Genomic DNA, 58,990 nt, shown 5'->3' with positions numbered 1-58,990 from the left:
TTTAAAAAGACTACTGATGAAGGCCGATACAAGGTTTTATGATTAGAATACTTCAATACGTATTTCCACTTTGTTAATCACAATTCAAAGCGGTTTTCATAGAGGTGTAAAATATATGTTCATTCTTAAAATGATAATTTTCAGAAATAAAATATGGAAACATATACTATTCAAGTTTTGTAGCATTTCGCTCATTATTGGTTAAATAAATTATCCACTCCTGAAGAAATACTTCCTTGTCGCGTTAATTCATTGTTCCAACCATATTAACATCACTATTAACATAGTGAAAAACTAATTATCTGTAGGTGACGTATACATGGATGAGAAGTTTAGAATTTATTTTTATTTAATGTTCAAACTAATCCACTGTAGGAGCTTATAGAGACCTTCATAAATATCAATAGTAATTATTCATCTACTCGCCAGTGACTGACTTTGAATAGCAATTACGGAGTTCCAGTGAGAAGCCGTGACCGGTGAAGTTGAGCCACGTTGAGTGTCAGACAGTTGTCCATCAAGTACTTTGGTAAATGGTCGCACTATCCCATGAAGTGATTCAAGTTAAACATGTCAATCATGGCATACTCACTCAGAGTTTTCCCCCGAATACGATTCCTGGTGGTGTGTTTATGGATGTGAACTGCTTAGGAGTCCCATACTAGAGAGAAATAGGTATACACTGTTTTCTGGTTTCCAGTGGTTGTTTAACTAAGATCATTCTACGATTTGATTACTTTCATTCGATTCCCGTATACTACCCCTTCCATATAAAAGTAATATATTTGTCCTTACTAATCTTTATTTTAGAGCATACCAAAGAGTTGTTTGTTACAAAAAAGTTTTAACTTTGGTTCAATTTAAATTGGTATACTGTGCGTTGTACGATACACTGATTAATGTATAACACAAATTTTTATATTTTTGTTTGTGCGAAAAAAATAACTACTAAAACTCATTGGTTACACATTATTACGATTTAGCCGGATTACTCAGTGAGTTTCAAATAGGTTGATCAGCGAGCGTGAGCAATGCTGCTATTAGATGTGTGGTATTATGCAGAAATCATAAATCAATTGGTGAATGTATGAAATGATTGGGACGTGTGATATGAATGTTTAGCCAAACCCAACTGGGGTACACACCACAAGTTTATGTAGGAGTAGCCTAGAAGAAAGCTGAGAGTAACCAGACAAATAAATAGCACCCATACACGAATTCTTTAAACAGGCTTAAATTCTGTTATTCCGGTTGTGTCCACCATGATAATTGGATAACTATAGGTGAGTGTCGTTGATGATACCAAAGTGAATACGAAGTATTTGTCTAGTGATAATGATATTATCTAAAGGGTAATGTTGTGAAATGATTATTACCAAGCAAATGTTAACTAATTTAATCCGATTCAGTAATATCCTATAATTACTTTGTTTTAAGTGATATCAGGTCATATTTCCCTTGGCGTCAAATATCTTATTGGTATACGAAAATAAATAACAGAGAGGATGTCATAATTACATGTACAAAAAAATTTATGAACTCCTGTGGACAGAGATGGTATGAATGGGTGAATAAATGGAAATAGTAAGCACCGGTTGCTAATTTTATGTGAATCAAAGTATATATTTTTAATATGAATTAATTATATAATTGATTTATAGTATTTTGATATTGTTCGAAATTTCCTACGCAACAACTTATTCTATATCCTTTTGTGTTCGTAAATTTCTGTTAACCCTTCATAGACCTGTTACTCAGGTTGCACCATGAAGTTACTAATTATTTGTAGATGATGATTTATGGTGAGTTGTGACCTTGAGTTGCTAGCGTATAATCATACGAGTTTCAGGTCCACTATTATGCAAGGTACGTGGTTGGCTTTTCAATGTTGTGATTGGTATTTCGGGGAACAGGTGTGTGGATTAATCGAATATTAGCAACCTGAGTAACTTCGCTGCATTTGCCATAATTAACGTAGACTTGACAAATAACACTGAATTTTTGTTTAATACATCACAACTTTGTTTAAGGGATTGAATATGCTATGAAATTTTTTTAAAAAAACTGCCTAAATGTTGCTAGAATCTAAAACACTTTTATTTGGAATCATATACTGAAAGGCTTTTTATTTGTCTACTTTATCTCAGTTTCCCTTATGCTTTGAAGTGCCACAGGGTGTTACAAGTCACTGTTATATTCACCGTTTACATTCGTTTCAATGGTAACTCAATGAGATTCTTGATATCAATGTAAGCAAGAGAAAAGTTTTAGAAAAATTCGATTGTGATTAGAGGTTGGGTACCAAGTGAGTGTTTCGTCCTGTATAGAATTAGAAGTCTGGATTTACCTGCTAGCAATACTCATTTTTATTACCTCAGTAGATAACGAAATGGTGTTTGAAGTGGAAGGTACTGGATTACTGTGTGAACATCAACACTAGGATGCAAGTACATATATAGCTAACTAGAAACTCACATTATGAATTGAAGTGATAGCTCCAATACAACTTTGCCATAACTTTGGAATAAATGACATTAACAAGACAATCCAATTTTGATGCATATATGTCAATAAAGATTGATCAAATGTAGTCCTTAACAAAAACAATAGAAAAATATAAACTTTTAAAAAGAAAAACAAACAGTTCTTGTTAAAAAGAAGACAGTAAATTTCAAACTAGTCAAAATCTTTCCGTTTAAAGCGTATTACAAAATGATAACTCAGTCGACTTATTTAAAATAAGTTATTTATTGGACCACAAAAACTGTATAACATCCTGTATACTGAGAAATGTATATTTTTTAGCCAAATTGAGAAACGGCATTGACCAAGTGAACTAAAACATACTATAAAATTTTTCATAGTTTAATTCATGAGTCAATTGAAGCTAGATTACCATGGAAAACCTGGAAGCACTGGACGGCCGTTTCGTTCTGGATTCGAATCTCACAAGGTGTGATCGTGGATACGCACCATTGAGGATTCCCATGACAAGACGAAATGGCCGTTCAGTGCTTCAAGGTTTTCCATGGTGGTCTAACTTCAACTGACCCATAATTTCAACTTTAAAATTACTAAGATCTACACAAAACCCCCTTCAGATATAAAATTTTTATTCAGTTTTCTGATTGACATACAAAATTAATTGAGAAATTGATAAAGTAAATAGTAACTAATTAATAATGCACACTTGTGAGTAATTTAAATCTTGGTTATATCACATCAATAATTCACAAGTATTTAATTTTTAAGTAAAATTGCTTAACATTTGGATTTTTTTGGAAAGAGTTGAAACTAACCAAAGTTTAAACTATCTGTTATCTAGTGTACTTTGTATCTTTAATTAAAGCAATGCTTTTAATGATCTTTACCATAGTTAGCTTGTATTGTAGTGAATGAGAATACAGGTGGGGACAATCGAATGTATTTAAGCACAAATTACAAACTATCTTACTAAGATCTGATAACCATACAGTAAAACAGTTAATTTGCAAAATAACAATCAATTGTCTCAATCTTCACTGTTCCTCCTGTAAATATCAATCCATCTTCTCTAATTTCATTTTTTATGCATTTTCCTACCAATTGCGCTTCATTTCAGTTCTTTCCTTATCGGTCTTCTGCCAAAATACATTCTATGTCTGACCATCACCATATACTACTTATGTGTACATAAGTAGCCCACACCACAATATTACTGACATAAGTTTAAGTATACGAATATATTCATATTTAATTATTAAATGGGTACAACAGATTCTAACTAACTTTACACTTAAATCGGTATTTATTATATAAAAAGTATCCCTAAACTAGTTTATTTAATTAACCTTATATTAACTATTTTGTAACCTTTTTTTTCGCTTTAATGTAAACTTATTACGGAAAATTGTTTGTATATTTACAGTTATACATGTTATATCTGTTATTTACTACTGATTATTATAGATCCTTGTATGTTTTAACATGTTATTGCTGAAAACAAAAGCCAGTATTAAGAAACAAGGTAAACTATTGTAAATGAGATTTGTTTTAATTATATTGAAGTGTAGAAGGAAGTTAGTCATTATAACTATGCGTAATCGTAATGTATTCATTCATATTCTGTACGGATAATCTGACTGTAAACTGGATAATATTTAGAAAATAATCAAGGATAAAGTGAAATTAGAAAAATGTTTCATTCTATTGTTTAAATAATTAGCACCATTTAGCAATAGTGACATGGAGATTTGCAACCTGAAATATTTAGAATAAAGAGAGAAAATGGGAAATCAGCCTTTAATGTCTAGTTGAATTTTTTTTGTGAGAATAGGAATACGTATTTCATTGAATAATAGGTTGAGTTAATGAAATCAAGTTCAAATTGAAGTGTCTGTTAACTAGTTAGTAATTATTGGACTTCACTTGTCTGCTGAATGATTTAAATGAGTTAGTATGTTTTGTGAAATCAACCTGGAAAAATAAGTACATTATCTTTAACTGTTTTATGAATGTCAGTTTTCGTAAATGTTGCGTTTCTGATCTCAGTATTACGAAGAAAATTATTGTGATGTCATCTTTGACACTATTTTCTGACTAAAATGCTACTAAATTTTTAAAATTGACTTTGATTTTCGTTGTTTCTAGGATCTAAACAGAAATAAGTTTTTGGTAGAAAACTTACTATTTTGAAAATACTTTTCATTTTGCACTGGTTACCTGAAATTTAGGCTTTGTGACTAGGCCTGTACTGTTAATTTACTGAGCTATAATTCACTGATTCATATTTAAAATGACAGAAGTTTGCAACAATGGGATACCACAATCCAGTGCCATAAGGTTTTCAAGATTTGACTAAGTAAAGTCAGCTAATAATACAAACTAGTTTCAAATGTTTATTCACTTTGTATTTCTAAAATAACTCATCACATAACTCAGATAAAGCTGATAAAATAGTGAGTTAATTATATACCGTAAACGTCTATTTCAGTAAATTATCTATTTTAAAAATGATCACATTGAAAGTAAATGTGTTTTATATTACTGAAATCACAGGGAATAATCATGATTGACAAAAACTTCATATGAATTTCTTGATGAATCTTTCATAGACAATTTAATTATTGTAACATTTTTTAGGAGTACATTCACTGGTCTTTAGTATTACTCACGTGTTGTTTGGATTAATTTTGATCAGATGACAAAAATCTGTTCATCATTTGTGTTCAAAGATGAGGCATGATACTGCATTTTTGAAGTATTTTCTGATCAAATCGCTTTTGTTTGATCTCGTCACACTACTACTTACTTATAAAAGTAATATATTTGTCTTAATCAAGCTTTATTTAAATGAAAGCTGTCGACTCATATTTAATCGACACTAGACATGTAAGATCACTTTCAAGGGTGCATATCTAATACCATCCGACATGTCTATGTTTCAATAACTCTTTCCTCATGTATACCTATTCACATTATTAAAGCTGAAAGTATATATATTTACATGTTCAGAAAATAATTACAGAATTTATCCCAGTTTACGTGCATGATCAGGCTAATAAAATGAGGGAACATTTAGAAAAATCGACAGGCATTATTTCAACAGATTTCGTTCACAAATTGTTCTAAACAAACTTACGTGACAGGGTTATGAGCAATCTAAAGGATATGATCAATATGAAAGGTGTAATCCGAGATGAAATCATATTAGACTATAGTATTGATGTGACATAGCGAGGCGATTGAGTTTAACTCAAATATTTAATTTATTTTTCAGTTGTAGCTAATCGTAGAAAGTTGTATTTTTTTATATCCTAGTGAAGATTAAATTACGGGTAACTTCTGACAACCATTAATGGACTAATATTATATATTTATCATATATTTATTCAGTAACTAGATTGTGTATATCTATATTCTTATTTTAAGCCTTATTTTGACCTGCAGACTATTATTATACGATTAACTGTTCTCAAATTATACTCAGTTTATTAACTGACGTCTCCCACAATCACAACCACTTATTGGCTTGATCTTGTACAAATGTTATTTTCTATTTTATGGTGTGATGCGGTCTGTTTGTTTGGTATATAATCCAAGTATGTTTGAAATACATGATTCGCATAGCAGATGCTGTAATTGATGTTCTAACTCAATTTGAAGGGGTAGGTGGATAAAGGACCAATAAGGACGCTAGGTTGCTTGTCCCGGTCGAACGTCATTGGCTTGGCACAGTACTGAGATTAAATAAGTTGTATTTCGATTTGTGAATAAATCACGTGATAAAATGACAACACTTATGATAAAAGGAATATAAATACATATAATCTAGTTACTTAACAATTATAGAATATATATATATATATAAACCATATTTTTAAACTCTTTCCCTGTTGACCACGTGATTCAACTTTAAAATACAACCCTTTGTGTCATCACCGTGAGTTGTCCCTTTGTGAGTGCTCATAAGTTGTTGTTAGTGTGTTATTCAGGTCTTTCATGAACCCTCATGAACTATCATAGCACAGGTTACCAGTCGTCATTGAAAGCCACATTTTTAATCATTCATTGTTGAGAACTTTTACTGTTCATTAAATCTAATAAACTATGTGTTACTCATCTTTTGTATCAAAAATGTTCACGTGTACTCACTGAGAATCACTATTTAAGGTGCGTTATAGTGTCATATTTCGCGCATATAGTCACGTGAGTCTTAAGTCTAAAATAATAAAAATACTATTAAAATACTCATCATTGTTTCTGGTGTTCCGCTTAGTGGCTTGGATACGTATTGTATTGTGTGGCACATCGATCGTATGAGAAATATAATAATCCAATTAATGAACTTGTTATTACAGGTACAGTGAAAAACTCATCATAGTTATTGATATACATGATAAGAAGGTAAACTGTTGATAGACGTGTACAAAAAATACATAATTATGTATTCAGCGAGAATAAAGGATACTTTGCAAAACTAGAGATAAAATTAGTAAAATATTTCCTTTACTATAATATTTGAAAAAGCAAGAATTAATTGACTCCATAATAAATATATTTATGTGATATTCCAATGTGTAGACATATGTATTTCTGACGTTTCGTAACTCAATGTAAGTCACCTCTTCAGGGTAAATAAATAAATTGACTTCGTATGAAAATTCTACAACAGAGATTCATTCTCAAAGAAATATGAAAATTATTTCAGCAAGTAATCTATCAGCAAAACACGATTGAGTAGCTCCCAGTTGATGTTGATCCATCCTATATTTGGCCATCTGTTTGCGAAATATTGCTTATTTTGAGTTAATACAATGGACAATATACCATTAAATTACAAAAAAACGAAATGCAAAAAATCGATTAATGATTATACTCTAGACGCAGTACACTGAAGAAACATGTGGATAAATAGAATACCATTTCAGATAATTTAGAATATGAAAACTATTTTGAAAACTTTGATATGTAGAACTTTGATTTAAGACACTTGCCAAATACCAAACATTGAGATGCTAATGGTATCTAATTAACTGATTGGTGAAAGGTGGAAAACGAGAAATGTACATGTTTGCCACTACTTTAGAGTCACGAAACATCAGAAAATTTACATGTTTGTTCCATAAAGCACGTTTTGTTATGTAACATGAATAAGTTCTCTTCGAAATCTAAAACTAATTCATTCCATTTCGTGAGTTAACGCTTTTTTTAAAAGTTTTAATCCACCTGATCTTACTAACTTACTGAGTAGCTATATTTTTTCTGTAACTTAGTGATAGTGTAGGCTAAATAAAACCGAATTACGTGGAGCGGGTTTTGAGCCTACAAATCAGCGATTAAAAGTCATGTAAATTGTATCTAAAGACAGACAAACCTTATACTTATCATTGAGGTAAACATGTACACGGATATTGATTTTCCTAGAAAGACTTTGAGAGTCTCATGAACATGTACTGACTTTTGTAGCACCAAATTCATAATAACTCGAAATACAACTAGAAGTTTGGTAAAATATTTCATCGTCAGGTATTTCATAATATTAAAGATGAAAATAAAGATTCTGTTTGATCAGTTTACATTTATACCATTAACATAAAGTATTAAGACTTAACGAAGAAATGAAAACGTTTGTTGACAGAAATTCATGCGGTCGGTACCCTTCACTAAACTAAACAAAGCAAAAGAAGATAATATCTGTACATTATGGTGAATTCACTGTGTTTCTTTGCTCTCTTTACAGTGATGTATAAGCTATAAAGTTTAACTTATTCAAATTTTCGACAAAATGATTAAAAAATGAATTATCAATCAATAACGAATAAGTTGTTAGAAATTCGGGCGAAGTTAATGATCAACGTTTTAAAGGTGATGTTCTATAGTTGCTTAAGATGATAATTTTGGAATAATAAGATAATCTTACTACGTGATATAATAAAACCTCTTGAAATTTGAAAGGAAAGACCTGTGAGTTCAGCTCACTAGATTGTGATTAGAATTAAATGAAGTCAAAATATTTCGTTAACTTGTGTTACCAAGATCAGGTTTAAACCTAATTGCTATGACTTTTGAATTCAATGCATCCGGTTTGTGGACTGTGCCTAGTAGGAGGAGGATCCATTTCATCAGTAACAATATTTTTATGTTGCTTGAAAAACGTGAAAATTCAGTATTGTAATCAATGGAATAAAATTGCTAATGCACACTAGATTTCCATATCTTATAAGTAGCAATGTTTATAATAACGTAGAGGATATGTTTCAATAGTAAATTTTAAAACTAAATCGGACTAGCAGTGTAAACGTTTAGTTTGAACAAGATGTTATCAGTTGCTTAACGGGTATACGCTTGATTTCCTAATAAATATCACTTCAGATACTATATAATATTTTCCTACCAATGTAGAGTTTAGCTCAACTATACTGATATTCAAATATCGGCTTAATTGCATATTACTGTAAGATAATCTTTCGTTTATTTATATAATTAGTAATTAAGTGTAAATAGAGACGGATATAATTAAAAAAAACAGTTTAGTAAATTGTAGTTAAATGTCATCTTCACTTAATATTTTGAAAATTATTCATGTTTACTATTGACTGTTTTTTTAGTAACCATGTACACAGACTTTACTGTCAGTCAATCTATCAACTGATCCTAAAATGTGGCTAAGTTCAAATGATCGAATATATATTACCTTGATAAATACTACTTAATTACATGCCAAAGTTGTGATATTAGAATGTTTGATAAATAATGACTAGAATTGTATTTTATCATATTTATGTGAAAAATAATGGTGCTCATCTCATTTCTTGATGTGTGGGCGAAAATGATAACGATTGGTTGTTTACTTAGTCAGACTTGGAGATAGTCTGACAGGCGTTATATGAGTTATATATTCTCCTGTCCTTATTATTATTATTGATTGTTGTCAGTTTTGGGTGTGGAAATATATTTACGTTCTAGTCAGGTTGGTCACGTGTTCTTAAACTGAGCTCTGTTGAAGTCTTGTAGAATAGACACTGGAAGGAGATCTAGTGTAGATATTCGTCTAAGGTAAATTAATGTCCCATTCGTGTATACGAAAAAAACCCGACCATTATAACATTTCTATATCTCTTTTCCGTTTTCGTCAAAAAAAATAGGGTGTTTAGTGTTTCAATCAATCGTGAACACTAACAGTAAAATATGCAGGAATATTATAACAGTGATTGAATCTTTTCTTTGGATGACATAAAGTCACAATAAAATACTGAATAACAAGTGAGGTTTTTCTCATTAAAATAATCAAGACTACATACAATTTATTATATTGCAAGAGTTTCAGTCATTTGATATTTTTAGCGATACAATCGTACAGAGATACATAGACAATAAATTAAACATCGCAGATAAATGGGTAGACAAATTTAAACATTATTAAGATTAAACAAAATCCAGTATTAATTTCATAAATTTAATATATAAACAACAAAGTGAGAAACAGATCATAGTATATCATCTAATTAACTAAAATAAAGGATATAAATAACAGTAAATCGATGTAACTCAACTTAACATGGCGAATGAAATATCAACCTGATAAATGAATCAGAGTTCGATGGAGAATGTTGGTGGGAGGCCTATGCTCCTCCACGAGGAGTAACATGCGTAAGTGATAAAACAAAAATACCTAAAGATGAGAATGACACAGAGGGTTAAGAATTAAAATGATTAGACAGAGACAACAATGAACATTTGAAGATTCGTGAAAGAAAATAACCTAGAATTTCTAGATTTGTTTAGGGATATACAAATTTTGTAATGTAGTGTATAAAGTGGACAGTAAGCGCTGGAATGAAAAGAAAGACAGAAGCAATAAAAATGAGGTTGATTCGATGATGAAAGACAGCGAAAAAACGCTTTGTTTATAGTTACTTCAGTTTATGAAAGAAATGGAATGATTCATGTATAGAATATAGTAAACTAATTATAAACATTATCAACATGGAGCTAACAACAACAGACAAACATCACAGCGAACAGAACATAGAAACAATGATAAAATTCAACAAGTTTACCGTAAAAAATTAAAATATTCATTGGTATTTGCATTCATTTCAACAATACACTTGTAAGGAATGGTAATAACAATGGTAAGTTGTATAAATGCAATAATCATCAAATAAATCATCTTAAAACTGGAAAAAAATAAAAACAAAAAGACATAAATTGGAAACAGTAAAATCTGGGGGGTAAATATATTTTTCAAACCATAATTTCCTTTTCAATTGAGAGGAAATTTTAGAAAATCATTTTAAGAAGAACCCAAGAGATTGTGTAGGGCTGAATTTAGTATCCATGAAGTAGATAATCATCTAAAGAAATAAGAAAATAGATTATCGGAAAAAATCTGTTGAACAATTCAACAAGAAAAATAATTAATCAATTAAGAAATTATTAAAAATCAATGAACCAGACAATTTTGATTGAGATCATGAATCGACCACCATTGAGAACCTGAAAGCACTGGACAGTCATTTCGTCCGAGTATGAGAGACTACTCAGCAGTACGCATCCACGATCCCGCACGCGATAAGAGTCCCATACTAGAAGGAAACGGCTGTCCAGGGCCCCCAGGTTTTCAGTGGTAGCCTGACATTGATTGATTCATGATCCCAATCAAAACTCAACAATTTCCACAACCCTACACTGATAACTAGACAACTGTTTAGCAGTAACTTTTTTTAACTTTTGAAGAGGGTGTATACTCGTTCATATATGAGATTCATGTACTTTTTAAAATTATACACTTATAAAGCTGAATATGACAGTTTAATTATGAATTATTTTATAAGTCATTCATCTGAGACTGTACACAATAGTGTAAGAAAAGCATGATCCATTCTCTTAACAAAATTTAGAAACTAAGTAATAAATTTATTTTCTACAGTTCCTCTTTAACTATTCATTTATAATATTCAATGAGATTTATGTTTGAGGATGTTTACAGTAAAAAATATTTATTGGATCCAATGTTTAGATTACGATTAATGGATTTGATTACATCTTAAGTGATTAATCTACATAATATGAAAATGATGGAAAATAAAGAAGTACGCTACCCTTTTATCAGGACAGTAACTATATTGAAGTAATGATACCTTGGTGTAAGCGGTAAGTCAGCAGTTATAGAACTCAGATTTCGGTCAGATTCGGACATTCTTTCATAATACTATGAATTTAGACCGCCAGATATTATCGCTAACCATTAGTAATAGAAAAATGTGATTCACAGGCGAGTAAAGTCCCCTGTATTACGTAAAATGAGTTAGATTATTTCAGATGTATGTAGTGGTTCAGATTGCCACATTTCACATCGGAATAATTAGTGAAAATATCAGATTTATTGGATCAGTTGATATGACGAATAGAGAATTAAAAATAAAGGTTTAACAATGAGGAAAAATATCATGTTGACCATTTAGACGAAGACATAACGTATATATTTACTTTACTGGGATCACATTTTAGTCACACAAAGTATTCAACTATAGATGCCGATTTTTTAGACGAACCTCAACCAACACATCCGTTTAACTTTGCAGGGCTCAACTGACCAGTCAATGTTATTACTAGGCAAGTATATTATGAAGACTAAAGTCGTTAATATTGAAGAAAAGTTAGTCATAAAACCTGATCATATGACTAAGAATAGTCTCGCATTGATTATCTTGCACTGACTTGTCAGATTTGTCATGTTCATCTTGTTGTGCTAATGAGGTATGGAAACCTGAACCGATGCATATATGTGCCTGGTCCTACGCTGTAGCTGACTGACTGACTTCTGAATAATGAAGGCTACAGTTTTTTCGAGGATCAAAGAAACTTGATCATCAGTTGAAATATGTATAAGCATTATACTTTGATAAATCAGTTTTTATAAAATATTTTGATATAGATAAAAATGAAATAAAGTACTGTTTTTTATATCATGTTCAGTTTGCCTAACAGATTTCCATATGAGTGAAATATAATTATGGAGTGTACAAATAACAAACTAATTGTTTCGATTTTGTCTATGCATTGCAAAAATGTCACATGCATGTAAGAATAATTGTAAACAAACTTGATGTCTCAGTAATTATTAGTCACGTGAATGACGTTCCAGGCATATTTGCTAGAATTCAACAAGTGATGTAGTACGGATAACGGTAAATATTTGAAAAAAAAGTGGGGGAATCAATAAAATACACCAATGACTTAGTTATTTTTAGTTTGCGTTTAGAAAGAATTAAGCACAATGTGTGAGTGACTGTGGTTTAGGGGTTAAGATACTTCTGACTATTAATAACTAGATTATGGGCTCGAAACTAGTCCAAATTTATTCAGTCAGGGATCCCATGTAGTATCATTGGTTGTTAAGCGAAGATATTTCGTCGACAGACGAGTATATGAACTTTGTGGTTGCTCACAGAGTTTTATTATATTGTTATTCTTAATTTATGACTTGGTATGCTTATATGCTACACTTCTAACTAACAACTTTTTAATATGCTGGACAACTCCCACAATCACACACTAAGTCGAAGAAAGTATGGGAGACGGATTATTAGTAAACTAACTGTACAAAGCTTACATATTGTCGTCAGTGTGACAAGCAATTAATATGTAAGAGACGTAAACATTGGGAGTGGGACTTCGAAATAAACATTTCTAAACAGGTGTGTCTTTACCTTATACATAGGTCGCTTGGTCAAGTGTAGGACAGTCACGGTTTTTTAATGCAAATCAGTTGCTGAAATACTGACTTATGTACTCGATTTCGCGCAATAAGTTTTTAGCACGAGGACCAGTAGTAAATATCCGATTACTTAAACTAGGTAGCAGTCAAAAAGCGAGGTGTTTTGATCATTCTGCCAGTGACTTTTTACACAAATTTAATAAATGAACACGAAGACAAATAGATATGAGTAGAGAAAAATACTTGATAGCTTACCATACACATGTGTCCATAATTCTGCATAAATATGTATAATTGAAGGAGGAGTTATTGACTTAATTTCGAGAAAATATTTTCGAAACTATAACCATGGAAACAAAAAAGAATCAAGACACAACGGTTAATACATCATCGTAATAAGCTGTTCTGGTAATAAAAATTCATCAATACAATGCATACTCATAGTGCTAATAAAAATAATATTCATCAGTGATCACTAGTTGTTGGTCACACATACTAACATGCATGATTGATACCAATACACATATTTAATAAGTAATAAAACAACCAACAGTTGTATGTTGCATGAAAATATCGTTATAACAATGTTAAATTGCAATGAAGTATTAATCAATAGACATTATGTAATGAAATAAGTAAATAACTTCTGACAGAAAACAGTAGAAATGAAGAGTCAAATAAACACATAATTCAAAAAGACGTCCTTACAAAAAATAGAAGGTAGTTGATCAATCAATGAAAGTCAAGGAAGTATTCAATTAGTTATTTAGAGAAAGACAATGAATCTCAACTGGATATCGATTGAGTATTTTCACTTTTATGTCGGAGGAGAATAGGGATATACTATTCCTCAGTGGGTTAACTTCGCTGATATATAAATCTCATTGTTATTATGAAGGTTAATGGAAATAATTCTTAAGTTTTAAAATGTGATTTGTATTTATCTCTACTGTAGGCAGTCAGTCGCCTCCTATAGAAAATAATAAATACAATGCAACAAAATAAGACGTACAACTTTTTGACGCCTAAATTTGGTCTGAAAGTTCCATAGAGTTTCTCGTCCGGTTCACGATTAATCGGACCTTGTACAGGAGGATCTTCATCCCTTGTAAACAAAAACAAATTAGTCACACAAATATTTTTGTTATTAATCGAAGAATCGTAAACTGTTAATTATGGGGTAAATTTTACATCAAACAGAAAAAACAATGTTTATCATTATGCTTGAAGTAATCAACATAGTACCTAAGTACTTTTAAACAGTGAAAAACAGCAAAATAAAACGATGAAAATTGAGAACTCACAGAAAAACAAGTATTATAAACCGTATTAAGTATTGTTGGATATGTAAACACTAGAAATAGAAAAATGGATTTCAGCAATACAACCAGTAGGTACGTTGGGTAATTCTTGTCCAATCAGTGCTAGTCGATAAATTGAAAGAGTTAGGTATTAACCAAAAAAACTGGGTGATGATTAATCATTTAGGCCATATGTTGGCATATAGTGAAAAAATTTGACCGGTAGAACGGAAAGTCTTTAACAACCGACTACTCTCACACTGAACAATATGAAACGAAATATAGGAATTATTTATATACTAATCTAACCACTGAGGGATGAATCGATCAATGTTAAACCACCATTGAAAACCTGAAGGCACTGGACGGCCGTTTCGTCCTACTATGGGACTCCTCAGTACTGCACGTCCACGATCCCTCAAGCGGAACTCGAACATAAGACCTTCGGTCTCGCTCACGAATACTTAACTTCTAGACCACTGAGCCGGCAACCAGAGGTGTTCATGTCTAACCTCAACTAATCCACGAAATCGTGAGACCATCTTCTATTGTCTTCGGTGGGTAAATGCCTCACATTGGACACGGATTAGATTCACTGGTCACAGCTTCTCACTAGAACTCCGCGAATTATCTCTCGAAGCTAGTCACTATTGAGCACATGGTAATTATCAGTATGGGTTTGTGGATATTGTTGAGTTTTTGATTGAGATCATGAGCCGATCATGGATTGGTTGAAGTTAAACGTTAACACCAATGGATGCCAGCTCAGTGATCTAGAGGTTAAGCGTTCGCACGCGAGACCGAAGGTCCTGAGTCCGAATGGTGGTCTAACATTGATCGATTCATGAACACAATCAAAAAGTCGACAATCTCCACAACCCCGAAATGACACTAAGGAATGATTGAATGTATAGATTTCGTGTTTTGGAACAGTTATCATAGGATTTTCTACCCTGCATCTTTTATTTTACTCATTAAAATCCCACATCAGAGGAATATTGAACATTTGCCAATCTAATTCTCTAACAAAACAATGTTATTTATAAGCAGAATGGTTATCTATAATAAAAAATGAATGTTGCAATCACTAATCTCTTGAAGAATTTTATCACTGCACGCCAGTTTTTAACACAAGCTGACATCAGTTAGAGAACCACTGAATCCAGTTTAGAACTCTTCAATAGAGTGAAGACACAGGATCAAACACAGGATGTTCATTGCTCAAGAAGAGTACGAACACTGATTGATTCGGAGCCTAATGGACTAAATTTTTGTGATATCTTTTACTTATTACCTTTGATCACAGCATCCAGCTGAATTTTCGGAGAAATCACTTCAAAGACACTAATGAGAGAACACTTTTATTCTAAAAAACAATCATTTCACATTATGTTTACCACGTCCATAAACAAGGTCTATATATATATATATATATATATATATATATATATATATATTCCGCTCGGAAATTCTTGACTGTCATTGGTTGACAGATCTTTTTAGTACGCTATTTTGTGACTCTCCCAAGGGTATTTCTATCATTGTATAAATAAGCTTGATTTAAGTGCTTAGTGACCTCATATTTCTGAGTGCCTGTAGAATACATTCTCTTTGCTTCATCAAGACTCCTCGATCTCGTTAGCAGGCCCAGGGATAACAGATTGGAATAGCCTATCGTGTCACTGTGTTATTCACCTTCGTTCCGTTTACCGAGTACGGTAAACTTGTAATAGTATCAAACATATCAATATTGTGATTCAAATGAGAATTAAAAAAAATCCACTTTAGAGAAAATTAGTACTGAAACGAAGTTTGATTTGTAATTCAATTGTGAACTGCCCTGTTTGTCAAATACAATAAACACCATGCACACAAATATGAGGATAAAAAAGGTTTAATGAAGTGTAGGGGAAAAACAACAAAATAATGTGTATCTGTTGACAGAATTCACATCAATACTACAGGAGAAACGGAACAACAAAATATATCATTAATTAAAACAAATAATAGGATGATAGAAAATGAGATAAAATGTTGAATGAATAAAAAAGATACATAAATAAATAAAACTTATGAGATTGACGTAAAAAAAATCATGAACAGGAAACATTGATCCAATAGATTTGAAAAAAATTATGAATATTTATTAGCTTTTTAGATAATCGTTAATATCAGATAGTTTATTATGATAAAAGTGTACATTAACATTAGGATTATCTGGTATTGATGAAAAATAAATAATAGCTAATTCATCTGACCGTTTATCTGTAAGCTGTTCATTTTGCTATGGCTTAACTTATGTCAGTTCGGCGTCGTCAAAGTAATTTCCTCTTCTTTGAGTAGATCTCAGACTTAAAACCTGTTGATGAGAACTATCTTCAATTCAACTATGAAATGTCTTCAATTCATTGGGTTTATCAGCATCTCGAAGGAAACGTTTGTAAGGCTGTTTTTTCAGTTCTCCAGTCTTTCTTTAGCACCACTTTAATCTTGGTCACAACAATGTGGTGATATGAAGCTATGTAAGCTCCTCTATTTGTTCTCGTGTCTTCCAGTGACATTCTGCACTTTTCAGTGATGAATATATCATCGATCTGGTTCTCTGCAGTGTGATACGGTGAAATTCATGTAGCTTTGTGTATTCATGTGTAGGGGAATATAGTGCTGCCTATAACCACTTTTTCCGACTTTGTTGTTCAGGTCACCCATGAAGACGGTGAGATCTCCTCCTGAACACTTAGCTATGATTGATTTTAGTCCCTCATAAAAGTGATCTTTGTCGTCCTCGTTCATATAATTGGTAGGTGCACAACACTGTATAACAGTCGTTGTAATCCCCTCCTTCTTTGTTTTGAAGGATGCTTTGATGATTCTGCATCCATGAAGTTCCCATTCCACAAGTACTTTTTGTGCTTTTTTGGAGAGCATCAGAGCAACTCCGTGTATGTGTGGAGCATTTCCCTCTTCTTGACCAAAGCACAGCAGCATCTCTCTCAAATATAACCTTTTCTGTTCACCTTTTGTTCAGTGGATTTCACTGACTCCGATAACCGTAATGTTGCATCTCCTAATTTCTGTAACTGTTTGACTGGTCATTCCGAACTCCCACATTGTACGGACATTCCATGTACCTATGTTAATTGTTGCTTTGGATGTCATAGGGGATAACAGTCTGGTGAGTTCCGGAGAATCTCTACTTTTACTTTGAGATATCATAACTCGTCTAAGTGAAGACATTTCAACTCACAGGGTAGAATTTCAATGGTTGCAATTACTTTTAGTGATGAGCTTTTCAAGAAAGGTTTTCTACTGTATGCGATTGCTAGTCCCATCCTCAACTCTCATCCTTCATCAGGGATTAAAAACCTCTATAACACTAGAACAGATACAGGTGGAGTCCCCATCTGAGTAGTCCATGTGATTAAATGCTTAACATCGACCTCGATCTCTCGGTGGTCTTAGGTCATGGGCACAAATAATGATTCGATGGAAATTGTAGTTTGATGCACACAATTTAGGTTATATAACGAATCCCAACAACTTTCATAGGTCATGACATGTATGAACAACAGATTGATTGTGAAAACAGAAGTGACTACTGTTGTTTGTCACAACTCGTGAAAACAACTATAAACATATTAAAAATAGTACAATTGTAATATATTATTACATTATCTCTATTAATAACAATCTCCCCTTTTTTTAATTTATAAAAATTTATCAAGTCAAACCACGGTAGTGACACCAACTATAAACATAGTTATGGAATTAAGATTGGAATAACGTGTTTTACATAAATAATAGACTAATTAATACATCATCGTAATAAGCTGTTCTGGCAAGAAAAATTCATCGATACAATGCACACTTATCGTGCTAATGAAAGCAATATTTATCAGTGATCACTAGTTGTTGAAGGTCATACGCATCCCTAAATGAGAGGATATGGAAATCCACATTAAACGATTATAATATCGATAACATGCTTGTTATTTTGAAATGTTTTTCTTATTATTATAACAAGTTTGAATAAGCAAACTCAGTTTGTAAAAGGATAAAACCAAAATAAAATGTCACTAGACATTCAAAACATCCACTTCTCATGTTCACATACAGAATCTAATCATCGCATCGTGGGAAAACTCACCTACATTATTTTCAAATATGGATTGTGTATTCAATATGACACAAAAGTTACAGTGTTAAAGATGGTTAGGTACTAAAATGGATGATAAGGCAGCTGTTCATAAGGCAGTAAGGAATAGTAATAGAAAACAAACTGTAAAAGCTAAAAATGCGGTCACTTTACACCACAGCACACAAATTCAAGGTGATTTTATCAAATCATTGGTAGGATTAGCTTGAACTTGTAACGGTAAAAGTATAGTATAAGGATGAGCTTAAAACAACCAAGACGAATTCTAATCAGTTGTGAGATAGTCAGAAAACGGCTTTTATACATTAATAGTTTGTGGTAAATAAGCAATAGGTAATAAAATAGGTAAACAGATTTTACATAATTAGCGAACCTATTGAGGTTTTCTACAAATTATCCTATCTATAAATCCAAAAAAGCAGTGACATTTAAATTATTCCGAATAAATATAGATTATCCATCTTCTCGAACCATTATAAAGAGGCAAACAGATTTCTAAGAGTCCATACATTGTTCCTGGTTAGGGTTAAAGATCTAAGGTTAGTGTTTAGGCCAGGATTATGGATTTAGACTTGGAATTAGATATAAGTCAATCGTTTTAAATTTTAAGCAAAAATCCAAACGTCGCCTTCTTGATTCTGATTAGATCATATCTATACGATACATTTTACTTACTTACGTTTGTTACCCCCAATGAAGCACAGACCGCTGACCAGCATTCTCCAACCCACTCTGTCCTGTGTCTTCCTTTCTAGTTTTATCCAGTTGTTGATCATCCTTTTCATGTCTGTCTCCATTTATCGACGTAATGTGTTCTTTCGTCTTCCTTTTCTCCTTTAACTATAAGGATCCCGAATGAAGGCTTGCCTTGTGATGCAGTTGGGTGCTTCCCTCAATGTGTGTCCTATCCACTTCCAGCGCTTCTTCCTGATTTCTCCCTCCGCTGAAATCTGGTTTGTTTTCTCCCACAGTAGCTTGTTCCTGATATTGTCTGGCCAACGGATCCCAAGTATTTTGCGTAGACAACCGTTAATACATACTTGTAACTTCTGGATGATGGCTTTCGTAGTTCTCCAAGTTTCCGCTTCATATAGTAGAACTGTCTTGACATTTGCATTGAAAATTCTGAACTTGGTATTGGTTGACAATTGTTTTGAGTTCCAGATGTTCTGCAGTCGTAAATATGCTGCTCGTGCTTTGCCGATCCGCACCTTCACATCTGCATCAGATCCACCATGTTCATCAATGATGCTACCCAGATATGTAAAAGTTTTTACATCCTCCAAAGCTTCTCCGTCAAGTGTAAGTCGATTGGAGGATATTGCTTTTCCATTTGTGTATGTTAAGACCTACTGCTGCTGCTACACTGGTCGTTTTCTCTTGCATTTGTTGTTGCGTGTGTGATAGAAGGTCTAGATACCTTTACCCTTGTAAAAATCAATATTTTGGAATTTTTCATAATAGAGACGATAACCATTCGATAATGACGTAAAATTAAGTGAGCACAAGCACTTTAGTACGTCTGGTATATGATACAGTGAACTACAAATTCTCCACTTACACCGATGGTAAACACGTCAATTGAAAGTTGGAACTCGAGTAATCAAACTGTTCGTGTTTCGCCTATGCATCTAACAATAGGTTCACTAACCATTTTGCTCAGGGAGTTGAGATATATTAACGGATGACAGGAAAACACAAGTTTTTTGATAGATACCCATTCTCACTCAAGCCATTAGGTCATAACTCAAAAAACAAAAGGAGCTTGACACAGTAAAGTACGGAAAATTGAGTCACACAATAACCATAATATAGAACATATGTCAAATAAGAATGGGATGAAGATAGATTTTATTGATCTCAAAGAGACATATCACTATATATATTCATAACAAACAATAAAACTGCAGTTGGATAACTGCTAGCTTGTTATTTGAACCAAGACCAATGATATATGAATGTGGCGAGTTGTACATTCTCTTCGAATCAATCGAGAAAGTAGTGGTATACTGACAACAAAACTAGATTCTACTTGGTGATCGATCAGTTATCAAAAAACTAACCCCCCTCCCCACACTTTCTATCCAGTTCCAGTATCAGCAAGTGGTGGTGAGTAAGAAAGCGATTAGTGACAACATGTGTAAGATATGATCAATGTATTGAAACCGGTAGTACTCTAAAATGTTATAATCATTGATTGGAACATGATCTTCACATTATGCCTAGACAATTTGATGGACTAGTAGTGTAGAAATATATATGAAACTTAGAGAGGTAATTATACATCCGCAACTTCAAAATTGGTTAAGTTAATGCCACACTGAAAATAGATTAGCGGAAGTTTAACTTACCACCGTTTGACACAGTGAGATGTGGATTTTCTGACGAATGAAGTATATTCATATAAAGAGATCAGTTATTCATGACAGATTAATTAATCAATTACAGTAAAGTTCTCTGAAGAAATGTTGTTTATTCGATTTTTAAGTGTCAAGCACTTGTTATATCTAACCATACCTGGAAAGGTTAAAAATTACAACTACACTAGTGGTGATGATTTACAAACCAAGAAATCACATTATATACGCCGGAAAATGACCGAAATTTCTATGTAGTCATACTTATTGTTTTCTACTAGTTGCAGATTTTACTGAAGATCACACAGTACACATTATGTTACTTTACAACCTTTACCAAAAGCGAGATTTCTAATCATATATGAAACGTGAAATAACTCAGTAAGGATTAGGGTGGATATAAGATACCATATCAACCGGTGTGATATAGTTTTATAATCATCACTCAGGGATGACATTCGAGAATATATAGGCTATTGATAGACCTGAGGAACTAAAACAGTAGTCAATGTTAACACGAAAATCGACTGTAATTTGGGCAACATAAAGTTGAGTCAGGTTAACTAAAATATTTGTTAACTGTGTACGAATCAGAAACGATTTTTTGAAACTGAACAACAAACAATTACAGTGATAGCTTGGTGGTTAAAGAACTTTTATTTCGACTAGTAATTTGTAGACTCAAACCCTGTTTCAGTTTGTGCAATCAAATAGTACTAGTGGCTCTTATACAAACTATTTGCCTCAAGGTCAAGTACACAAAACTTTACTTCATGTATCCTTTATATTAAAGTATAAAAACACTATAAGTTATAATGAGAATCTTTCTACACCAACCACACAAACGAATGAATTCATGGAATCTCCAAAGTTTTTAAATAAATAATTATCCAACGCAGAACAAATGAGTACAAACAGACCTTGGAATGTAACAGAAATTAGAGATATATTTCAAACACATTTTTATTACTCAATCAGTTGCTTTCCTACAGAAGTTTCATTATTAGTCAATTCAGTTTAGTATTAACTATTACAAATTATAAGTAATATAATATACTGTATGAATGTTAAATCTAAGTTTTCTTTTCTTTCCTCGAAAAAAAGGGGAGACAGCACAAACGTTTTAATATAAAGTGAATAAGAATTGTACGACCAAACTATACATTTTCATACTTATGATGAAACAATATAACTGAATTTAAAGTGTCACTTATCAACAAGTGACGATAATAGTTACACTGGAAACAAACAATTGGTAGATATCGAACAATTTGCAAGCAAAGGAGAGATTTAATAACATAATATTTATGTTACGAACCGTTCAATTTTCAAAGATATAATCGATTTCAGATCAAGTAAAGTATTGAAGCATAATTTTCGAATGTGATTTAAATTACTGAGCCAGGATCTTCTGCGTATAAAATGAATAATCAGATGTTTGTAACAATAATAATAATAACATATGATAACTTACCCAGCTCTTTTATAAACTGATAATTCTTCTTCAACCTCAATCAGACGTGTTTTTAATTCATTACGTTCGATTAAAACATTTCGAAGTTCTTGAAGGGTGAAATGAGGACGATTTGGATCACGACTATCAATAATCATTTTACCTTCAGCATTAAGTCGTTTAACCAATTGTTCCTCTGTTAACTGTGGAGGCTGTTTAGAAGCAAATTAAACAAATAATCTTAGGCAAGAAAAGAAAAACAATTTAAGCAAAATAGATAAAAAGGGGTTTGCACTTAATGGTTTAAAACAAATTTGTTTGCTGAGGGGAATTTCGTATGAAAATACTTTTATTGGTGATATTTTTGTTGAAATTTAGTTGCAATGTGCTGCTTTCAAAACTCATCGGCTGGATAAGCGCTATAATCCCATCCAGAGCAAAACCAAACACTTATCACTTGAAATATTAAGAATGTTGACTGATAGATTATTACTGAATAAAGCTAATATCAGCGATGTTGTTGTTTCTAATTCAAAGGTTGACTAACATCTCTTTTCTGCCAGAAAATAGAATAGAATAATTTTCAGGAGAAAATTATTGAGAATTTTTAGGCGTATGGGTAAAGTTGATTCTCTCTCTGGATAGGAAGATGGTAATTTATTTTAACAGTTAATTATGATATGAACCGCTTGTGACAAACTATCAATTTAATACATCCATAGATAAGAATTGTAGAAAATAAATAACTTTGTAAACTATGAAAACATAACTGACCCAGTATCTTTGCGGCAATTTAATCTAAATTGTTCACTAGAGTTGTTGAAGACTAATTAACCTATGATTATCAACTAGGATCAATATCGGATTATAACATTATGACTGATAGTCAATCACTGATAGACAATCCCAGAGAACAGTCCTGTCCAACGAATGGAAGGCAGCCCTGAGTTACACATTTATAAAGCTGAGAAATTGGAAAAATATGTAAACCATTGAATGGTAGCTCAGTGGTCATTATAATAAGTGCTCGCCCCTCGGTGGAGTCTTGGATGCACATCGCTAACGGGTTACACACTAAGATAGGACAGTTTTCCAGTGCCTTCTAGTTCGCAGTGGTTGTCTAACCATAGTAAACCTCAGATTTAGTAATGAAAACACCCTATGATAAAAATAAACAATGTATGAGATTAATGGGGAAATCAACATATATGTAGAAAGAGAGATTTACTTACTGGAGTCTCTGGAGATATCAATTCAGCAATTAAGGATTTCGACATATCAATACAAATAGACGATTCGGTATTATTGCTATTGTTGTTATTACTATGATGGATATGTTCTTCCATTTGTTTAATTTGCTGGTCTTTTGTATTAAGTTGTATCTCTAAAGTTAGCTTCTCTTCACGTAATTGATCCGCTTGTTGTTTACTGACAAAATGTTTACGACGTAGTGATGCATTCAGTTTGGCTAAACGCGTGGCTTGTTGTTGCATCTGATAGGAGTTAAAAAGAAACGAATATAAAGTGGTGGAAATTAATGATGATGGACATATAAAAGAGTGTTTGATGTGTTACTAGAATTCTAAGAGAACCAAACTGGTATTTATTTTATATTGGAGTTCCTTAGAGGTGAATACTCTCTGATCCTATTAAAATTAAATTCGACTCTTTCAAATCTAGCAAAGATTTCGTTACCATTTAATTAGTTTATACACATACGCCATTTATTTCACATCTCATAATTAGTAGTTTCAAACTTCATTCACCCCCTTCTTTTAATTAGCACCAAGGTCATTCAAAGCTGATCAGATGAAAAACAAAAAGAAATATTTTAGCGACTGAAGTGAGTACATGAAGAGGACTTCGCTGAGAGAACAAAAGCTTCGAACTTCCAGGTATGAGGTAAGATTGTTAGTACATAAGTCTAAAATACTCGAATTTTATAACCAATCTGGTATTGAAACAGTAATGCAAACGAATAAGTGTATACACTTCTAAAATAACAGAATTCTATTTCGTCTTCATTACAGAAACCTACATGTGAAGATTTTTCACAAACTAATGGTTAACCATTATGGTTAAACGAGATCGTTTCTCAAAAATAATGTTTCTTACACTTTGATGATGTAAATGCCCAAGTAAGTAGCTTAAACCAAACAGAAAGACATTTAGGTGGGTATTTTAGTATTCCAGCTCAACGAACCGATAATGGTGATCGTCTGTTGCAACTATGCTCAGACAATCATTTATTTTTAGCAAACACTAACTTTAAAAATAAGGAGAGACATCGTCTAACATGGCGACCACCTGCACCAAAACGAACGATGGACTCAAATAGATCATATTGCCATCAGTCATCGTTGGAGAGGCTCGATAGAAGATTGTCGTACGTTCTGCAATACTTGTTTGGACTCCGATCAAGCCCAAATACGGGCATGCATTTGCTTGCGCCTCATTGGATGCAGAAAAACCACATTAAGAAGACTCATTAGAGTTGAACTGAGAGACAAGAAAGTCAAACGTAGATTCCAGGAACAACTGAGGTCACACTTAGGTAGTTCTGAGGATGAGGCTGACCCAGATATTGCTCGGAAATACATACGGACAGCTGTGGAAACAGCAGCGACATCTATTAGTAATTCAAACCGAAAGGTTGCAAAAGACTAATGGATTTCTTCTAAGTCTATTGCACTGGTAGATTCTCGTAAACTCATCCCATCAGGCTCTAAACACGATGAAGAGCGAAAGCAAATCAGATCTAGGTTAACCAAAAGTCCAAGGAACGATCATGAGCAGTGGTGGGCAACGAAAACAAAAGAAAAGGAAAGGGCAACAGCTGTAGGCAACACCAGACAACTCTTCAGACTAATAAAAGAAACCTGAATTAAGAAGTCAAGTGTGAGACAATCTAGGAAAAAGAAGAAACCCTTATCTGTTCTCAACCTAAACGTTTAGAACGATGGGGGGAACATTTTAGAGAACAATTTAGCTGGCCTTCAGCTACTCTATAACTACCCACTATTCCCAAACAGCCTGAATAGAACATTGAAGTAGGTCCCCCGACTCTAGTTGAAGTTCAAAAGGCTATAGCTAATCTGAAACGAGGCACAGAAGCTGATTCAGATGGATTGGCTCCAGGGGTCTTTAGGTATGGTGGTTCGATTTTAGCGATTAGATTGACTAATATTTTGGCTAAAATCTGGGAGTTAACCGTAATCCCATGTGACTGGTCACAATCACTTATTGTCCCAATATATAAGAAGGGGTTAAAATCATCCTGTAATAACCATAGAGGGATTAGTTTGACCAATAAAGCATCTAAAATACTTTACAACCTCAAATGGTGTCCGGTAAGGCTGTCCACTATCTCTATTTTCGTTTAACTTCATCACAGACCTACTACTGGAAATAACACTCTCGTCGACTGAATTTTCAGGAATCGATCTCCAACCAAGAGGTCCACTTATTGACTTAGAATACGCAGATGACATAGTCCTGTTTGGTGAAGACCCTGACAAAATGCAGAGTCTTCTGTTAGCATTGAGTAACAATGCCAGGGTATTTGGAATGCGTTTCTCCCTCTCTGAATGTAAATTGTTGCTCCAGGACTGGCCTGCGTCAACACCTGAACTAAGGATAGGGAGTGAAGTAGTCGAACACGTCGACAACTTTACTTATCTTGGAAGTCTGATCAGCCCTAATGGATTGGTGTCTGACGAAATCTCTGCACGGATTCAGAAAGCTCGTTTGGCTTTTTGCCAAATTACGTCACCTATGGCGAAGACGAGATATCCGTCTATCAATTAAGGGACGAGTATACTGCGCAGCAGTTCGTTCTGTTCTACTTTATGGATGCGAAACGTGCCCATTAAGAGTAGAAGATACTCGTAAGTTACTAGTATTTGACCACAGATGCCTTAGAAATATTGCTCGCATCTGCTGGGATCACCGGGTAAGTAATAGTGAGGTTAGACACAAAGTATTAGGGAATGATAGTAAATCAGTTGATGAGGTGATGAATCTTCATCGACTGAGATGGTTAGGCCACGTATTACGTATGCCTGAACACCGATTACCACGACGCGCTATGCTGACTAGTATTGGCGATGGTTGGAAAGGTGTTAGGGGCGGCAAAACCAAAACGTGGCATCAGTACTTGAAGTCACTAACTTCGAGTTTGAGCCATGTTGGTAGATGCAGACTACCTGGTTGGGGGCCGTGTGACTATCGTTACCAATGGTTGGAGACTCTGTGTAACATGAGTCAGCATCGATCACAATGGCGTAGGTGTATACACTCTCTGTCTTCTCTTAAACTAAAAGATTAAAATTGCTTCATAACGTTCCTCCGTCCTATACTATATCCTTATATACAACCTATCTTTTATATACTACCACCACTAAATTAACTATTTCTATGAATCCGGTGTTCATCTTGCTGTGCTATATATATATATATATATATATATATATATATATATATATCAAACTGCCAGTCTGATGACTATTACTGCCAGTTCTCTATTGATTAGTTTCGAAATAGAGCGGCTGCTCAATGATTAAGGCATCTGACCTCCAACCACCAAGTCTCAGGTTCGAACCCTATTCCGCCTATTTCGGTCTTGGAAACTGCTTAGCATAACTCTCTTTTATGCACTGAGTGTGGCTGGAAACCAAGTACCTAGCAAATAATTTTGAAGGAATTTATTAGTTGGTAAGTTACGCGTATCGTTATTTCTAGTGATTCCGTAACTTCCAGAAAGAAATACGTATTTCAAGTTATATGTTTTGGTTCTCGAAATATTTATTTGGAACTGAGATATTGATTTACTAGTTTTATGCCGTCGTTGTTAAGTGTTGTATTTCATCTATAAATTTATTAGAAATTACTTTAATCTTTCCCTTAATGGACTACCTAATCCTTCAATATGTAGTTTGCTTCATGTTTTCCAAAAATAATTACCGACTGTTTATGTTTAGACTAGCCGTACAGTAATATCACCATGTACAGCGATGATAAAGGGTCTCTTGTAAAACATTACTCTTTAACTTCTTACTGCGCGTATATGTTCATATTAGTTGAAGTGTTGTTGCTGTATATCTTGAGCTTGAACTAGGTTTGTATAGTTCACAGAATTTGTATTAAATACCTTCCTCACAAGTAGTCAGTGCACACTAGCAGTCAGATAGTATAATGAATTTCTTAAGTTCTGGCACAAAAATATAAACTCACTTGCCTATCTTGAATTTCTTTGATTTTTTTCGCCAAGTATAAGTTGATTTAATCAGTTTATATGTGATATATGACAGGTTTGTATTCCGATTCATCCAAAATAGTATTTGATTTCTAATGGATGCACAAACAGTGCATCTTTTTAACATACCACACTTGATGAATTTATGAATCAATGCTTTTTGTTTTAATATTTAATCATTAATCTTTGTTATTTGGTCGATATTCCAATGATAATAAACAGAAAAGTATACCAATGTTTTCATGATGTAAACTATGTATGGTGTTCTTCATGAAATGAAGAGACAAAGTGATTTCTCAAGATGTAATAGAGATTTTAAACTTGCAGTGGTCTACCTTGAAAAGGCTTAAACTCATAAATCTAAGCAATTATTAAACACAAGATTATCACTCGGTCAGGTTTCACACCCGGCCCTAGAATGTTCTTACTAAATCATTACCATCCGACCAATTATATTCGAAGATATCTAGGATATTGTGACGAGCATTTAAAAAGTATTACGGTCTATCATTCAGATTCATATACAATTCATATACAACATTGACCCAAACAGCTAATCGAGAGTAAAAAGACTAAGAACGGATAGAAGGGTGATGTCAAAGGCCAAATCAGTACTTACGAATATATATATATATATATATATATATATATATATATATATATATATATATATACCATTCTAGACAATATACTTGGGTGGTGAGTTTGGACAAGTGAATAATTCTCTTACAGTATGGCACCCACACTCACATCTCTCACCTAGCTTGCGACCTTGAGGCAGCACGTGATCTGCCTGGAATCCAACCTAATAAAAACATTTCAACTATTTCATCATGCTCTACTTAAATGGTGAATCTTACCCTATGTAATAATTTTATAATTAGTGTCCGGAATTCTGTTTCTTACATCATCAAAGTCAGTCAGCTACAACGTAGGACCAGGCACATATATGCATCAGTCCAAGTTGCCATATCTCGTTAGCACAGCAAGATGAACACCGGATTCATAGAAATAGTTAATTTAGTGGTGGTAGTATATAAAAGATAGGTTGTATATAAGGATATAGTATAGGACGGAGGAACGTTATGAAGCAATTTTAATCTTTTAGTTTAAGAGAAGACAGAGAGTGTATACACCTACGCCATTGTGATCGATGCTGACTCATGTTACACAGAGTCTCCAACCATTGGTAACGATAGTCACACGGCCCCCAACCAGGTAGTCTGCATCTACCAACATGGCTCAAACTCGAAGTTAGTGACTTCAAGTACTGATGCCACGTTTTGGTTTTGCCGCCCCTAACACCTTTCCAACCATCGCCAATACTAGTCAGCATAGCGCGTCGTGGTAATCGGTGTTCAGGCATACGTAATACGTGGCCTAACCATCTCAGTCGATGAAGATTCATCACCTCATCAACTGATTTACTATCATTCCCTAATACTTTGTGTCTAACCTCACTATTACTTACCCGGTGATCCCAGCAGATGCGAGCAATATTTCTAAGGCATCTGTGGTCAAATACTAGTAACTTACGAGTATCTTCTACTCTTAATGGGCACGTTTCGCATCCATAAAGTAGAACAGAACGAACTGCTGCGCAGTATACTCGTCCCTTAATTGATAGACGGATATCTCGTCTTCGCCATAGGTGACGTAATTTGGCAAAAAGCCAAACGAGCTTTCTGAATCCGTGCAGAGATTTCGTCAGACACCAATCCATTAGGGCTGATCAGACTTCCAAGATAAGTAAAGTTGTCGACGTGTTCGACTACTTCACTCCCTATCCTTAGTTCAGGTGTTGACGCAGGCCAGTCCTGGAGTAACAATTTACATTTAGATGGTCACTTAAAAGAATGATTAAGATTGATTGTAAGTTAAGCCATTAGTGTTAGGGATTAAAATCAGGAGTCGTTTATTTATTTTATTTGTTTATTTGAACACATAAATATTGGTAAAAAAAAAGAGGCACCAGATATATATGCGCCACACAAATTTCATTTGATTTGTGTGAGGGCTGTGATACTGCTCAGGTGCCCAGACCGAAGCAGATGGTTTTCTTAGGGGGCCACACCCCGAGCCTTTGACCTAAAGGTCTGATCCACAAGGCAGTGGAGCATCGTGAGGAGATGCAGTCCCATGGTGGCCGGCGACCAACGATTGTTTCATACGCCGTTTGTTCTCTCAGGATACTGGAGCCCATGTGCACCATTGGTTTTGAATCAGGGTTTTACAACTCCCCTAGGTGGACACTCCACATCCTCCAACCCGGTTAAAGCGCCGGACATTCGCTTTTCGTCCTCTCAATTTCGTAAATAACACTCCACCACGAGAAGGTAGTGAGTAGGACTTCCCTGGCAGAGGCTATATACGCGTGTCCATGTGAGAGCATTTTGAGAGAGAGAGCGGACTCTCCCCACTCTCGGCCGTACCAGGGCATCCTCTAAAATCTACTCATTATTTGTGGACGTTATCAAAACTCAACAGAGAATAATAATAGCATAAAGTAATAGTTACTGAATTTAGAGTAGATAAAATAAGAGGGACCTTGGACTAGTTACCATTATAAGCAAAGTATTAAGAACGTAGGACTTGGTACAAATATAGGTGAGGTTTAACCAGTAAATACTGTACTAGCACGAGAGAAAAACTTTTTTTTCTTAAACCAAGGCTCGAAATGCGATTGTCAATGCTTAAGAAAAACCAGGGATGAAGAATATATTTAGTTTGGAGAGAAATATTCAAATCGGACACAGGAAATCACAAAATAATACTAAGACTTAGTATTTCGAAAAAGACATTTTCGAAGAAAAGAATACATTTGCACTACCATTATAAGTGATTTGGAGACATGCTGTCACCTGAAATCCACAATAATAACAACAGATCATGATTTATTTAGCTACCAATTTGGTCTACAAGGAATCATCATAAGTATTTATTGTCCTTGGTGTTAATTAAAGTCCTTGTCGAACAAATTTCTATTCTATATTTAACTTAATAATTTTATATGATTCACGAAGAAACAAACTTCGTGACATGAGCATTCATTTACTACTCCAATATTGTGGTAACTAGAGTTTTACACCAATATTCACAAAACTAACGGATAATTATATTATTCATTCATAAAACACAAGAAAATCTAATATACAACATATAGTTGATTCTAAAATACGAAATTGAAAATTAATTACAGATTTGTTTACACATTTTAAGCATATTATTTGTGTAAGAGCGAGTAATAAAATAGAGTGGCTGACGAAAAGAAAGTACAAGAAATGAAGCTTATAGTCTGTGATTCACTGATAGAAGATCGATGACATTACTCACTAAAACTGTCATCACTACGTTTAATCTTATGTACGTACACGTAGTACATTGGTATTATTGAAATCATTTAAATGTTGAACATAATATGTTTACAAAAATAGAAGTAATTTTTTTAAGCGTTTGATAACATATCTAACGCCATAACCGTAATAATCATGATAATAAATAGTTTAAAATTAAAACGGAAGAACTTTGTACGTAAATAAATCCATTATTAGTTTATAATGACCAAATACACAAATTAAGGTCAGATAATCGTATTTTGGTCATTCACAATGTTGTAAAATGAAAATTTCAGAGCAAAGTTTGAAACTATAGATCAGTGTTAACGGTCGCTGATTCAGCAATCAAATAGATAACCCGACCGTGGCTGCTATCTTGACATGGTGGTCGGGCTTGCCTATCGTAATGATCCAACCGAGCTATATTGGCTGGAACATATGTTCCTGTAGGTTCTACCATGCCAGGCAGGTCGAATGGAGAGCGGTAAGACTAAAAGCAGTAACTCAAGGTCTGAGGGCGAAGTCGTACTGCTGACTGTAGAGGGGTGTGACAGAAGTAAGGTGTTTCCCTCGGACAATCAGCATCTGCAGCGATGCTGCCTTCTCACAAGGAACAGTGGGGTTAGAAAAGGTCAACCCTAAAAATGTCACACCTTACCTTACCTCACGGATTTCCGTCTCCGGTGGTAAGGCCCTTTGAACAACGGAGTTAACACGTCAAAAACCTCCCACAAAAAGGTCATATGTGACCGGCCTCAAGCAGTTTTCCCTTGGACTTTGAGGTTACGCTCTGTTAGCGGGACAGATTGGATTAAAGCATGTTCCATGCACGATTGTGGCGGCGCACGCTGATTAGCTAATTCTTATTCAATCAGCGCTAGTCGATATTTGGAGAAGACTCTAGGATCTTCTCATGTAAATATACTAACGTATTTCTTATTGTGCTTGTTACTTCATCTACACCTTGTTATTAGGAATATAATTTATTTTCTGTTCAACCATGTTCTGATTTGGGAACTTGTCGAGTGAATCGGTGTCCAAGAATACTAAGCAATAGGAATAGCTGGGTCTTAATAAGAGAAATTATTATACGCTCTCAGCTTGTTAAGACCAACACTAATCTAACTTCCTTTTCAGGTTCCTCAAGAAATACCCTTCCACGATGGGGAAGCCGGGAAGTGATATCAGCCCTCATACCCATAACAGCACACGAGACCAAGTTGGTCACATTCATATCCTTCCTATACCTCCTAATATCCCTCTTATCTTCACAAATACCCCTTCTCACGTCCCTTTATCACCTCGCACCACTAGGGAAAACGATTCAAGTACGCGGAACATTATTCGTGGTCTCCTGAAACCACACTCTAAACTACATATAGGAACTTTTAACGTCGGAACACTGTGCCAAATAAGAAAACAGGTTTCCTTAGCTAGGACTTTAGAATCTCGCACCATCGATGCATGCTGCATCTCCGAAACACTCATACAGGATCCGAGTAGCGTCATTCATTTGACCTCACCACATCAAAATAAAGAACCACCTCGATTCACACTTCGTGTATCTGGAAGCCCTGATGCTGCTTACCGTGGCCTCGCTGGTGTGGTTATAGCATAGAGTCCTACGGCAGAACTAGCTCTCTCAGACTGGATCCCAATAGAAAGTCGTCTGTGCGCTGTCCGACTAGACGGAACAGTAAGGACTCGGAAAGATAAGGACACTTGTCGTTGCCTCTTCATCGTCTCTGCCTACTCTCCCACTGACTGCAGCTCAGATGAAGTAAAAGATGAATTTAATGGAAATCCTTCTCACCTCCTGCAAAAAGTTAGACGCTCTGATGTAGTAATAGTGGCTGGTGACTTTAATGTTCAAGTAGGTAAACTAAGCGAAAAAGACACCTGGGTGGATCTTATGGTGTCGTGGCCCAAAGAACAGATAATGGCGACCGTCTGTTGCAGATATGCTCAGATAACCGCCTGTTTCTTGCAAATACTAACTTTAAGCACAAGGAAAAATATCTTTTGACATGGCGACCCCCGTATTCGCCCCAACGTTGGACCCAACTAGATCACATCGCTATCAGCCACCGATGGAGGGGCTCGATAAAAGACTGTCGCTCATTCTGGAGCACATACTTAGATTTAGATCATACTCTAGTGCGAGCGCGTATCTGTCTGCGTCTTACTGGACGTAGGAAAGACACTGCGAAGAAACATTTTGGGGTTCTACTTCATGATAGGCAAGCTAAGAACATCTTTCAGGAACAACTAGAAAAACAGTTAGGCAGCCATGTAAGTTGTGCCCACTCCGAGGCAGCGTGGAATGACATCCGAAAAGCTGTGGAAACAACAGTGATATCTGCTAGTACGGTTAGGGAGAAACACTGGATCTCAGAAGCATCTACCGCACTGATAGATGTTCGAAAACTCATCCCATCTGGCTCTGAACATGACGAAGAGCGCAAGCTAATACGAAGCCTACGCAATGATCGCGAAAGAAGTGAGATGGAGAAGGAGGCGGCAATAGGCAACAGCAAACAACTGTTAGGACTTGTCAAGGAAACTGGTATTAGGAATCCAACTGTTAGCGAAACTATCTCGGAAAAAGATGGACATATCATTCATTCTCAATTCAGGAGATTGGATCAATGGGCAGAACACTTTAGGGATCAGTTCAACTGGCCCTCAGCCACATTTCGGTTTCCCACGATCCCCAGTCGACTGAATGACAAGTTAATGTAAGTCCTCCAACTCTTTACGAGGTTGAAAAAGCTATAGGAAATATGAAGCGAGGGAGAGCAACAGGCCCTGACAGGTTTACCCCTGAGATTTTTAAGGATGGTGGTCCAGTATTAGCAGCAAGATTGACTGAAGTCTTAGGTAGAATCTGGGAACTGGACGTAATCCCATCTGGCTGGTCTCAATCACTGATTGTGACAGTCTATAAGACAGGAAAAAAGTCCTCTTGTGACAATCACAGAGCGATCAGTTTGACTAATATAGTGTCTAAAATATTAGATTTAATAATACTTCGACGCCTAACTAAAGCTTGTGAAGAGCAGACTAGAGAAAACCAGGCTGGTTTCCGGCCTGGACGTGGTTGTATAGACCAGATATTCACTCTTCGTCAGGTCCTAGAACATAGACACACATTCAGACGTCCCACAATAGTAGTATTCCTCGACCTTAAGGCGACATTTGACTCCGTTGATCGTGAGGTTCTATGGCAGTGTTTGTCACTGAAAGGAGTACCAAAGAAGTACATTAACCTCATAAAGGCTCTCTACTCGAACACAACTGGTCGAGTTAGAGCCTATGGCGAACTGTCATCAGAATTGGTTACCTCAAGTGGTGTTCGTCAGGGCTGTCCACTCTCCCCATTCTTGTTTAACTTTGTCGTTGACATGCTTTCAGAGATAACACTTTCATCATCTCAATCTCCAGGAGTTGAACTTTTGCCAGGAGGCTCACTTGTTGACTTAGAATATGCAGATGGCATAGTTCTATTTGGTGAAGACGCTGACAAAATGCAGAGTCTTCTGACCACTCTAAGCAACAATGCAAGCATGTTCGGGATGCGATTCACCCCCTCGAAGTGCAAAATGTTACTTCAGGATTGGGTTGCATCGGCACCTGAACTAATGATAGGGAGTGAAGTAGTTGAGCGTGTTGACAGCTTCACTTATCTTGGGAGTCTCATCAGCCCTTGTGGTCTGGTGTGTGATGAAATCTCAGCACGGATATTGAAGGCTCGTCTAGCTTTCGCCAACTTGTGTCATTTATGGCGTAGGCGAGATATCCATCTACCAACCGAAGGACGGGTTTACTGCGCAGCAGTTCATTTCGTCCTACTTTATGGCTGTGAAGCATGGCCGGTAAGAGTAGAGGACATCCGTAGGTTGCTAGTATTCGATCATAGGTGTCTTCGAAGCATTGTTCATATATCCTGGGACCATCTAGTAAGTAATGCAATTGTTAGGAAACGGGTACCAGGTAAAAATGGCAAATCGATTGATGAAGTAGTGAAACTTCATCAGTTGAGATGGCTGGGACACGTGTCACGTATTCCCAACCACCGACTGCCCCAACGTGCGATGTTTTATGGTGTAAAAGTAGGTTGGAACAAAGCTAGGGGCGGCCAGACCAAAACGTGGTACAAATCCATGAAGTCACTAACAAGTGGACTGAACCATGTTGGTAGGTGTAGACTATCGGGTTGGGATCCGCGAGATGATAACAACCGACGGTTAGAGACCTTGAATAACATGGCTCAAAATCGTTTGCAATCGCGCAGATGCATCCACTTTTTGTGTTCTCCCAAATTCTAATCTCCTGAATTCTTCATGTCCCTTTCTTTTTTTCTCTTTCCAAATTTGTTTCACTGGATTATACTCCTTGAATAACATCTTCAAACCTTAATCTTTCCAATTACTGCTTATACTTTTGCTACCCCCACCACTATGGGATTCGAATCGACAACTGTATCTCTGTGCTAATGTGGTATAGTAATTTGAACTGATGTACGTACGTACGAAGTTCTACGTTGTTACTGTCTATCTGTCTATCTAAGACAATAAGAAATCAGTTTTTAATGACCAAATGTCCAGTAGTTTGAAGATTGGTCAATATCACAGTTTTTTGAATACAAAATTATTAAATCTTAATTATAAAACAAGAATAATGACAAATAAAGATATACGTACCGCATCCAGATCAACATGTTTTTGAGTAAGCTGTTGACGTAATGAACGAATAAGTATTTTCTGACGGTCTATAACTTCTTTAAGGCGTATCATAAGTTGTATTTCCTCCACATTTGTAGGATCTAGCGAGTAAATAAATAAATAAAGATGCTGAGCAATGGAACGAAGTGGAGAAGAACAGTGAGATCATTTTCCTAAGCGAGTGAGTCAATCATACGCGACGTAGAGCATTACACATATGCGCATCCGTTTAGTTTGTTATACTACACCAGTACAGGGTGACAAAAATATCAAGGAAGATACTAGAGTAGTAAAAAGGGTGACAGCATCAGTAGTGATAGAAAAGATTATACATAGAAATAGAAAAAAGCAAGGGGGATTCTAAGACTCAGGGAAGACAAAGAATGAATGCACCTGGGCCATTGAGAATTATCTTAGGCCATTTCACCCAGTCTCTAACCTTTTTTAATTATTTATAATAAGTTTAGTATAGTAAAATTTACTAAGCTAAAATATGATCACTAACATAGGAGTTTTGTAACTACTAATTACTTTGAAGTTAACCTCTATCATGAGCAGATATTACTTAATGAACTATGGAAAAGCAGAAGAAACGGGACGGTTAATCTAGCGTACAATGAAGCTCAGAAGTGGGTATCGATAACTTAATAAGGAACAGAGCCTAGGACCTTCAAGTTTCAAGGTAAGGGGTCATGTGCACTAATTATCTCTGGACCAAAGAATTGAGTTAAACGTTTTTAATACATCCTGGCTTTCAGTTATTCTCTAAGTAAATTTGGTCAGTGTTCAAATATTTAAATTAATTGAAGAACAGCGTTTGTAAGCACGGTCCAAACAAGCCAAGAAAACGAATTAGTAGATGGCACTGACAATTTAATAAAACTTTATTGAGTTCGGCAAAATATCTAACACTCAATTGAACTGTCATTATATCTTCTTTCATAGAAGCACATGGTTATAAGTGCGTTAAGTCAGGCAGATATACGTCAAAAATTAAGGCTGAAATAATGGGACCCTGAGTTCTTCGATGTTTATTGTTAATATCAACTTCTGATTGGGTTTGTAAATTTATAAGCATTCTGAGGTAATTCAAAGGTTAAATTAGGTTTATATTTACACAACAAGTTTTTGATGCTATTATAAATTTGAAAATAGTGTGAAGTTTTATCCGTAGTTTGTGGCAAGTTAGAATGAGATCTATGAATACACATGTATATTATGAATTTTTCAAAACTTTAAAGGGAAGTCCTTACTTGCAGAACAAGTTGGAATCGGTGAATGGTTGTTCGATGCTTCATTATCTTCAATTGCATCTTTAAGCTGTTTGTTTTCTTCTTTCAACTTCTCAATTAGTTGGGAAAGTTCTTGAACTTCAGAATGCCATGTTTCTTCAATTTGTTCTAACTCCTCAAAGAGTAATGATAAGAAAAGTTATCTTTAATAAAACTTCAGCAATACAACTTAGAGGTTAATGACTTGATTATTCGCTATAATACTAATGTAAAAGTTAAAGATAATTTCTGATTACTTGAAACAAGGTGTTAAGAACAGATCTACAGTTCCTGATGCTAGGGTTATGTATATATTAGATACCAAACCAGCAGTAATTTAACGACACTTCAACGATACTCAGAAATGCACAGAGACTAGTAACAAAGCGAAATTTCCCGTCAAAAGCTTTCAAGTGTCACAATATGTGGAAGGCACTTTAAAAAACTACTTTACGATACGTCATACACGACCTCAGAATACAGATAGACGCATTAAATTTCATTGAAGGGATTATTATTTCGAAGTAACTAAATGGAGATCTGCAGTTTAAATGAAGGCATAAATTTGACACGAATCTCGACTGGGAATCAAACATCATTTGGAATATCTCTAACAGCAAACCACGCAGTATAATAAAATAGCCAATAAATGCCTTCACTTTACCATAAATAATAACATTAGGTATCGAATTTTCAGTAATTTCTCCAAAGTTCATTGTTTACCTGATTAAACAGGCAAATAAAAGTTGGTTGTAACAATGAGAATATAATACCTGTTGATGATAAAGATTTTATTGTGGTACATCTAACATTGTCTATATTGTGTCAGATGTTGGGAGATATTATTTTGCTATGATAACCTGGACTTCACTACGACGTAGTTCGAAATATATTAACGCGGTAATGAACGAAATAAGTGAACGCAATTAGTGGATGTCCGAAATCTCATTCCGACACTATGTCCTTAATATTTGACTAGTCCCTAACTATCAAAAGAAACAACCAAAGTGCGAAGAATATATATCTTACGGAGAGATAGAATTCCTTATATACAAACTTCTTTTCAGTGTTCAGTAGATAAGTTTAAACAATTCTAACTTAGACGAATTTCAAACTAAATACATGTCAAATATGAATGAAATCATTATTAGAATACATTAGAGTTACATAATGAAATAATAACAATTTATCAAAAAATAATCAAGTGTTAACTAAAAGATTAACACACTAAAAAATCAATAATTTTACTTTTGATTGCTTCTTTATATCAATTCAATGTACCATAATAATACCCAGAAACTTTCATTGACATTATTTTCTGGGATTTGTGATGTTTAAGTAACGACTTATTATCAACCCTGTCTACACCAAATAAAAGTAAACAAGTCAAAACAGTTGTAAAAAGACCAGTGGTGATAGACAGTTGTTTAGCAGACAGGTAGCCTATATTGGTAAGCAATGAGTCATATAACGGAATCTCAAAACTTCTTGCCAATAATTGTAACCTATTTAGCATCATATAAAGTACAACACAATATCCAGTTAGACGTAAGAAATATGAAATAATAAAAATGTGAGGATGTAATATTCATTCTTTTAAGTCACTTAAGACTTAAATTGCCCAGTTACTTACTTATCAGCTCTAAAGATTGAAAAGAAAGTAAACCTACCTTTTTATGCCTGTTCTGATCTTCTTTACGTTCCAATTTTTCAAGTTCTAACCGATGTACGGCAGTTTGAAGGGTAATAATCTCCCTTCCTTCTGACTCGAACTTTGTTGCGAAATCTTCCAATTCTTCAAGGACGCTTATTACTTTAGGCATTAAGTTAGACACTGAGTACGGCCCATACTTATCAATAATAGACTCAAATTCTTTACCGATTGAAGCAGCTATGTCGTATACATCGAGAACAGATATAGACGGTGTAGATGGACGGTCGCTTAGTGCTTCGGAGGGTAAAGTAACAAGGGTTTTATTTACACCCTCCAGGCTGAAGCGACGAGTAAGCCTGGGGGAGTTATCGGGATGGGACAACAGTTTGTATAAGCTAAATGCGACAGGAAAAAAAGGGAGACTACATGATTTCAATGGCAGTACTTAACTTTCAGTTAACAAAATTGATATTTATCACTTAAATCCAAATCATTGTAACATTATATTTATGACATATATTTGACTTTTTGCAAAAATGTATAGAATGGTGAATCAAATTGATGCTTTCAGTGAAGGAATCGCAGTTACTTTCCAAGATCATTCCAAACTAATTTAAGAGAGAACCAACTTTATACATACAAGCTGGACAGAAGATAAGAGCATGTCGAACAACAATACAACTAAGATTTTGCTTATCTTAAAAATACATCATATTGGTAGTGAGAAACAAATAACCTTGGAGTAAGATAACATGTTTACTTATTGTTTATTTAAGCATAAACACTGGTACAAGGGGGCAAAAAATACATATGCGCCACACAATAACACTGAGGCCAGTAGTAGTTAACATATAGTCTTCTACTAGTCACTTTTAACGTCACACTAGGGTAATAAGCTGCACAATTTTTATAAACTCATTTAAGTCGTCTTGGAGTATTAGAAGATACCAATCCATCATGGTCAGTACTGATTTCGCGGAACCATGTTACAAGATGGCCACCAGCTTGCATTTTTCAACCCAGTACTACGAGTAGTGTTCCGTTTGAAATTCATGTCCGCAAAGTACGTAAAACAGGACGTAGTTATTTAGGGCGGCGTTCCAAGATGGGATACCTGGTGCAGTCTCCTTCATAACCCGACACAGTGGAATGAACAGGAATTACCGATGCAACACTACGCTGTACAAACGCTACCACTTAAATATAACATTATTAAACTTTTGTTAAGGGGCAATAGTATTGCGTGCTATATTCAAGTCCTGGTCTTGTGTAAAGCTTTTTGTAAACTCTACACCAATAAGGCTCCTCTGTAGAAAAAGGTATTTAAGGAATATTGGGGTAGATTAACTCTCAGTAGTAGTTCGATGGACAAGCAAAAAAACCCACAAAGTTTCCGGTTTTTATCCGAAACTACTGATTGTAGTGAACTTGGCTGACAACCCACCACTAGGCTTAAGAACCAATCGAGTGACGAAGCACTCAGAATACTTCTTTACAAGATAGTTGTGATATGAATCGACAGAATAAAACTCTATCTTTTAGATATATTTATCGCTTATATGGGGAGGGTATTATGAAAAGTGAACATCTTAGCCCTGACTGGAAGCGCACTCTACCAGCTGATTTCGCGGGTCACAGACGTTAAATGAGTACAGAAGTACATATTTGACCATATTACAGAATCATGGAGGAAAAAATGAAGATTCTAGAAACCTTTTATTTCTGACAAACCCACTGGGATTTTATACTATCGATAAACAGAATCGTGTTGGATGTTCAGAATAACAAATGGATCCAAACCGTGAATTACTTCAAAAACATATCGCAAACAAAATAGTACAACTTTATTATTAATTAATTCTTCACTAATTATCTTTACCTAAATAATGGGGACATTTATGATCTCGGAGTCTCTGAGCCTTAAATTAGGTTTTAAAAAAACTGAAAGATTCGAGGCACGTGGAACATACATTTTACGAAAGAAATATGTGACTGAACAGCAGACCAAGTGTTTGGTACCTTCGGTGGTGCTGTAACCCAACCCTCTAAATAAGCGCTGGGTTTGTTCAAATGGTTCCAATTCAGATTTGTGTAGTAAGGACAGAAGGCCTATGGCCTATGTTATTTTTTTTCTAGTATGCTTATATGAGTGTCCAGTCTTCCCTTGAATGAGTCGACTGAAGATGCGGACACAATTGCTTCGCGGTAACGGGTTCCAAGACTTGATGACACGGTGTGAAAGACTGTATACCAAGGGTATTTTATTCGTTCTTGACTTTTCTACTCGTCTGCCATGTCCTCTGAGATGTATCGTCCTAGTGGGAAGGAAAAGAGAGAATAAGTTAGGTCCAAAACCATTTCTTAGTATTCTATACATCAAAATCAGATCACCCTTTGATCTGCGATAGGATAGAGTAAAGCGGTCTAGCTTTTCAAGCCACTCTTTGTGTGGTCGATTCCGGGGCTCTGGAATTGCACGAGTAGCTGCCCTCTGTATGTTTTCCAGGATATCCGAGTCACCTTTGAAATAGGGGCTTGCAGCCTAAACTCAGTTCCCAAGCTTAGTTCTCACTAAGGTTGTGTATACTGTAGTGAACATGGTAGTATCTAACTTGGTGAATGTCCGTCTTAAAGCCCATAGGGTTATACACCCCTGAGCTGCGACCTCCTGGCAATGGGCCGTGATCTTAAGGTCATAATTCATTGTCACATCAAGGTCCTTGTGAGATCGGACTACGGATCAATTAATCACAATACTTGTGTCTGCCCGGAGTGAGCATGCATCTGCGTCTCCCGTTATTTCTCGCCAGATTTCTACGTATAATAACATTGGGGACTCTACTATACTTGGAAGATCATTTACATACGGTCTAAAGAGTAAATGACCCAGGACAGAACCTTGAGGTACTCCACTCAGTACTGGTCTCCAGGTGGAGCACTTTCAATTTATTCTTACTTTCTATCCACGACCTACTGGGAAATCCTTAAGCCATTTTAAGAGAGGTCCGGTAATACCAAAGTTTTCCAGTTTCAATAGCAGTTTATTTGTTGGCACCTTGTCAAATGATTTACTGAAATCTATGTAAACCACATCCACTGATTCTTCGTTGTCTAGAGCCTTTGTCCAATGCTGCCTTGCTATAAGGAGGTTTGTTGTGCAAGATAAACCTTTTTTGAAACCTTGCTGTTCGTTGTTTAACAAGTTGTTGATTCGGACAAATGTCATTATTGTCTTTTTGAATATTCTTCCCAACATTTTAACTACGACACTGGTGAGGCTGACAGGTATGTAGTTCGCTGGAAGTTGTCTCGATCCTGTTTTATTTATAAGAGTGACGATTGTATCCCTCCAGTCAGTGGGTGACACACCTTGGTCAAGTGACACATTGGATATCACAGTCAGTTGGGCTGCTATATATTATGCAATATGTCTCATGATTTTTAGATGTAGTTCATCCGGTCCTTTTGACTTTTCCACGTCTAAGGTGCTAAGAGCCTTAAGTACGTCGTCTTGATCAAAGTCCACAGTGAACCGACGGTTTGTTGACCTTGTATTTGGGTTTGGTTACTCGCCTAAATGAGATTCCTGAGTGAAAACTGCCCCAAAATAGTTGCCATAGCCTATGCTTCTTCTTGATCGTCCTATATTAATTCAGATTCACTCCTTTCCCCAATTAGGTTGGGAATCCAATACTGCATCCTTGTTTTGTAATTTATGCACGAGAATAGTCTCTTAGGTTGCTTGAGTGCAGATTGTACTAACTGCATTTCATATTTCCTCTGAGATTCCCGGATTTTAGTTATACACGTGTTTCTTACCGATCTGTAGCAATCCATTGTACTTGTTGTGCCGAGGCTGAAAGCGACATTACAACATTTTTCTTTTGTCTTAGTAAACGTCGAATATCCCGGCCTATCCAGGGATGGACGTGTTTCTTCTTCTTTGGCACTGCCCAGGGTATATATGGTTGAGTTACCCGGCTGTATAACTGTCTGAAATGTGAACATGTCTCTTCTACTGATGCCTCAAAGTCGAATTTCCAGTTTTCAGCCGATGCTACAGAGTTGATTGACTCTACATCTGCCTTCCGTATAAAAGGACGGGCAGGCGCAACAGTTTAACAGGCCGTCTCAGCCATGAATGTGAATAAGATGACTGCATGATCACTTCTCCCTAGAGGTAGCAGGAAATTCATTTGACCGAAGTCGTCACTGTGTATGAAGACTAAGTCCATGAGGGACGAGGAGCTTCGTAGGTTATGTCTGGTGGGATCTCTAATGTATTAGAATAAAGCCAGTGCAATTGAGGTTTCTAACAGTTTGCAGTCAAATGACGTTATCGATGACCCTACCTCTAAGTTCGCACAGTTTGTATACGGTGCATTAAAGTCACCTACTATCAGGTTTTTACCTCTATTACATCAGAACTTAAGTTTGCTTAGTAGGAAATCATCTACTACACATCCTGGACTGAGGTATACTACATACAACTAACTCAATATCTAGCCGTCTACATTTCAGCCCGCGACTCATCAGTTCACATATCCCTGAATCATGCGCCACTGTTTCAACAGCTCGTATGGTTAAGGTGCTTTTCGTGAACAGGATAACCCCACCTTCCATAAGGTTAAATCTATCACCCCAACTGAATATAAGACCAGCTAACTGAATTTCCTTATAAACACTTCTGACATTAACCATGTTTCTGAGACAGCGATAACATCCGGTTTTTCTATATATACCACTGTCCTGAGCCCTGCCACTTTATTAAGTAGGCTGCGAGCATTTGTGTAGAACATCGTTAATTCTGTTGAGAACTTTCCATCACCACCCAGAATGTATTCGGATGGTTTCGCTCCGAACTTTTACAGTTTGAAAACCCTTAAGGACAGGGTTTCTTTCACTGTTTCGGCGGCGCTCATTTATTTTTATTTCTGCAACTTTTAATGTGGTGGATTAGACTGAAATCCTCTCGGACGTATATCCAGGATCTAACCAGTTTGCGTGAGTTTCCCAGTATAATGTTTCTTCCCTAGAACGTAGCAAAGGTAACACACAAAAGGCGGCTTCTCTGAATACTTTCAGAATCTATGTTACCATCTACAACAGGTGGATTGGGATGTTCACCTTCAACTTGAAGTGGATGCTCATTGGGATTTCTTACTGCACACGATCTTATGTGCTACTGAGCATTCAGTTCCTCAAACGGTCCCAAAAGGCTATAAACAACCTCCAGTCATCAAGAACCCCACTCTTTGTTTGCTAAGTCGCAAAAGGCACTGTTGAGCCGAATATAGACGAACTGACAATAACGACGCATACAGGCAATACAAACATAAGGAACATATGTTCAAAGGCAATAAGAGAAGGCAGGCTTCAGTACCAGACCAAGCATATCGATAAATTTGTCTCCAATCCGAAAAGCTTATTCCGTTACACAGCTTCTCTTCGACAAGGCAAAACTGGAGTTTTCCAACTGCTAGGTCCTAATGGTCCAACCAACAACGACGGTGATGCCGCTAAACTTTTGGTTGAACAGTACTCTCAGACATTTCAGCCGGCCGACATCAACTGTGCTGACGAAAGCTTCACCTGCACCTGTACAGGACCTTCCGAAGGGAACCTGAGTGCTGACCTGGTGCTCCGTAAACTGCAGCACCTAAGAAAAGACACTTCTCTCGGTCCGGATATGGTTCATTCTGCTATACCCAGGGAAGTAGCTTCAGTCCTGGCATCACCACTTAGTGTGATGTTTACGCACTCGCTAAGCAGAGGCAAACTACCGGAAATTTGGAAGCTGGCTCACATCACACCAATTTTCAAAAGAGGTCGACGCAGTGAACCCTCAAGCTACCGACCAGTGGCTCTTCTCTCCATACCTTCTAAAATTATGGAGTCTCTAATATACGACGGTATACAAGAATACTTATCATCCTTAAAGTTCTTCTCACCTCAACAGCACGGTTTCAGAAAGGGTCATTCTTGTATGACCAACCTGCTGACTGCGGTGAATAGATGGACAACCGTCCTTGATCACAAGGGGAAGGTTGACATCATTTACCTTGATTTCTCAAAAGCTTTTGATAGGGTCAACCACGTATGTCTTATCAATAAGCTTAGACAATCGGGTACCAAACCACCTCTGATTGACTGGCTCACTTTATATCTAAAAAACCGACATTTTAAGGTCAGCGGGAACTTCACTCTCTCTCAGGCTATGGAATGTCCTAGTGGGGTCTCTCAGGGCTCAATACTAGGAACTCTTCACTTCTTGATTTACATTAACGGTCTTCCTCAACAAGTTTCATCTGACTTATTGCTTTTTGCTGATGATATGAGACTTTATAGAGAGATACACAACCAAGAGGATATGCTGACACTTCAGGAGGATCTGACTCGACTTCAAAGTTGGGCAGACGACAACGGACTTGCCTTCAACATCTCAAAGTGCAAAGTAGTCCATCTGCGACATGTTGCAGACTATGGTTACAACTTAGGTAACTCCTCTCTAGAAGTTTCTCAAGTTGAAAAAGATTTAGGAGTGTTGGTACCCTACGACCTGAAGTCGTATGAGAACTGTGACAAAAACGCCTTTCAAGCAAACCTTGCACTGGTAACATTGAAGCTCAGTTTTGGCCAGTTTGACAGTAGGACCTTCCACAAAATCTTCGACAGTTTTATTCGTCCCCACTTAGAGTACGGAAACATAGTATTTCCTCCCTCCCTCCAAAAGGATAAGGACACTCTGGAACGTATCCAATGTCGAGCCAAGACATCAGTTCGGGGACTCAAATTCGAACCTTACGAAGAGCGCCTCCAACCACTTAACCCATTAGAGTACAGGCATCTTAGAGGTGACCTTCTTATGACTTACAGTATCCTCAATACTTTTGGTCATCCCCTTAAACATCTTCTTAAACTTAGTCACGACACTAACCTAAGAGGTAACACCCAGAAACTGGAGACCCAACATAGCAGAATAGACTTTAGACACAACTTCTACTCCGTAAGAGTTGTCAAGTGCTGGAATTAGCTGCCGACTGAGCTCGACCAAGCGACTTCCCAGGAGTCCTTTAAGAGGAAACTTGACTTATTCTTAAGGACTAAGGATGACATATTTTGATTTAACAAATTCTTTTTTTTTCTATATTATCGTTAATATACCTAGGTTCCTGCCTGGAGGTATTGGTGATCCACTGCTACTAGACACGGAAGCCCTTTAGGCGAAAGCTTCTTCTATTCCGTCCTCAACCATTTGAACCATTTGAATGTCCTATTCTATAAAGCTCATAGATGCTAATTCGCGTAACTGTTTCTGGGAGTAGCTTACTTATTGATGACTCAATGTGACTGAGATCGTGCCCGAATCTAGCCTTTATTTCGTTTTTAGAAGATTCTCTTTACCTGTAAAAAATGATTGACCGATCAGTGAGACCCGTCTTAACACGATGTGGAATTTTAATTCCTGAAATTGTCTCTTCTTTGCAATTCGATTCCGATTTGGCGTCAATCACATAAGTCGCATCCATTTTCCTTACTTTTCTTTTCCTGGATGTGACTGTGAGCCACGCATTTACATTGCTTTATCTCTTGATCACATCCTCTACACCACTCAGACTTGGCTCTCCCAAAGTCTTTTTTGCGTTGATATGTAAAACCGTAGGCTCACTTACCTTAGTACTATTTATAATTAGTTTCTTCTCAGCGCGCCTTTTCTTTCTCCCTGTGACCATGATGCACGTATGTAACGCTTTTGAAATTCTGCGTTACCACCTTTACCAACTTTAGTGTCGCTCAAAGGTGGTTTATGAATTATAGTTTCACCAAGTTTACCAGTTTCCTTAATAGTTTAGGATGGATTTTATCGGGCCTTATAAATTCGCCTATATCAATCTTGCTTAATAGACTAAATATATCGAGTCCCTCGTTGGTGTCAATGTCCAGATTTTGGATTTGTTTGAACTGAGGGCAAGAACATCTGTGCATCATATACACTGACAAAGTAACTAGATAAAACCTGATTTTTGTCACAATCGTCTTCCACTAATGATATAGTACTACTATCTCATAATGTTGGGATGCCACTTCTCTTGGTCCTTTGGTTTGTGTATAAATATAAGCGTTTTGAGTATTCTCTAGATTCCATAACAAGGTTTTCCTCATACAGTTCTCCGGACTTGCGAAGGGTCAAGGCACAAATATATCGGGCTCCTCGATATTGAGATTCTGTCTCATCAGTACTCGGTAACCTAATTCTCCCACACATCATTTTTCTACTACGGAGAAGGATACGAACATATTCACAGAGTCACGTTAAAAAGCTTGTTCATGGTATTCTGAATAATACGGCAACATATGTACCGTAGGGATGCTCTTCCCTTCGGTATGAAAGAAGCTTGTTAAAGAGTCTGTAGAATACTCAAAACGCTTGTATTCATACGTAAACCAAGGGACTAAGAGAAGAGGCGGCACCCCTGCATTACGTGCAAATATTAGTACTAAGTCGCCAGTGGAATTCTTGTCTCTGAAACAGACAAGCCAGAGAACTATCAACCCGTTAGGCTAACCAGCGTAGCTGTTATGATTTTATAGAAGACCAGTTGGAATCTCTTTAAGTATCTAAACAGAAACCCAATCTCTTCCGAAAGGCCGCACCGTTTCAGAACGAGTTATTTTTGTCTCAAAAACGTATTAGTAGTCTGTGAAAGTTGTGTGCTTTGAGGGACTTAAAGTTACCTATGGATGTATTAATCATTTACTTAAGGCTTTTGACAAAGCCCCGTACACCAAACTGTTATTTGAGTTAAGCGATATCCGGATCGGAGGTAAATCACTTGTATGGGTAAGAGACTTCCCAGTTGGGCGTCAACTGCAGGTTGTCTATCTGGAGAACTGTGCTCAGTGCAGTGCCTCAGGTACATTTTGGGGATAATTGTTATTCCTCCCATTTGTATATAGCTTTCCTATTCCATCATTAGCTTTGTTTATGTCAACAATAGCAAGGTATCGAGAACGACGACAAAAGAAGAGCTTCAAAATGACCTGGAGAAAAACTAACTGAATGGTCTAGAATTTGGCAGTTGTCGATAATTGCTTTCAAGCGCATTAGGATGCACGTCGGTCACCAGGGTACAGAGACACACATAGTGAATAACGTCAAGCTACCTTTTGTTCAGACACATTGACGTAAAGGTCATCTTTAGCCAAGATCCGAAAACCACTGCACACTGCTGTGCAATACTTCTTAAGAGTTTCAGAAGCATCTAGTCAATACATAGATGACTTAGCCACGTTTAGGCTAAGACCTTCTTGACTTTGCTTACAATGTTTGTTCGTCCTAAACTCAAGAACTGCATACGAACAGCCAGCCTCTACCTGAAAATGGACTGAGCTGTTGTGAAAGGTCCAAAGAATGACCACTGAGTTGATTCTTGAAATCTCAAGGCTACTGTATGACGAGATACTGGCTAGAATAAACCTGTTCCCCGATTTGATCGCAATTTTTAAATTATTTGACAATGAATTCGCATCTAACATACCCTCACTTTTCTTGTCTTCCGAAGTAGAGAATCTACGAGGATACTAAAAAGGTTGACAAGGCCAGAACAAACTACTTGTCAGATGACTATCAACTTTCCTATTGAATCATCAACGAGTGAAACTCACCAATTCACCACGTGATAAGAGCTCCATCTATTGACGCATTTAAAATAGAGTTGGACCAACTAAGAGACCATTATCGTCAGGACTTAAATAGCCTACACAGCCTCCTGTTCTTTTTCAAACTGAAAAAGACTTTCACTACTAAATGTAAGTCCATTCTATATGCTTACTGAATCGTCGACTATCATTGCTCTTTACACTCTCACAGCATACAAGGTACCTTCAGGTTAGATGCAAAACTACCAAAGGCTGAAGGTCACACGTATGTTGAACAGTAAAAAATGTTGATATTGCTTTCAATGCTAGAAGTAGTGAATTTTTTTTACTGTCATCCAGAAACATATTAACAATATATGGGCGTAAGTTTATTTCATATGCCGTAAGAATGATATCCTTCATTTAAATAGAACTGGTGCTTGCAGATATTAAAGTTGCACAATACATCAGTTGACCACTTGTAGATCTATATTATATATCCTTGGCTCTGAATAAGGTCTCGGTGTAAATGGTTGAATCAACGTAATTAAACTACGAACTCAAAGCTACATTTCAGAGTTTTTTTCTGGTGATATAAGTGTTGATTTTTAACTCTCCTATTAACAGCAGAGTAATGAACGAGTTTTCCAGCAAATTTATCCGGGCTTCTGTTGATGAAACATTATTGCCCCGAATTCTGGTACAAAATAACTTCAGGGTGATTACAAAGCGTGATTTTCAAATAACATCAAAATTCAATGCTCCTGCTCTCGAAAAAGGTTTTAGGTGTTATAGTCCCTTTAACGATCTTAAGTTATTTAATTATGTGTTTATAACTCGGTGCCTGCATCACATGACTCCTCATCTCAAACACTGCATTTACAAGAGGGACCATATGAACTAATCAAAGTTGAAAAAAGCAGAACTACGCTCAATAAACTTAAGGCGGAAACAAGTAAAATCTTACATTCGTTAAAGGTCAAGCTCGGAACGCCTTTATGGTTTATGCTAAATCCAAAAAGTTGTAACCCTTGTAGATTCTATGGACTCCCGAAGATTCACAAGGATAGTACTCCACTAAGACCAGTGGTCGATTTCACAAATTCACCGACTTACTACCTAGCGAAATACTTAGCTAGAATACTAAAACCGTATGAGAAATTAATTAATCATGGAATTAAAAACTCTATGGAATTTAAAAATATTATTGATACCATCGACATAGAAGAAGAAGTAATGGCAAGTTTTGATGTTTCTTCCTTATTTACTAACGTACCTATCAACAGAGCGTTGGATATTATTTATGCTTGTTTAGAATCTGATTTGGATTTACATTTACGTTGCCCGTTAGATCCATCTGAGTTTATCAAGTGTTTGGAACTATGTTTAAGGTCCACCTTATTCATATTTCGAGCAGATCTATACAGACAAAAAGAAGGTATAGCTATGGGTTCACCAGTTTCTCCGATTGTTGCGAATTTATTCATGCATTCACTCGAAACTAGTGCAATCGCAAGAAGTGTTTGTCCACCAAAGGTCTGGCTACGGTATGTAGATGACATTTTTGTTATCATTAAACAGGACTATTTGGAAGAATTGTTTGCAAATGTTAACAACATTTCGGAACAAATTAATCTAACGAAGGAAATAGAGTCTGATGACCACAAACTGGCATTTCTCGACTGTATGGTTGAACGAAGACTTAATAATAGGAAGTTGAAAATAAATGTTTTCAAAAAATCAACACATTCAGATAGATACTTAGATTTTGATTCGGCGCATGCTTTGTGTACGAAAGTCACAGTTGTTAAAAATTTAATTAACAGAAGTCTGAAGCTTGTTACAGATGAAGAAGACCAACAATTTGAATTGAATAGGATTTTAGCTACACTTAGGGATAACAACTACCCAAAAGAGTTTTTTAAGAGGATTGTTAGAAAGGAAAGAAAAGCTAAACTGCAACATGTACAGAAAGATTGGAAGTCCACTGTAGTCATACCATACCGTAGCGAAACATCGGAAGAAATCAAACGGATTTTAAACAAACATGATATAAGAGTGTATTTTAGAACATGTGACACTATAAGATCGTCATTGGTGAAGGTTAAGGATAGGTTACCAAAGGAAGAACAACAAAATATTGTCTATGAGATCAATTGTCATGATTGTAATGCGGCTTATATTAGAGAAACATCCAGACAATTGAAGGTAAGGTTGAAGGAACACAAACAGTGTTTAAAAAACGTTCCCAAAACCTCGGTTGACTTAAAGAAACTTGAGAATAAGTCTGCAATAGCGTTACATGCGTTGGAAACGGGACACATGATTAATTTTGAAGGGGCCAAAATACTTCAGAAAGGTTTCAACACTCACAAAAAAAGATTGACAGCAGAAGCGCTGTATATATGGGCGAATAAGAACAGCCTAAACAGAAAGGATGGTATTCAGCTAGCTACCACTTGGCAAATTTTCTTCAATAAGTAATTTGACCTTTTCTTCCTTTATTCAACCTGTTTACTTCACATGGATCGTTATTATGACTGAAATCAATATGAGTTATGTTTAACATTACAATTATGTACTTGATGATTCTCATTTTATTTGCAACTTCGATGATTCAGAAAGGAGAAAAACTTTTCAACCTTCATTTTGCACTTTTATTCCTATTTTACTTCACATAGAAACATATCAACACTGAATATCATTCATTAATAACTCATCTTATACATACATACATACACACAATTCATGCAGTCTCGTTTAATTCACATCGTTGAACTTTTCACTTGATTCTCATTCAACTGACTCATATTATCCTGTTTACAAAAACTTCGACATCCAAATATGATTGGATTAAAAAGTATTAGAGATTTTGATATGATTGTAAAAACACTATATATTTCTTTGATGTTTTTGATTTTGATTATTCCCTGAAGAAGTCCAGACAAGTTAGCTGGACGAAACGTTGGAATTATTTAAATTTCAATCTCTGAGACTATTTCAAATATAATTTTTTCACATATAATGAACTGCATTTAAGAGTTCAGTCTACAACCTACGAACTAAACTTTCGCCCTTAGGTATTTTTATTTAATAGGTATTAATAATGTGACTGAGCATTAGAAACTCTTCTTTTGTCATTCCATAAAATAATGCTCAAATTTATGATGCCATTTCCTATTCCTAGTAATAATTTAATTACTTATATCTGCTTCTCCGTCCTCTGAAGCAATGATCATCTAAGCTATTGTTGGATGGCTGTGGGTAGGATTTCGTTTTTATCATCAGAAGTCTACCAATTCAGGCACGACAATCTCCAAATGCTCTGGTATGGCCGAGGGTGGGGAGAGTCCACTCTCCCTCTGGAAGTGCTCTTACAAGGCCAAGCGTATACGCCCACTATCAGGGAAGTCGTAATCACTGCTTTCTCACAGCGGGGGTGATGTTTACGAAATTAAAAGAGAGAAAAGAGAATGTCCGGCGCTTTAACCAGGTGAACACGGAAGATCCATTTAAGGGGGTTGGAAAACCCTGATTCCAAACCAGTGAAGCACATGGGCTCCAGGATCCTGAAACAACAAAAGGTGTATAAACCTATTGTTGGTCACCAGCTAGCTTGGGACTTCATCTTCTAAAGTTGGCTTGTGAATTAGACCTTTAGGTCAAAGGCTTCGGGTGTGACCCCCGAAGAAAACCACGTGCTTCGCTTTAGGCACCCTGGCAATATCATAGCCCTCACACGAATAAATAATAACTGTGTGGCGCACCTGTATTTGTCTCCCTTTTGTACCAATGTTTATGTGTTCAAATAAATAAAAATAAAATAAATTACTCGACATTCAACTAATAAGTTGCAGGTTTGAATACACTGACTAATTTGGTTTGGATGGTTGGGTATCATCATACTATCTCAAAATCAAAATTATTTTCCTCATTACTGAGCATAATGGGTACAATAAAATGATTATAAGTATGCTTTTTGCTGTTGAATAGGCTGAACGTTTCTTTGTATTTGTACTGCTTGAGAATGGTAGGATCCATTAGTAGCATACACAATTATTCACTTGATGTAGTGGTCACTTTATTTTCCACACATTGTTATGTCTCTAGAATTAAAGTTACTTTGTCTGATATTCCTGAGTAATTGTTGTTAAGTTATAGTGGAATCTTGTAGTAAGCTCATTTCTTCCTAGTTGCACACCGTATTGGGGATGATTGGAAGAAAGTTAGGGGCGGCCAAACCAAAACATATCATCAGTCCTTGAAGTCAATAACTTCTTGTTTTAGCCATGTTGGTAGATGCAGACTACTTGGTCGGGGTCCGCGTGACTACCGTAAGCAATAGTTAGAGACTCTGGGTGACATGGGTTATAATCGATTACAATGGCGTAGGTGTATACACTATCTTCCCTTAAACTGTGAAATTAAAGTTGCTTTATATCTTTCTTTTTCACCAACTAATTATTTCTTCCTGTACTATATCCTTATACACAACCCTTTTATATATTACTACCATTGAAGTAGCTACTATGAATTTGGTGTTCATCTTGTGCTGATAAGGTGTAGCAACTTGGACCGATGCATATGTGTGCCTGGTCCTACGTTGTAGCTGAGTGAGTTCCATTGTCCTAATTATTTAGGAATGTCGTTAAAATTAGTAGATTTTTAACACTGAAATAGAAATTACTGTATGCTCATAGGGGATTCAATCGTCTAAGCACCTAGTTTTGTGCACCGAATCACTATTCTGAACACCACTTCATCTTGAATGACTAGTAAATCAAGTTAAAATCCTTTTATAATAAGTAGAATAAATATCACAACGAACTTGTGTCTGGTTATTGAGGTGTCGTTTTACTTGTATTAAATACTTTTATACGAGTTTTTAAACCTGATTTTGTTTTCGAATAAATTATGTTTGTAAGAATACAGATTTTGTTGTTACAATCGGTTTATCAATGACAACCAATCCGTCTTCATCTCAACCCCTTGGACAGTCAAACAAAAGCCCAAGAGAGCACTCGCATGGTGATCTTCCAACATCTAGTTCAGCACCTCATAATCGTTTACTTGGTCATAACCACTCGTCCCGTGAATCAATCAATTCTATCAATCCCGATCAAATGCTTTATTATGGGGCGAAGCAAATAATCAGGTTAGTTTTTTAAGATTTTCTTAATGATATAGATAAATATGTTGAGTTTAAACTTCTCTATGTTGATGTTCGCTGTTTTCTAGACTTTCATATTAAGCCACATACATTTCTGTCTGTACACCAAGGAGTGAGTATATGGGTTAGCAGTTTACTTTGCTTTTGTTCACGGCTCTAGAACATAACCCATAAAGGCAGAAAATCAAGTGTTGTTTTTGAGTTCCTGTGGTAAAGATGTATTACACCTTCAGCCTTAAGTCTTGTTAAAATGTTCTCAGGTACCGAATATTTCATCGTAGAACTAATCGTAATGCTTACTAATTATAAACTTGTTTTCAGTAATCGTAATAAGTTTTGAGGGGCCTATATCAGAAACCTCAAGTTGTTTACGTTTAGCATAGTATTCAATCCTCAGTTTTATTACTTTCAAAAGGCGGTATTCTTAAACATAGCAAACAATAACTCCATCATAGTTATTTCATTGAATCATAATAAATGGTTTAAAAAATTGTTGGGTATCATTAAGAAACCATTTCATTTTTTATAAGAAAAAGTCCTCCGGCATTTCCCGCCAAAAATAATCCTTAAAATTATGCAAAGAACATACCGGGATTTAAAAAGACCTACTTATTGTTAGTCGAATTTGGAGAGTATTATAAAGGGTTTGACGCTAACCCACTAGGTTTATAAGTATGAGTAAAATTACTCATATATTGATGGATTTGGCAGACAGTCGTACCAAACGGTGAAGTGTTCTGAACTTTGAAAAAAGCTGACTCATGGGATCATTGGTTTAAACATCCCTTTCATGATGTGTTGGTCATTAAATCGGTCCTGTAAGTTGTAATTTACTTTCTCTAATATTTTGTAGTTTTCAGTACCTCTCCACCAAATTTGAATTTTTTGGTGTAAACTATCTCCAAATATCCTTTCATTATAATGTTACTGTACTCATTCGTATAACTACGCTTTCTGTTTTTACATTCTCATTCCAGCTTATTTATACCAGTGACAGTTTGCATGTTGTTTGTTGTCGCTGTCGCTTCGACAGTTGACTTTTATGGACATACGGATCAGTATTTGTTGTATACACCTTTTCATACACCAGATGCAGATATTGGGACACAAACATGGCAAACAATAGCTAATACTTTAATATTTATGAGTGTAGTTGTCGTAATGACATGTGTCCTTGTTTTATTGTTCAAGTATCAGTGTTATAAGGTAAGACGTGAATATTTTCTCACAAAATTTTCCATAAATTCTCATAATATTCTTAGATACGAAATGGCTATCGTAATGATTTATCATTTTTTATCTGGACTCTAAATAGTTTTAAATTTTTTGTAAGTTACTCGTATATATATATATATAATAGTATTAGTGGTAAAAGAAAAGATAGGGCATCTAAAATACGATTCAGTAAACTATAAATTGGTGAAATAAAAACAGAAAAAGGCATGAAGGATTCAGAAGCTTAGAATTCGGTGAAAAATAAAAATAAATGCACCTGCTTAATTGCAAACGATTCTGAGCTATGTCACTCAAAGTCTCCAGCCATTGGTCATGATAATGACCTCAACCAGGTAGTCTACACCTATTAATATGGTTTGGTTCAATTGTCAGTAACTTCATGAACTGATGACAAGTTTTGGTTTGTCTGTCCCTAGCTTTCTTCCAGCCTACTCTCACACCAGACGACATCTCGTCGGGGTAGGCGGTGGTTGGATATACGTAAAACATATCCCAACTACATCAGTTAACGAAGATTGACTATCTCATCAATCGATGTGCTATCCGTAACTAGTACCCTACTCCTAACCCATTCATTGCTTACTTAGTGCTTCAAAGACACGATTTCTGTCACAGTAGTTACTTGTACAATTGATATATATATATATATATAATATTAAAGTCGCTGAAATTTTTTATACATTACTTTCTTTGTAGTTTATTCGGGGTTGGATAATTATGACGACCATCTTCTTACTTTTCCTGATATCGTTCACGTTTTTTGCGTGAGTGATAATTAGTTATTGTTTTATCAAAAAAAATGCTTGCCTTTTTTCGTATATCAATAACGGTAGACAAAGATGGAGATAGAAGTAACAGTTTTGGAACCTTCAAACGATTGTATTTAACGGTATCATTACCAAGGTTTGACTTGATAATTTCGAATAGAGTGAGCATTGGGTAAATTGTTATAAATAAAATAATATATTTGTAATATCCAAATGAGTAGAAAAATTAAATTTTCTGACGTTTCATGACTCAGTATAAGTCAGTTCCTCAGAGAATAAATAGCCAACGCAAGAGTATTATGTGCGATCAGTCAGAAAACAGGTCCGAACAAGTTAACGTCATGTCATTTCGGTCAAGGTGATTTATAAGCTCTTGTATGTAGATTTGTGTGTGTGTTTGTGTACAAGGTCAGGGATGAAAAAAATGTGACCTATGTGGTGCGAAAGGATGGAGTTTAATTTTTATACACGGTAATAGCGTGAAATGTGAATAATATCAGACATGGTAGCTTGGATAGATAGTCCAATTTGAATGTATAGTGAGGCCTTTTTTTCTATTGAGAGCAGTAGGATTAAGCATTGTATGGAGAGCTTCAGCTACTCTCTTTTCTTTGTAGTTGCAAGAACCTTTTTGTAATATTTTGATGTTTTTGAAATCAATTTGGTGGTTGTTGAAAATGGCGTGAACTGCTGTTGCCGATGTAGTTTGAAGTCTATCCAGTTCTACTGGATTATTAAGTGATTTCTTTGTGTACCTAGTATGTTCTTTGACTTGAGCCAAGATTTCGCGCGACGACTCTCCAATATAGAAGGAATCACAATCGACACATCCTAATTCTAACTAAGGAAAATACTCCCCTTTATGTCAACACAGAACTGTTTCCACAAATTTGGAAAATAGTAAAAGTATGTAATGCTACAAAATCTAATTTTTCTACTCATTGGGATATTACAAATATATTATTTATTTATAACAATCTACCCAATGCTCAATTTATTCAAAATTATCAAATCAAAACTTGGTAATGATACCTATATGTAATACTACGCTGTTCGAGAGAAAATATTAATTCTTTCACTCTGGCTACTATTGACAAACTGTTAGTTATGACCGGTCAACTACTAAAAGGAATCGTTATCATAGATTTTAGCTTTTGATGCTAATTGAATTCAGTCGACCACTCCGTTTGCAATGTACTCATTGGCTTAAGGGGTTCAATTGAAACCGGTGTTTAATTAATGAAAACAGTTTGCTCAAATCTATAAACATTAGTATCTTTTAACTAGACATATTTGTAATATTAATAAAAATCTTGCTTCATAAATACTTCAACTATTCAGTTACGTGGATATTACCGCTAAGCTATTTCGATAATGATTAGTTGTTGCAATGAACCAACTACACTTAACATTTCCTCGTTAATTATCCTTAGTCATTAAGCTTTTTTAATAATGTATGAATAGTTTTGTGAATTATTATGGTCACTTAGTTAATGACTAACGATATGCGACATGGCACCGATGGGTATCGTTTCAAGTCATCACGATCCACATCAGCACAGTCAAAGTAGTTAGTAAGGAATAAAATAGAAACACCTTTTGCACGTAACAATCAACCCTATACTGTGAAAAGGAACTACATATTTCATTCGCTTTATATATTGTGAAATGAACCAAAATTTTAAACAGGTAATATATCTTAAACTACGGCGGAGTAACTGTTTTTCACGTATTAACTTTCTGTTCGCTTTCTCCTGATTTTGAAACAACCATGTCAATGAAGAAGAATTCATTTAATAGCTATCCACTCTTGGTTTATGACTCTATTTCGGTCTTTCAAAAGATCTAATTAAATGATTTAAGTTGTTCCTAGAGTCTAACTAGCACTATATATATAACCTTTGTAGTACTTTATTTAATCAAACTTAACAAATGCTTATCTTTACATTGTAATAGTGTCTGATTGACGAGGTGTATAGGTTCAATTCTTATATGGAAATCCAAAGATTTGAGAATTAGAAAGATGATTGTTCACTTATCATTTTCTTAGAAGTTCTATCATACATTGCTGTTTTCACAGGAATATTTCCAAACTAATGATATACTCAAAATCATTGATAGATTGTTTATCTACGTATATTCTTTATATTCTGTATGTCAGTAGTAAAATAGTCAACCAAACCTGGAGTAGGACAGCAACCTTCTAGACGTATTGAATGAAAATAGTATTGTATCACAAGTGGACTTAAATTAAGACTGAATCATTCTGGACGCTAATTCAACTGAAAAAAACTAACATGCTCGATGGAAAACATCAAGGTCTTAGATTCTATTCCGTGTAGGGTCATGGATTCACATTACTAAGGAATCTTAGCTAGAATAAATCAATCATTTTTTGTCTTTTGTTTTCAATAATTTATTGATATCAATTTATGGTTAAATATATCATCAGTTAGTACAGAAATCTCAAAACTCCTCATTAATAATCAATTTATTACCGTCTATTGTAAATTCATTTTATTTGATTGATATCATTTGTCAGTACTCTCATAAAATTTGAAAATAGTTTTCGTTTCATCCAGAGAGTAAAGAAAATTTATTTCCATTTCCATTAATGCAATTCGCATTACCTTTTTTGCTGATATTTATATTATCAAAAATTTTTATTATAATTATTATTTTCTTGTAGTGAAGTTCTTCGAGCTATGGGTGTATTTGTTGATTATATTACAGTGGCGTTTGCTTTATGGAATTTCGGTGTTGTGGGAATGATAGTTATTCATTGGCGTGGACCATTAGTTCTACAACAAGCGTATTTAATATTTATATCTGCACAAATTTCATTAATGTTTTTAAAGTATCTACCCAAATGGACGTGTTGGCTTGTTTTAGCAGCGTTAAGTGTTTGGGGTTGGTTTGATCAATTTTTTTTGATAAACGATTCTATTATTTTAAATTGCTATATTCGACTTCCACTAAATGTTAGATGAAATTGTCTGAAACCTTTACGCAATGAGTGTTTCTGTGAATCCTTTTTTAATCTAGTTGATGTGTAATGTGGTCTTTTTATACTAAAACATCTTCCAAAGACTCAGAATTGCTTATAACTATGGCGATAAATCATTGATTGAAATATCTCAGGTATCGTAAATTGTTAGATTCAACTATTTACTGAGGTCGGAAGAAGTTTCAGAGCACTATAGGATTTCAGTTAACGGTTTCTAGGTTAATAAACAAGTGAATAACTCATGGTTTGACTTTCATTACCCCCTCCTCTATGTACACTTGTCAGTTCAGCAACTACAAACATTCTTCATAGATAAGTTCGAATTCTATGGGACTGCAAAATGTATTAGACATATCATTGTGTACTATCCAATTGCATTGTATACAAAGTGCTCAACAACTAATGTAGAGTTCAGACAAGGTTAGGAGTTACGTCTCGTACTTCTGTTGGTAATACTTGCAT

At 35.4% G+C, this 58,990-nt stretch overlaps 2 protein-coding genes across 2 annotated transcripts in view; one reads left to right on the top strand and one right to left on the bottom strand.

The window, feature by feature from the left end:
- Positions 1-10,194: 10,194 nt before the first annotated feature.
- Positions 10,195-40,740, bottom strand: Smp_153970 (RILP-like protein; the record flags this gene model as incomplete). The annotated part of the gene is made up of 9 exons (XM_018796964.1): positions 40,680-40,740; positions 38,726-39,104; positions 37,038-37,191; positions 35,764-35,885; positions 23,704-23,964; positions 22,493-22,683; positions 21,013-21,042; positions 14,217-14,309; positions 10,195-10,312 (listed from the first exon to the last, which is right to left on the bottom strand). Exons 2-9 carry the CDS (start codon positions 38,876-38,878, stop codon positions 10,195-10,197), a joined length of 1,122 nt encoding a protein of 373 aa, XP_018652053.1. The 5' UTR covers positions 38,879-39,104; positions 40,680-40,740.
- Positions 40,741-46,442: 5,702 nt separating this feature from the next.
- Positions 46,443-58,990, top strand: part of Smp_153960 (subfamily A22A unassigned peptidase (A22 family)) — a gene marked incomplete at its 3' end in the record, with an annotated part of 33,049 nt that continues 20,501 nt past the window's right edge. Inside the window, exons 1-6 of the mRNA XM_018796963.1 lie at positions 46,443-46,509; positions 48,276-48,519; positions 53,274-53,503; positions 54,496-54,724; positions 55,451-55,518; positions 58,211-58,431. Of these exons, the coding sequence (XP_018652052.1) occupies positions 53,307-53,503; positions 54,496-54,724; positions 55,451-55,518; positions 58,211-58,431 (715 nt within the window). The 5' untranslated portion in view covers positions 46,443-46,509; positions 48,276-48,519; positions 53,274-53,306. The remainder of the gene's footprint in view (positions 46,510-48,275; positions 48,520-53,273; positions 53,504-54,495; positions 54,725-55,450; positions 55,519-58,210; positions 58,432-58,990) is intronic.

This window comes from Schistosoma mansoni, chromosome 4, assembly GCF_000237925.1.
Source record: "Schistosoma mansoni strain Puerto Rico chromosome 4, complete genome".
NCBI classification, from domain to species: domain Eukaryota; kingdom Metazoa; phylum Platyhelminthes; class Trematoda; order Strigeidida; family Schistosomatidae; genus Schistosoma; species Schistosoma mansoni.
This window is presented reverse-complemented; position numbering and strand designations above follow the sequence as displayed.